This window comes from Numenius arquata, chromosome 18 (assembly GCF_964106895.1).
Source record: "Numenius arquata chromosome 18, bNumArq3.hap1.1, whole genome shotgun sequence".
Classification (NCBI taxonomy): Eukaryota; Metazoa; Chordata; class Aves; order Charadriiformes; family Scolopacidae; genus Numenius; species Numenius arquata.
Genome location: NC_133593.1, coordinates 871505 through 941133, shown reverse-complemented (window position 1 = coordinate 941133; position 69629 = coordinate 871505). Strand labels below are relative to the sequence as shown.

At 50.5% G+C, this 69629-nt stretch overlaps 2 protein-coding genes across 2 annotated transcripts in view; both read left to right on the top strand.

The window, feature by feature from the left end:
• The first annotated feature begins 23379 nt into the window (after positions 1–23379).
• On the top strand, positions 23380–54411 carry MTMR4 (myotubularin related protein 4). The gene is made up of 18 exons (XM_074160534.1): positions 23380–23732; positions 26135–26224; positions 29031–29147; positions 29833–29915; positions 30132–30298; positions 31728–31824; positions 38695–38808; positions 45849–46045; positions 46284–46412; positions 46706–46817; positions 47275–47470; positions 47948–48133; positions 48875–49045; positions 49168–49322; positions 49652–50897; positions 51263–51373; positions 51670–51758; positions 52167–54411. Exons 1-18 carry the CDS (start codon positions 23682–23684, stop codon positions 52342–52344), a joined length of 3489 nt encoding a protein of 1162 aa, XP_074016635.1. The 5' UTR covers positions 23380–23681; the 3' UTR covers positions 52345–54411.
• Positions 54412–60680: 6269 nt separating this feature from the next.
• The window catches only part of HSF5 (heat shock transcription factor 5), a 26754-nt gene continuing 17805 nt past the window's right edge, over positions 60681–69629 (top strand). Inside the window, exons 1-2 of the mRNA XM_074160846.1 lie at positions 60681–61245; positions 63987–64358. Coding sequence (XP_074016947.1) covers positions 60681–61245; positions 63987–64358 — 937 coding nt within the window. The remainder of the gene's footprint in view (positions 61246–63986; positions 64359–69629) is intronic.

Below are 69629 nucleotides of genomic sequence, written 5' to 3'. Positions count from 1 at the left end.
AAAGAAATATCACGCTGTCTCTTGCAAGGGTGCAGATCTGAGTGCACTGTGGGGGGCGGGCACGGAATTCACAGGAGGGATGGTGATGAGGACTGGGATTTACCAAAACCTTGGGAATGGTGTTAGCTAGGAATAAAGCAGATGGGACTGTTCTGATAGCAAAGTATGAGCTCTGTGTTGGCCTGAGACATAGCAAGAGGCCAAATCTGGTGACTTTGCTGAGTGCTGTCAGCTCCACCCCTCTTTGGAGGAGCCTGTCCTGGCAGCAGAGGCATAGGTAGACACGGCTCACAAGTTATCTGCTCGAGGGCAAAGTCTTGTATCTGAACTTAAGCCCACATTCACGGCAGGGGATTCGCTACGGCTCGGCTTTCTTCCATTTCATGGCTCAGACAGCACTGACTGGAAAGCGGAGTTGTTGTTCCTTTTCCAACCTGACCAGTTCTTCGTTGCAAAATGAAATTGTGGAATTGTTCTCTCTGGCAGAACGTGCTTGGACATGGCACTGCTTGTGAGTGACAGCTTTATGGTAAGGACCCTCAAAGCATTTCTACTTTACAGTCAGTTCAATTGCTTAAACTCTGCCAGCCTCTTTCTCTGACAGTCTCTGTTGAAACCGAGGACTGCTCCGAGCGAGGGTTGCAGTTTGCATTGTTCCTTCTGGAAGCTTCAGAGGGTTTTGTTTTTTTGTTTTATTCTAGAAACTTGTTGAAGTAGCCGGCTTTCTCTGAGTGGATGAGTGCCTTGTGGCAAACCAGCATAAATCTATTCAGTGGCCTCTGTTATTTCAACTGTACTGCCTGGATTCACAATAAATTATATTTTTTAAAATCTTTCAAAGTAGTCGGTGGAAGTTCACTTTATTGCTGGCATATAGCACTCGCTACCACCAGCACACGACGTGACAGAGCCAGGTAGAACTCCGTGTCAGTCTTTTTAAGGTGACCGAGAGAAGCCATTGTCCTGTTCAGTATCTCGTTTATGAGGCACCTACACCCAGTTTTGAGAACATCTCGCTGAGGGTGCTCAGGGAGAGTGTAGCTGGCTGCCAGTACTGCTACCACCCGGTGTCATCGTCACCCGAGGGGCTTCTCGTCACCCCAGAGGTTCAGCTGTAGATTTAGGAGGACATAAGGAGCCCCAGAGTCGTTGCCGCTCACCCCAGTTGGCACGGTTTGGGCTTGTAGTTCTGCTTTCTGGCCAGGGCTGCACAGCCCCCTTCCTGCCTCCCACCAGGTCAGGGCTGCAGCACTTCTGCCTTCCTTCCCTGAATTCCCCAAAGGCTAAAATACTTTCATCTTGCTGAAATCTTTGGAGTGAGCCCATGGCATCTGGGTGCAACCAAAAAGCCTGTGCTGCCCTGAAGGGTCTGTTGGTGGAAGTCAGTATCTTCAGGCACGGGGCTTGGGGAAGCTGAAGTTGGGTGTGAAACGGAGTGGCCTGGGGGGGAGGGGGGCAGAAAGCTGTGTTTTGGGGGGAAGGGGAAGAACAGCTGTAACATATTTGGAGGGGTTGGTGGGAAGATACACAGCGAAGTGGGATTTGGTGAGCTCCTAGAAGCATCAGAGATTTACTCTTTTTTTTTTTTTTTTTTTTTTTTGAGATGCTTTACTGAGGATGCTGTGTCTGCTGTGTATTACCAGTGTCCCTGGGGTGTTACGTTTTCCCTCTGGCTGTGCTGAAGTGCAGCTCATGTTTTGGAGTCCTGTTGTCAACTTTCCTGCGCCCTTGGGTAGGTCTGGGCCCTTGTCAGCCCCTCGCACCCCCTCTGGCGCTCCCGCAGCGTGACGAGTGGCGTGACTCGAGGGTTTGTCACAGCCTGATACTTTTATGTCCTTTCTATGTGGGAGTTATTTCCTTTGATGATACAGTTCAGTGCTGGTTTGGTTTTTTTTGGGGGGGGGGTGTTTGTTTGTTTGTTTGTTTTTAAAGCTGAGATCCTCGTGACTTGCGGAACTGCTGCTGAGTCCTGGTGTGATGAGGATCTGCCTGCCTCAGTGTCTGCCATGCTCCTGGGGCAGCCGTTTCCCTACAATCCCAATGGGTTGGACCCGTGATGGCTGGGATCCCTGCAGGGCGATTAACTTTGTCTCCTCTTTCTGGGCTATCAGCATTTCTTTTGGTGTGTTTGAGTCCTTTGTGCTTCTGGACAATGTGCTTGGTTCTTCCTGGTCCTCTGCAAACGCTTCTCTCACCTGCACAAGGCTGTTCATTGCCTGCCTGGTATGGAGAGGAGATCATCTGCTTCTAGAAAGTGCCAGTGCTTAATATTTCTCTGTCAGGGGAGCTACTGGTTTGCATTTTTCATATCCACGCCCTTTGCAAGCAGCTGACAAGAGGCAACTACTCTAGGAAGGAAAGCTCTGTGTCTCCTGTTTCTGTGCCCCTTCTCCGGTGACCTGGTGACATCCAGAGGCCATGGATATGCGTGCAAACCCAGCAAGTAGCTGTGGGTATAGAGAGAGGGCCTGGGCAAAGAGAAATCTCATCTTACTTGCAGCAAGGCAACTCCTCCATCTGCAGACCTGATTTCCTCACGCAAGGCTCTGCGTGCTGCCTCTTTCCCCTTTGCAGGAGAAGGGAATAACGCTGTGTCCAGGGATGGACAGAGCTGAGGTCAGAGGTGGCTCTTTGCGTAAAAGTTGTAGCCTGGCTGAGCTGATGGTCTGTTAACGAAGCAATTGTGAATTTTGGTACTGATGCCAGCTCTGACTCCACTGTGCTCAGGTTGGTACTAGAGCTTGTGCAGTACAGTGCCTTGATAAAGTAATTTCATTACTAGATTTAGGGAGTTATATCATCCCCGGGATAACCCAGCGCTGTGTATCCTTCCCGTTCCTGCTCCAGCTCCCACCCTGCCACCCCTCTCGGGGCATTGCTGCCTCTGACTCAGGCAGGTGAAAAGTATATTGGGCTCTGAATGTCTGTTATTGTTGTAGGCTGGGCTTTCCCGTTTGGATTTAGCTGCCTTTGGGAAGAGAAAGTACCTTGATTTCAAAGGAGAAGTGCTTGTTTAAGCTGTGAAGTCCCTATTTTTTGGGGAGTTTTGAACCTGTGGTGCGTCATCCTACCAGCAGTTGTAACTAAAGGTCACGTAACAGCAAAAATACACAATCTTTTCCTGAGAAGTCCTGCGGAAGGGAAGGGGCTGTGCCGGGAGACCCCTGTGTATTTGAGGTATGTGCAGAAATCCCCGAGGGGACAGAAGAGCAAGTCCTAGACTTTCCCTGCAGCTTTGCCAGATTGCACCATCTCATAGGGTAGGGTCAAGTGCTTCTCTACCTGCAGTGGAAGTGGTACCTTAAGCAAAGCTGTTGCTGGAGCAGTTTTGCTCTGGTCCTTCTGCTGATGCTGGCCTGGTGGCTGTCACAGCTCCGTGTCTGTTCCTCAGCCCGGTGGCTGTGATCCTTCCGGTGGCATCTACCGTGCCTGGTGAGAACACCCAGTGGGGGCCTTGGGGAGGCAGTGTCATTCAGAGAGGTGACCTGGGCAAAATTAATCTTTACCTTAATCGTTGAGCAACGATGTTGACTCTGTGTTCCTGTATAATGTCGTGATACTGTGAGTTATCAGGGTGCCAGCCCTAGATGAGCAGATGCTTTCTTTCTGTAGTACAGCAGGTTGGTAGCATGAAGAACCATGTTGGGGAGGAGCTATTCTGGCTGCTGAAGGTAGGGATGAGACTTGGGGCAGGAAGAGATAATTAATGGAGTTGCCTCAGGCTGAAATTTGATGGACTTAGAGAGGAGCAGGGCCTTCAGGGAAGCCCCTGTAGTACCTTAAGACAAATAAATGATCAGAAGAAATGACTGAACAGGCGCGCTTTTGTCTGAAGAATTGGTAATGGCCTTTCTTGTGCCCGTGGCTGAGTCACACCACTGACTGTTCCCATTAGGAGAGCCGGTAGCATCTGAGGTACTGTGCTCATTACGGGGCAGCCTGGAGACATATTGCAGGCAGCTGCCGGCGGGAATGCCGTGCTGCCGGCGGGCAGCCAGCACCCACTGGATGAGGCTCTGCAGAAGGAGTGGATGCCAGGGCTGGGATGTGCCAGCAAGCGAGTGACTCGCACCCCTCCCTCCTGTCCTTTGCACTCCTTGGACTGGCACAAGATAGTTTCTTACCTTCTCTGTCCTTTGCTCTTTCCCCTTTCTGTAATTCTAAAAGTCAGTGTCTGCAGCCTGCTGGCACTGCTCTCTGGGGACTGTCACCTCCCCTTGGCACGCCGGTGGGCAGACAGAACCTTTCCGCTGCCTGCTCTCTGCGTTTCCATCGGAAAGAGGATAGCCAAGCACCTCTGGATGCTGAATGAGATGATCCTAGACAGATCCTGTTTTGTTCAGCAAGGAGAGTAAATGGAGATTATTTTTAAATATAAAACTGTTGAATGCAGAGTTTCTGCGCAGACATTCTAACTGCCTCGTTAGGAAACACTGTGCAGAGCTTTCATTGCCATTGCTAAATGAGGCAAAAGAGGAAGCAAAAGTGTTTTCGTCCTATGAAGTGGACTAACAGTTTTGTTTTATAATAAAACACAGACTCGGTGAAAAGCGAAACCCCCTCCCTCCCTTTCTCTCTCTTCTACTGCGTCTTTCCTTTTTCAGCAGGTGTTTCTACTGGAGGAATTTCCAGAAGTGTGACACAAACTGTTCTGCCCGTGGCCTTGCCTTCTTTTATTGAAATGTGAGAGGAAGTTACTGAGACTTCTCAGAAAAGGTTCAGTAGGTCTTGTAGCAGAGGAAGTCACATTTTCGGGGTGTGTTACTAATGATGAAGCAGTCAAAACCAGAGCTTGAACGAGCGTTGGGCTCATCCATGGGAGTTCCCAGGGAGCCAGGAGCCCAGCGGGCGGGATCCCACCACTCTGGTGCTGCGAAGGGTTGTGCTGCTGCTCCTGCTTCCCCGGGGCTCCAAAAATCTCAGGGAAAGAGATGTTACTGGAGCGACACAGGATGGGGAGCGGGACCTCCTCAACTGCTGTGACTCCCACTTCTTTCAAAGATGCAGCTTTTGGCTCTGCCTGTCCTGCGGTTCAGAGGTGCTGCAGCCCCGGGCACTGGCTGGCCTTGCAGAGCATGTGCTGGGGAAATCTGGCTTCAGCTGGAATTGCTGAGAGATAGATCTGCCACTGGTTTCAGCGGCCACGGGGTTTCATCTGTGCGTGTCAGTGATGTGCTGACGGGAGGAAGGTGCCTATCTCGTATTTGAGCAAAGATGATAAAAATCCCCTTGTCTCCTGAGATTTGGCTTTGTGTTTAGGTGTAGTAACTCATGCGCTTCATTTTTATCCTAAACGTTTTAGAGGCAGGAATTTGATCCCTAATGAGTTTTAATACAGTGAGTTATTAAAGGTAAGAAATCCCAGACTCTGTTTCTTGCACTAAAAAAAAAAATCATGTGAATTATAGCAGGTGAGTATAAATCCTCAGGCTCCTTTCAGTTCCGAGGTTATCACCGGGCCGTCTTCGTACCCTGTCCTGCTGGAGGCTGGCAGCGGGGAAGGGACAGCGCGTGTGAATTTATGCAGCTCTTATTGCTAGATAAGCAGGGGCCTTGCTATATATATCGAATTGCCTTCTCTTTCCTTTATTGATTGGCTGGGGATTTCCCTTTCTCAGAGTGCCTTTTGGGAGGACGTCATGGACAGCACTGTTTTTAGAAACAGTTAAGCTCGTGGTAGAGCGCAGAGATGGTAGCAGTTAAGCTCACCTGAACTTAGTGTCCTGCCCACGTCATTTGAGGTGAGTTTATTAATGAAAGCAGGTCAGTGTGCGAGGCAATCCCTTCAGATGATTTTCCACTGCTAAAGTGTAAAACATTTTTGAAGGCTCCTGGTACCTAGAAATGAAAGACCAGAGGCTCAAGTTTAACCTTCTTAAACCAGAGATTTCAGGGGCTTGGGGTGGGAAAGGGGAATTGTTAAAGCCAGGTTAGATATTCCTTGGGACCGGGAGGGAAACCACCACTAGAAAAGCCTCACAAATGGCAAGTTTCTGAGTTCATTGCTATACATGCCTGGTTGGGAAGGCCAGCAGTGACAACACAAAGCCCTGAGAGGGCTCCTCTCTGCAGAGGCGTGGGGAAGGAGGATGTCCAGGCTGTCGTCATAACGTACCATCCGGAGAAGCTTCCGTAGGAGCTGGCAGGTTTGACCGTTGGGTGACCGTGCTCAGCAAAAAGCGAGAGATTTCAAGCTGAACATGTAATCGAAAGTGAGCTCTTAACTTATTAATAACAACTCTCAAGGGTTTTCCTCTCATCTTGTGGTCATCTCTCTTCCTGTAGCTTGATGGTAGAAACCCTGAGCAGATGTTTGTCGCTCTGTTGCAGAGCGTCCTTCCTGTGGAAGGTGGATTTGTGTATTTAATTTGATAAAGGTGCAATTATTGCAAGTTTTAGAGAGGAACTAACTGGGTTTCCAGCAGGAGCAGGAAGGAGCATTCAGCAGAGACGTGTGTCCCCAGCCACATTTCACGTGGTTGGACATCGCTGTCAGTGCCGCAGAGCCTGGCGCAGGATCCTCCTCGTCTCATCGGTGCGGCTGGTTGTGGGGAGGCTGCTGGGGAGACTGGGCTTGGTTTGAGTGACTTGGTTTGGGTGAGTCAAGAGGAGAAACCTCGATGCTCTATTGTCCTCTCAGACCTGCTCTAGTTTTGTTGTAGCTTTTTCACATACGTGTTTACGCGGGTAACTAAAAATGGTTCATTTTTAGCAGAGGAGAGGCAGCCACAGCGGGAAGTGTGGCCATCTCAGGGCTGCCAACCCCAGTGGTGCTGCAGGGACGTTATAGGGCATATGGTCACCTGGAATAACAGCAATATTTTTTTTCTTTCAGACACTTTCTGTTGAATCCCGGGGGAATTCAGATGCTTGCAGGCAGGTACCAGTTTAGCGTAGTCCCAGTTTGGATGACAAAGGTGTCCTGCCTGGCCTGCAACTGCCTTTACCCAACAGTCCTGTCTTCTGGCTGCAGGCAGATGCCTTACAAACCTTAGGACTTCTAAAATAATACCAGATGAGTATGTTTACACACCTGTATAAAAGAATAATGGAAGTTATATTTGTAATAGCAACTGGGCTGAAGTTGTGTTGCTGCTGTTTACTTGAAAGTACTTTAAAGTACCCGGGTGGTGAGTACAAGCGTATCGCAGCTCCGAAGAGCCGTGAGCTTGGCTGGGGAGAGTTGGTGTGGGGTGGAGAGGGGGAGTGGCACCACTTCAGAATTTCATTTTTTGATTTTGGAGGCTTCTGCTGCATTTGGCTCACATATTTTAGGCTTTCTTCTGTATTCCCAAAGACTGCCTTTCAGAAAGAATTGCGGCTGTCAAAGACTCCGCAAGTTGACGGGAATTAAAAGGTGAATTCTCCTGATGCATAAGAAGAAATGAGTGTTTGCACAGAGAGCGGTTTAGACAGCGCTTCTCCAGTCTGGAGACTTGGGATGCGACCTCAGTAGCACAGGCACCATTTCCTTGAAGCTGTTGCTGCTTCCTTCCTGAGATTGAGTTAAAATCTGAGCTTGGGACAGGGTGGAGAGAGGTGACGGGGCTGCCAGTGGCTGAGCCAGAGAGAGCCCAGAGCCCATGCGTCTCCCTGGGGCTGTGGGAGGAGGACCAGGAGCAGGCAGGAGCCTGGATTGCAGCTGGGATGGGTCCATCTGTGCTGCTTTGGGTAGGGACCAGGCAATTGTTTGTATTTGAATAAAGGCTTAATTGTAACTCGAAATGTCCCAACTGCTTTCTTAAAGAAAAGAAAACAAAACTGGAGAACAACAGGCTGGAGTTACAGGGGGCTTTGGAACTGCTTGCCAAAAAGCTGTGCTTCCTGTCTCCCGTAGTCCAGTGGTTATGAAGTTCAGGCCAGAGCTTTGGCTTCGAATCCTGTCTCTGCCGGCTCGGGATGAGGGTGGGGATGGCACAGGAGCCGTGGGGGCTCTTTAGGTCCGTGGTTCCTCCGTGTGCCCCTGAAATGAATGAGGGGTCCGTCTTGCTCTCTGCTGGTGTCTTGGCTCCTCGCTGTCTGGGACAGGAGATGAATGGGCGCAGGGACGGCAGGGCATGTGGCACGGCGTGTGGCATGGGACAGAGCCCTCGCCAGGCCTGTTCTCTGCCAGCTCCTTCGGAAGATGGAGGAGGTGGCAGAGGCTGACCTGGCAGGGGAGCGTCCCTGGCGTGCTGCTGCCACCTGGTGCCACCAGCTGCCCCCAGCCCCTTGGCCGCTTCTCTGGCAGAGCGAGGGATTTCTCTGCCACAGCCTTGGTAAGGGGAAGGAGATGGTCTTGAGTAATGTGCGCCAACGGACCTTGCTCTGTGGGGTGTGGGGCTTCCTTAGCAGTTACTGGTTTCCCCTTGAAACTCTGATTTCACTGTCATGAATGTGAAGAGTGGAGTCAGCTGGCAGGCGGGCTTGCTGCTGAAATTAATTATGCTTAAAATCATTGCAGTGATGGATAGCAGTGCTCGTTAGGGGACTGGCAAAGCGCTGGTCTCTGTTCCCTTCCCTCATAATCCTGCACACGTTGATGACATCTGGGTGGCACTGCTGGACCCTTCTTGCCGTAGGTGTCCTACAAGCTGGAGTCCATCAGTCTGTCTGGCCATGCACGTAGTCTAAGCTCGTTCCTGGCTCTTCTCTGTATCCATCACTCCTGACTCTTGTCTGAGCGGGACATGGCAGGGTCACCTTGGCAGAAGCAAGGATGGGATGGAGACAGTGGTGGTGGAGAAGTGGTCCTGCATCTTTGGTGCGCTGTAAGGATCTCCCCCTCCCCTTCTTCACTCTTCCACAAAACAAGTTATCATTAGCCCGCTTTGCCATAGTCCCCAGGCTGAACTGTTCCTGGGCCTGAGGCGCAGAGATGGGTGGCAGGTCTTCACTGCATGCCTCTATCTGGCCCAGCCTATTGAGTTAGGCATTTTTTGAATTCTGGTGGTGTTTTCCTCCCCCGAGCTCTAGTCTTGTTTGCCCATTTCTCCCTCCGGCTCTCTCCACACCCTCTTCTGCATTCCTACATCCTTTCTTCCACGGCTGCTGCTTTCGCTGTTTCTCCCACCCTCGGCAGTGCTCACTTCTACACCGTTCATCCATTGCAGCGCTTGGGGGCCAGGCTCAAGGCTCGTGGTCTGCTCTGTTCTCTGCTGAACACGAGCTTGGCTTTGTTGGGCATTAAGCCTGTGGCTGCTCCAGACACGACTCTGACTTCTCCAGTTTTCTTTCCCCTTCCTTTTTCCTGCGGAGGGAAAAAAGGCAAAACACTGTGTCACTGTCCCCTCCTTCCTCCCTGCGTTTCACTCTTCTCCTTTCCCTGCCCAGGCACGCATTCTCCTCTGGTTGGTCCTTTTCCCTCTGACCTCATCCTGTCTCTTCCTCCCCGTTACACCATTCTCCTTCCCCCTTGTTCTCAATTTCTCACCTGCCTTTGCCTCTTTCCCCATGCTGTAGTATCTCCCTTCTTAAAGGCAAAGCTCATCTCTGCTCCTGTTCACCTCCCGTGGCTGACTTTTCTCCACTTTCATGGTAAGTCCCGGTATGTGGCCCATTCAGACCGAAGTCCCTCCCCTCCTCACCCTGCCTTACCTGCTCTACTAGAACTGCTGGTGCAAATCCCTTGAGCTTGGCAAAATCTCCCAATTATCATAGAATCATAGAATGGTTGGGGTTGGAAGGGACCTTAAAGATCATTGAGTTCTAGCCTGGGCAGGGACACCTCCCACCAGACCAGGTTGCTCCAAGCCCCGTCCAACCTGGCCTTGAACCCCTCCAGGGATGGGGCAGCCACAGCTTCTCTGGGCAACCTGGGCCAGGGTCTCACCACCCTCACAGTAAAGAATTTCTTCCTAATATCTATTTTAAATCTCCCCTCTTCCAGTTTAAAACTGTTCCCCCTCCTCCTATGGCTCCCCTCCCTGATCAAGAGTCCCTCCCCACCTCATCTGTAGGCCCCCTTTAGATATTGGAAGGCTGCTTAAGGTCTCCCCGGAGCCTTCTCTTCTCCAGTCTGAACAACCCTAAAATCATCACCCCTTTCACCGTGTGGGGGGTTTGACTCCCTGGCAGTTGTGCTCCTGAAATCCCTTCCCTGAACTTGCCCTGCCTGTTCCCTCCCTCGCTCTGCTGCTTCTTCAGTGTTTCCTCGGGGATCTGCTCCCCAGTGAGGCTCTGGTTTCCATCCTCCCATGGCTCTGTGCTCTCTGTAATCGTACCCATGCATGCATTCGGCCGCCCTCCTCTGCAGCTGGCACATGCAGCTCCTGTTTCTCTCCTCCTCGATGCCCAGCTGTCAGTCCAGAGGGCTGGATAACCTGTCCCCATGTCACCCGTGTGACTGTCACCGGTACCGGGTGCTGGCTCAGAGCAAGGCCTCTGACATCTTCACTGCACAGCTTTGTCACCTTGGACTGAGAATGTGCATGTGGACTAGCAACACACTAGCCAAATCGGGGTATGTTTTGGGGGCCAAAAGGTGAATTTCTCCTGTAGGATCGTGCTGTGTGGTCAGGAGCGTTTCTGGCTGCGGTAGCTTTCCCCGGTGTCTCTGCCATCCTGCAAGGAGCTGCTCTGTGTGTCCCGGTCTGATCTCTTGGGTGCAATCCCGTGTTTGATGTTCCTGCTTTAAATGCAAGAGGAGCCTAATCAGTCTTCAAAGAGGTTTTTAAATAGGAAGGAAAACACTTTTAGGGCATTTTAATCCCAAACTGACTCTTAGATTGGACAGGCAGGAAGGTTTGCAGGCTGTTACCCTCTCCCAGCTGCCACGGTGGCTGCGGAGAAGCCGAGGCGGTTCAGCTCTCGGCAGGACGTGGTTCTGCGCCACAGGCTGAGAGAGGTGATGCCCATGTCCTGGTCCTTGTTGGTCTGAGACCGTCAACTGTCACCTGGTATTTGGGACGGGTAATGCATGTGCAGCATTGGGGTACCCCTCTCCCCTGGGGGAACACCCCTTCCCCTCCCCACATCTCGCAGGAGGTTGATGTTGGGTGTGTGAGACGCTCTGTAATCCCGAGCCACCGATCTCCTCAGGAAGAGCAGCCAGAGCTGGGGTGTGCCGAGGGCATCATGGGCAGCTCTGCTTACTCACAGGCCTGTCGGGATTCACGTATTCAGACCTGGACAAAAAATAATATTTGATCCATTTTAAGCACTCTAAGCAGTAAAAAGACCAGCTTTTTTTCATAAGCTTGATGGAATTTATCCAATTCCGAAACTTCATCTACCAGTAATTGGATTGAGTTATATCCTTGTCAGCAGAGTTGCCCAGAGCTGCCTATACTTTGCATAAATACTTAAACATATTGAGCAAGGCTTCTCTTTATTGTTTTTGGTTTTGGTTTTTTTTTTTTAAGCTGCATACACGAGCTTGGTTTTTGCTTTGGATCACTGGATGGGTTTTGTCTTTCTGCTTCAAACTCGCTGTCTGAGCCCTGGCCACCCGGAGGCAGTTGTAGCCATGGCCCCAGCAGCGCTGGGAACAGAAACGCCATCAATTCACCGCCTCTGCTGTTTACGACTTTTATATATCAGTGCAGTAGACTTTTTGCCTGCTCCTTGTTGGGGCAGCTCGTATGGAGGTGACCATGGGGTCCTCTGAGGTACAGGGCCTGGGAAACAGCAGCCCTTCGTCCCGTGGGTAGTTCTGGGTCTCTGAACTCATACCTCACCTCTGGTTGTGCTTGTCCACAGTTAAATTACGATCACTGAGCGTTGCAGAGCAATCTGAATACTTTGGCAACTTGTCATCGTCATCTGCTATTACCCCGACATTCTGAAGCTCTGGTAGCCCAAGCTTTTCTTTTAATAGTCATTCATCAGTAAAAGCTTTTTGTCGTTGAAGACCAGCTGGTAGCGGCCTTCATTAGAAGGAGCCGGACCTGTAATTTTGCTTAAAATAACAAAGACCATCCCGTACAATCTGCTTTGCATGTAACTATGTGGTCTGACAATTATATTTTTAGCCTCTAATTAGTTGAGAGGCTTGAGATGGCTGTTCTGTTTCATTTGGGATCAAAATAAGGCTAATGGGGTTCCTGGTTGTTTCTTCTAACATCTCCTGTTTAATATTAGGACTTGTTTTTCCCCATCAGGACTAACTCTACTATTTTAGCTGAAATTAAAACAAAATCACTGCCTGGGGCAGGCACTGAGCACAGAGAGCTTCGCTCCGACTGCAAACAATTGACGAAGTTTTATAAGCAATTAAAACCGAGCCTGGTAGCAGGGAGCTGCCAGAGAGGCCACCCACCTCGCCGGGTGTGCACCCAGAGCCGTGTCCCAGCAGCGCTAACGAGGCTGGAAGCTGTAACGGGCGCTTGCTGCGTTTCCCACCTTTCCAAAGCTCCATGTGCGCATCTGAAATACCCCCATGCGCCCCAACAGCATCCTCCCTCCTTCCTGAGGCACCCCGCTTCCCACAGCGTGCCGACGGCAGCCGTGGCAGGGACCGGCCGTGACATTTCTTATTATTCAGCGTTCCCTAAGCCCCACTCGCTGTCGTTAATCAAGCTGTGCTGAAGGCAGGGCTATTAAGCTTTTCACAAGCTTTTCTGTGAGGCTCCTGTAAATACACGCTGATGAAGCAGTGATACGCTTTCCTGGCACCTCCACAAGATGCAGAGAGAGAGTAAATGTTTCTTCTGCTTTTTTGAGAGCCTAATTCTTTGCTTGGAGAGTCGAGTTTTCCAGCGCACGTCTGGTTTGTATTGCACCTTGCCTTGGTTGGTGGCTGAGAGGCACGCCTGGGTGTCTGAGTCCGGAGCTGCAGTCCAGAAAATGGAGAGGAGTTGCAGATGGTGTTGGGGGTGTCTGGCTGGGGTGGGGGGTGAGGGTCCCGGAGGGGGATGGCGGGTCCAGTTCTGTGGGCAGGGCTCGGTCCTGCTGCCCCGGCTCTTCCCTCGCAGTCCCCGTGTCTCCGTCGGCATCTGCAGCGAAGCAGGGCAGGGGTTTCGAGACGCTGCTTCGGTCCCCGCTGCTCTGTTTCACCCTGGGAGAGGCAGAGCTCCCTAGAGGAATTAACGCGGTTGCCTAACGAAGTGTGCAGTAACGAGCTGAGTCACGCAGGCAAGAGGCTGGGGGAGAGCAAACCAAGGGTTTTACGAGTGTTCTCAACCCTGACACTTCCTTATTATCTGAGGGTTTGGCTCCGAGATTTATAGTTCCAGGGTAGGATACAGGCTATAAAAATGCTCAAGTGAAGCGAGTTCTTTTCTCTGCTTCCCCCAGCCCCGGTGTGTCAGGTGTCACCCCTCTGGCCTTGTCGGCAGGACCGGCACCGGTAGCACTGTCCCGCGCCAGCCGAGCAGTGGGGAGGGCAGTGGGCTGCCAGCTTTGCTGGCCCCCAGCCATAGGGCACAAGCTCCGTGCTCTGCCCGTGACTGCGTGGCAGCAGAGCAGCCGGGACTCTGGTCTCTGCTTTCCATCCGAGTGGGAAAGGGCATCACACTCTTATCTTCTCTCCAGTGTCATCCTTTCTCTCTCCGGTCCCCTCTTCGTTTAATTCAGTAGCATCAGCCTCCGCCTCAGCTGGGCACAGCTGGTGGCAAGTTCCAGCCCAGCCCCTGTGATCGAGATTTTAGGGAAGCGTCTGACCTGGATTTTGGGGGAATCCAACCTCCTGCACGGGAAACTGCCCCTTGAGCAGCCGCAAGGCCACACGCGTGGCTCCCGCAGGAGAGGTGGCAGATGCCAGCCCGGAGAGGTGACACGGGGCAGCTCCATCCTCCTTCCCCAGAGCTGGGGCCACGGCGGCAGAGCCGGGAGCTGGTTGAACACAGCAGCAGGAGAAGGACCACGGCCAGCCCTGGAGCAGGGGATGCCTTTGGAATGAGCCTGTGGAGCTGCACCAGTGCACAGGCAAAGCCGCCCACAGATGTTTATATTCGGGTAGTGCTGGAGGTCCTTGGTGGGACAAGCAGCACTTGGGGTTTTTGTGGTATCTTCTGGCTTCCTTCACCCCATAAATCCTCAGGAGCTGCTTCATGGCTGCCTGGGGGAGGAGGAGGAGGAAGGCCTGGGGCAGAGGAACATTCCTGCCGGCTGAGCTAAGGCACTGCGGAGCCCCAGCCTCCCTGGCCCGCCTTCCCCTGGGCAAGTGGCTTCGGAGAGCAGAGCAGCCGGGGGTGGGAGCGAGGAGGAACATCCTCAAACATGACGTAGCCAAAGAGAGTCGCAGTTTCTAGCGATTACCAACTTCTCCTACAAGGAAGGAAGTAAGAAACTGAAGTAGCCATTAGCAATGATTCAATAAATTGGTACAGAGTGTACTGCAGGAAAAGTACTCGTGTGTCATTTGGTGTTATCAATAATTCAGGTATCTTCAGACTAGTGAACAAAGCAGACTTAATATTTTACTTCCCATGCTAATTGTGCTTTTCACTTAATTTGTACGTCACCAGTTGGCAGTGGCTCTTTCCAGTGGCGTGGTAAGCTGCTACTAGATTATTTTTTTTATATATATGAAGTCTGCTAAGCCTGATCATTTTCCTAAATAGTGGGGAAAAAGGCTTTTATAGTTGAAAAGAGCCAGGCTGGATCTGGGTTTGAAGGGAGATATCACAGTATTTGACTTTTTCTGTTTTTCTAGCAAAAAAGTTAATTCCCATTGTGGGGTTTTACTTTTTTTCCTGGAACTTGGTGATCAGCTTTTCAATGTCAGGTAATATAGTGCACAGGTTTGAATCCTTTCTGAACTCCCATTCCTTTCTCCTGTCCTTTCTCATTGAGTGCGTGGCAGGACAGGAGAAATTAGCTGGAAGTCCAAGGGCAATTGTCGCTGGCTGGGTGTGCGGCCGGGCTCCCGCCCGTGAGGGGCTGGAGGAGCTGGGGGACGCGTGTGCTGCTGGCTCACGGTGAAGGTTACGTCTCGAAAATTACTCCTTAGTGCTGGCATCCCGCTTGGCCTTCTGACGCGTGGGTGTCAAACGCATTATTAACGAATTTTTATAAACAAATTAAGTATTCTGGGCTGGGAGAGAAGTCCCTGAGTGGAAGAAAAGCCTTGAGTAGCTTTTCCAAAACTCTTCTCGTGCCAACCCCATTCCCCAGTGGCGGAAGGAGGGGTGATTCTCAGGTGAGGTATGTTGTGGGAGATGTTTAGACAATCTCCAGTTCCACATTTGTTGACATTTGTATTTCATCTAAGGAGGAAAAAGGGTAAAAATAAATGGTGGCAAAACTTACCAAAGAGCTTGAGCGTTCCTGGAGCTTTGGCGTGCTACAGGCTGCTGGTGGCTGGCAGAAATCAGGTTTGGTTGATGAACTCTCAGAGATCTTCAGGCTACACTTAAATACTGAACATCCCCACTTAAAACATTGTTATTTTTAAAAATGGTTGGGACACGCGTGCAGATTTCCATGTTGCAGTGAGGGGGCCGGGCAGTCGGGTGAGCGGCACCGGGAGCGGGAAGGCACAGAGCAGCTGCCAACCTGTTTCTGATGGCAATGCTTAATTGTGTGTACTTCCATCCCCTGCGTGGGGCTGGAAGAGCAGAGCAGAGGGCAGAACTCGGACAGAGGAGAGAGATGTTGGTGATCAAATCAGCCCATATCGGAGACATCTGAAATCCTTGAGGAAGCATCTCTTCCTCCCTGGAAATCCCAGGATCACCTTGGGACCATCCAGTGCTGTTGGAAAGGACCTTCTCAGAGCAGGACCGTGCTCAAGCCTTGCCTGGCTGTCCCCTCCTGTGGGGCACCTGTCCCCTCCTGTGGGGCACCTGTCCCCTCCTGTGGGGCACCTGTCCCCTGCTAGCTGGGACAAATTTGGCAGAAGGGGCTGCTGGTTTTTGCGTGGCACTTTGAGCTCTTGCATCCTGCCGTACCTCCTAGGCAGGACAAGAGTTGATTTTTAGAGATGATTTCCTCCCAAAACCACAGCGATCTTCTCCAAGCACTGGAGTTTCATATGAGGAAGGATCCTCCCCAGGTCCTTGAACCGTAATGATCGAGTCTGTCCTCCTTCAGTGCCCTCCCGCTGCCCCGGGCTGTGTTTTGCACCTCTGGGGTACTGGCCCATGTGTGCTGGTGGCTAACAAGCCCTGCATGTGGTGCCTGACCAAAGGGATTTGGTATCTCCCCTGTGGTGCTGGGTCTGATTTCCAGCAGCTCCTGAAAGGGCACGAAACAGGTTGGCAGCGATAGGAACAGGGTGCTGGCCTCGTGGGCTACTGAGTTTTTCCCCCTTTATGTTCATGCTGAAGTATCATTCCTGTTGACCTAAACTTCTGCTCTGGGTTGTCTCTTTTTTGCTGCAGGTGAAACTAGTGGAAGAACAAGAAGAGATCGAGCTGTGATTGAACCAAGAGATTTTGGAGGGTGTCTGAGGATGGTGAGTATCTGTTCTAGTCTGCCCCTGTCCTCTGCGGGTGGTTTTGTTCTGTCTTTGTGTCCAGATTTTTGTACAGCTGCTAAGTCTATGAGACTAAATACAAGAAAGGGAAAGAAGAGCGCTATATTATTGTGTATTATATATAATAATATCATGCAGAGGACTTCTATTACTGTGGCCAAGATGCTGTTGGTAGGGTAGGTTTACCCCTAAACTTGTTACTGGAACATACTGGGGGGAAGAAAGTAAATAAGACTGGAATCCCCTTTTCCCTCTTTGGACTACTGACATAGTCATCCAGGTTTTGTGCTTTGCTGATTTATTTTAGCTTTAAAAGTTAATGCTGGGGTTTCTCATTCTGTTCCTCTGTCACCTCTCAAGATTTAAGATCATGTTAATAACGTGCTCTGGTGCCACCAAAGTAGCAGAAATTTCACAATAATTACTCACAGAAAAATATGGTGTAAAAGAATCTGGAAAGACTGAAACACGGCCAAAGCAGCCAGATTGCCGATAAACTCGGGTGAAGTGCCTCTAATGCCTCCAGGAAGAAATAACCCAACATCTGCATGATCTGATGGGAGGAAGAAAGCTGGAGAGCAGGAATGTTGGAAGATCCGCTGAAAGCATCGTTGGGGCGTAGTTTGAATCGGGGTTAGAAGGTGACAGGGAGCTCTGCAGATGGGGCTGTGGGTGGGCAGGAGCCGGGTGTTGCTGCAGTAACACGGTGTCATCGTCAGCGTCGGGCTCACCACTGCCAGAAGCGTATTGTTGTGCTGGAAGGAGCACAGGGAAGAGCCGCAGAAACAGTCAAAGGGCTGGAAATTCAAATGGAGGACATGAAAAATTAGGTTAAAAACGTTAAAAAAAAATAAAAAAAAATAATCTGGCAGACTGCTTGAGGAAATAGTGACGTCTCCTGTGGGATTGTCCCCATGTGATCTACGAGCAACTGGAATAGAAACAGAAACGTGCTCTCTGCATTAATTGAACTATCAGCTCTGGCAGTCGTGCACGCAGCGTTTTTGGTGTAGTCCCCGTCCTCTCTGGTTTGACTTCAACATCTCGTGATTTTTGTTGGAAGAGCTTCTTGCTACGCCTCAGGTTGAGGAGTGGGCTCTGGTGGGGGAGAGATGAAGGCCTTGTTGTGACCTGGTGAAGGGTCTTACACTTCAAGTTGGAATTACCCTGGTGTCACACTGGAAGTGTGAAAAACTCAACAACTTCTCTGTATGAGACTGAGCTGAGACTGATGCAGATGTATCCAGGTATGAATGGGGAAAAAAAAAAGTCAGTGAACACATGGAAAATCCATCAAAAGTCTCTCCAGGTAACACGGAAAAGGCCAGGCTGGTCCACTGAAAGCCCCATTGACAGAGGCCACCAGGGGATGCTGCAGGGAGAGCCTGGGGGGACATCTCTCTGGTATACGCCCCCACCTGTGAGGATCTGCAGCTCAGCAATTTGGTAACCCAGAAACAATTTATCGGTGTTTTATGAGCCCTTGGTAGACTTTTCTTCCATGAATTCGCATGGCTGCTTTCCGAAGCCAGGTAAAGATCAGCAGCTGTGACACGTTGCGGCAAAGAGCTGCACTACCGGGCTGTGGGGGGCAGCCCCTCCTGCTTTATGTTTCAATCTGCCCCACATTGTTTCGATTGATGGACCCCAGTTCTTGTATTGGGAGTACTGGTGAGGTGTGGCGCTGCCTGTGAGCATCTCCATGCCCTTCAGGATTCTGTAGATCTCTCACATTCCCATTGGACATCTGATGAGCTCTAGTCTGAAATTCTCCCCTGTAGAGAAGCCGTCTGTAATCCTTGTCACCCATCTCTGGACCGATATTCTTGGGGTGCGTAGGCTGGAACTTTGGACTTAGTAAACCATGGAAGCTTTTGCTTTTCACTGTGCTTCTTTCCTGTGTAGGGACACTTATCCTGACCTGGCCCTGGCCTCCCCTTAGTTGTAACCACAGATGGTTTGGTTTCTTCTAGACAAAAGCGTCTTCTGCTCCTTATGAATACCTGAAGATGACTACAGTTTCAAAGGACCTTCTGAAAAGGTTTTTCATATTTTATCAAAATGTTCCTTCAATTTCTTTAGAATTATTTTTTCCTTTTGGGAGGATAAAAACCCTCTAACCAACCAACAAAAGCCCCACACCCCTCACCTACTGTTTTGGGAAGTTTAGGCTTTTTGACCCCCATGGCAAGGGAGAGAAAGCCACTTCAAATTGTGAGTTGTATAAATAGGCACTTGCCTCCACCTGCCTCCCGGAGCTCCTGTCAGCAGCTGGAGGCAGAGCTGGTGGAAACTCTTGACAACCTCCTTCGAGTCCTTTTGTGACCTCTCTGGAGAGCTGCGAGTTCGGCGTGAAACGCCGGTGTGCCGGGAGGGATAGAGGTCCGGTGGTGGCCAATGGGTGCTCCATGGTTTGCTAACCCATGGGTGCTTCAGGGCTGGCCTTCTTCAGGGGCTGCTTGGAGGGCTGGCTGGAAACCCTGCTCCCTGCAGGCATGCTGAGTGCTGAGTTAATTACCCGTGGCCTCGGCAGTCAGAGGGCACAGCACCGATGTCCTCTGCTCAGCAAGGGCCTGCCCAAGAGCTTCTCCCTTTCTCAGCAGCGCCCCAAACGTGGATCACCGGCTGCTCTCTCCTTTCTGCCGCTATGAGCCCTTGGGCTAGTGTCGGTCAAGAGCTTTCTTTGCTTTGGTTGTAAGACTCCTCATTTCTTCCCCAAGGACTAACTGCTGATGGAAATGACCTTGAAGACAGCAGTAGTGGTGGTTTAATCCTTAACCCTGGCTCATGGAAATCCTAATGAGCACCCAGCACCTTAATAGATGAGTTAAAGCTACCCTGGGCTAAGTTAGTGCAGCTGCTCTGCTGCAGCTCAGGGCTCAGCTCTTACCGCACAGCAGCATTCCCTCCTCTTACTGCTGGGGATGCCGGGACCACCGACAACTGGATTTCCACGATGGCTTGTACCCTTTGGAGGGGACCATGACTGCTGATCTAAGGAGGGTTTTGCAGGTCAGCCATCTCTCGTCCCCTCTTGCTGGCATACAGAGTTGATAGCCCTGAACTTCTGTCCTTTTGTACCTCTTCTCAAAGGCTTCTTGCTTCATATTTCTGTTACATGCTCACCTCTGGGCACCTTTCTGACCAGATACTAAATGCGGTATTACAGATCTGTAAGCTCTTCTGTCATCCTGTAAAGATGAAAAGATGGCACTCACCGTCCCAGTCCTGATTTATGGGTTATAAAATAGTAACTTCGCATAAATCTAGGGGTTTATTTCTGGGAGGCCACCTCAGTGGCTCAGCAACCTTTCAGTTCACCCAAGGAGCTCTTTAGGCTTTGAGGAAATGGACTATTTTTGTAGAGGGACCTGAAACTAGTCTTGTGAGGAGCGGCTGAGGGAGCTGGGGGTGTTCAGCCTGCAGAAAAGGAGGCTGAGGGGAGACCCTTCTCGCTCTCTACAGCTCCCTGAAAGGAGGGTGTAGCCAGGGGGGATCGGTCTCTTCTCCCAAGGAACAGGCGATGGGAAAAGAGGAAACAGCCTCAAGTGGTGCCAGGGGAGGTTTAGGATGGATACTGGGAAAAATTTCACCACTGAAAGGGTTGTCAAGCCTTGGACCAGGCTGCCCAGGGCAGTGGTGGAGTCGCCATCCCTGGAGGCATTTAAAAGCCGGGCAGACATTGTGCTGAGGGACATGGGTTAGTGGTGGGTTTGGCAGTACTAGGTTGATGGTTGGACTCTGTGATCTTGGAGGTCCCTTTCAATAATTCTATGCTAATACAGAGAAAGGATGGAAGTGGTGCCCTCTGCCTAGTAAAAGAGTATTTACAGCAATTTTATTTGTGGTGCCAAACAGAAATGGAGGATAACAATGTGTCAGGGTTGGAAAGGGTACACCTGTACTCAGAAGTCCAAGTCCGTTGTCCTGGGCAGTGGCACCTCCCTGCAGAGGACAGGACCAGTTGTCTCACCCTTTGGCTTCTTGCTTCCACCTCTCTGTGAGTGCAAGACGTGCCTGTATTTCAGGAGGGGTGGGCATTAGCTGCGCTTTGAACCACCCTCTCCGTGTCCTGCAGAAACCCGGGCTCACCCTTGGTTATAAAGATGCTGTTCAGGGTGTGGACTGGCTCCAGGCCCCGAGAGAGATTGCAGCATCTCAGTGGCTTGTCCTGTGCTCCCAGTTCCCTGGGGGTGGGTTCCCTGGGCGTGTGGGACCAGATGGTAGCTCACCTCTGTGCTGGGTTCCCAGCACATGCAGGCACATCTCCATAGGGAATATAATTTCCCTCGGTGGGTGCAGGATGGCCCCTTGAGCGCCAGCCCTGTCGTTGCCGAGCTCCATGCTGTCTTAGAGCCTCCAAAGCCCTTTTAGGACCTTGCAGAGAGGTTGGAAGCTGTGCAGGGTGGCAACAGAGGTGTGGAGAGGCAGGAGAAGCAGCAGCACAGGAGAGAGCCATTGCAGCACAAACAGCGTGCATTGCTAGTGGGAGGAAAAAGGGTTAATTACTGCCAACTGGCCTGAGGAACATGCTGCCCATATTCTGTTCGCCTCCTCTCTTCCTCAAAGTACATGAGACCTTTAGGATTGTTGTGATTGTGAAAAAACGAGGGAGGTTTCTCTCTCCCCCTTCGTGAACGTGTGTGTGTGTGACACTCGGAGGAGCCTGGTTATGTGAAAATAACCTTGTCTTCCTTGCTCAGGCTGGTGGTGGTTAGTGCTAATGGAGCGAGTACCAGCTGTTCAGGCGGGGAGGCATCTGAGGTGGCATTTAGGACATCCCTGCAGCTAAGCCAGCTAAACCAGCCTGCCAGCGCTCGCTGTGCCTGCTCCCAGCCACCCAGGCTGCCTGGTACCGGGTGGGCTCACTGCCACCCCTCCCGGCTTCCTCTGGCTGATTGCATGGAAAGGAGAGCAGGTATTGCTAACAGTTGGAGGAAGAGGTGAGAGCGGTGGCGTTTTGATCTGGTTCTTCCTGAAACTCCTTGAGCATCTGAGATGGTGCTGAACTTCAGGGCAAGGTCTACTTCTGCTCTGCCCCAGGCTCAGCTCCTGGACAGAAGTTTCTAAGCCGTGTGTGAGCCTTTTTCTAAAGCTAAAAGTGCAAAAATATTTCAGCGAAAGCGGGAGAAGATCTATTTGTGGATGTTCAGGTCAGCTTAGGTTGGAGATTCAAAGTAATCATCTGTTGAGCCACCTTTTAACTCTGCGCAGCTGCAGCTTAGGGTTACAAAGGTCCTTCTGCAACTCGACCTGAAACGGTTCCCGTGCCAGGCCCTGGACTGAGCACGGGTCCTAGGAATCTCACCGTGGGTCGGAGCAGAGCTCTCACCTGCCTTGTCTGTGGTTTTGTGTGTTATAAACACTGACCACGTGTTGTATGCACTTAACGTGTTAAGTAGTGACGTGCTGAAGAGACTTCTGTGCTTCAGCCGTTACCCACAGATGTGCTGTGTTGCTTTTCTCCTGATGAATGTCAGGAAAAAAAGAAAAATATTGGTCTAACAGTTCTTTAGTCTTGGTTTTCTTGGTCTAACATAGCTAAGCTTTTTTTCCAGTATAAAAAGTTCCTTCTACCTTCTGCTGCTCTAGTTTCTCAGCAGACCCCTGGCGTTCTCCCAGAGGAGAACCTGTGGGGAGCGGGGCACCTCTCCTGCCACTCCGGTTTGGCCAAGACAAATCTGTAGCGTTGTCCATAACCCGCTGTCTTCCTCGTGTTGACTTTGTGATACAAACGTGTTTGGTTTGTGGGTGCCAGCTGGGGCTGGGTGTCCCGAGGCTGGGCAGAGCCTGACGTTGGCCCACCCTGCACCTTGGAGGTGGAGCGGGACGGAGCCGAGCTGGTGATGGGATTTCAGGGCCGACCTCCTGGTGTGGTTGCATTTTCTTCTAGGGCTTTTGTCCTGACTGGTGAAGCTTGTGTGACCGCGGGCTGTGGGGTGGTCTCTGTGTTTGGCTTCTCAGCCAGGGAGTTCCCTGATGGGCTTCTTGCCGGGGCACAGCGGGGAGCAGATCTGGGTGCTGCAAAGCTGTCTCTTGGTCGAAACAGCTCAGAATAATCTAACCCTTAAGGATTTTGTGGAGAAATGTCCCGATGTTTTCTCTGACTTGAGGAAAACCTTTTGAGATGCTGTTGGTATCGCTGGGTAGAGCTGTCTGTGGTGGCTTTGGGGCAACCGCATCTAAAAGGAGCTTAATGGCTGCAGGCTGTGTGCTGGTTTGATGGTCCAGGAGCAAAAAAAGCTGGTACAATTTGGGCACAATAGTTGGATCTGGGCCTTGGAGGATTAATGAAGGGCCAAAGTTTAATTTTGCATTTTAAGAAAGATTCTTACTCTGGCTCAGTGGTGGGAGGCAGAGGGGCCAAGTGGCAGCTGGTGATGAAAATGGAGATGGCATTGCCCAGGAGGCTTCTGGAACGGGCTGTGACCTGGGCAGCTTGCTGGTTGCTCATGGGCTTGACGAAGAACAGGTAGTAAAGATCAGCTTCTGGGGGCAGAGAGCTGGGTATTCTGCTAAACCAGAGTGGCTGAAACCTCCCACGGGAACCAACCCTCCGGGGGTCAGTGAGGGGAGCGGGGCCAAGCTCCGGGTGCTGGTGGGAGACGGAGGCACCCAGCTACTCCCCACACCCACGGCAGCTCCTGGGAAGGAGGACTTAAAGGCTGGGGAGTGTTCAGCAGCGAGAAAGCATCGGGGCAGTCCCTTTGTCCTCCCCTCCCTGGCCAGGCAGAGAGGACCTGGGGCTGGCGGAGGCGGATCCCAGCCGGGCATGGGGAAGCATCGGCCGGGGTGGAGGGCTCGGTGCCGGGGCACGAAGCCTTCTTGCCGCTATTGTTCCCGGTGGTCCTGCACACGCCATCGGTGCGGCACAAGGCAGGTGCCGGTGACTCGGAGCGTGGCGGCCACGATTGTGTCTCCCGAGAAGCCACTCCGCTCGGCCACTGGGTGAGGAAGGGGCTGCGTGGCTGGTGTCCGCCCATGGGCAGGATGCCGGCCCTGCCTGTGGGGAGGGCCGATCCCTCCATCGCTCTCTCCATTTTCTGTCTCGCCTGTCAGGGAGACACTCAGATGGCAGAGCCCTGCTCGGCGGCCTGGGGAGGTAGGTGGAGTCTGGCCGTCCTCCGCCCGCCCTCCCTCCATTGTCAGCGGCAGCCGGCGGTGGTGGTGGCGGGCACCTGCTGGGGCCGCCGGTGGCAGGGATGCTCCTGCCCTTCGCGGCGGAGCGGGGAGGCTGCCGCAGTCCCCGCGCCAGGGTCTCGGAGCCGCTGCCGGCAGCAGCACAGGGACGGAGGAAGGAGATGCTGCTTGCGCCTGCCCGGCCCTGCTGCCGCCTGGGGAAATGAACATGAGTCTGCCAGGCCGCGTCTCCTGCTCCATGCTCAACTGCTTTGTAAGTCCTGCTTTTTTCCCCCCCTCTCTCCTCTCCTCCATGTAAGCCAGCTTCTCCCTCCAGCTCCTGTGCTGAGTCGGCTGCCCCAGATCAGGCCTGTCCTTGAGGCGGGGGCTGCGTTCGGATCCTCCTGCCCTGGATCTGCCCGGTCTGGCGCGCGGCCCCCCTGCCACGGGGGATCTCCTCTGCCTCCCACGTGCTGCCGCAGGATGCTGTGGTCCCCACCGGTGCTGTGCTGCCGCCCTGCCTGGGCCCAAGGGCACGGTGGGCTGAGTCGGCCGGAAGGCCCCAGGAAGCGTTCCGTGCCGTTCTGTGCCACGCAGGCTCCGGCCAGTCCTTGCTTGGAGCTGGAAAATTACCGTGAGAGAGCAGGCAGCCCCAGGGGAGCCCTGTGCTCCCGCCATGGCTACGGCCTGCAAGGCACGGGGGTGCAAGGCCCCCTCCTGTGCTGATGCTGCCAGGATGGTGCTGTGGGGGGGAGTCCTGAGCTCTGCATCTTCTATACCTTCGGGGAAAGGAGTTTCCTTGCTCAGAGGCAGATCTGATGCCCCTTTCTGCAGAAAGGCCCCCTCCCCCCCCCCCCTAAAAATGACTCCTGGCCAAATGGGCTCTGAGGGCATCAGGAGATGGGTGGCTTATGAAAAGAGCGGGTTCCTGAGCCCCCTGCCCTGCTGATGCCCCCAGACGGGGCTGTGTTGGGAGGGGATGCTCAGCCGCCCGCCCAGCCTTTGCTGCAGGCGAGGAGGAGCTCAAGGGCACCCAGGCCGGCGGAGGGCTCGGGCTGCCCTGTTCCAGTTCCGGCTACTCACTGGGATTTCTTTGCAAGCTGCAAAGTGGTGACGGGAGAGGAAGGGCATCTCTACTCCCTGCCCGCTGCACCGGCACGCAACACCCACCATCCCTTTGTGCTCTCCTGGGCTAGCAGCTCGGTCTCGGAGCGAGCCGCTGACAGGAGGGGCTACTGAACCCCCCATGGTCTCCAGCCCCCAACAGGGACCAGGTGAATGGGTGAGGAGGGGGGCAGTGCCATCGCCTCTGGCTGGGGCTGATGCCGAGTTCACTGCTGGCCACGAGCGGTGTGTGCACGGGTACCGCTGCTCCCGGGCAGGAGACGGGCTGCAGAGTCTGGCTGCCCTGTTCTGGGGAGCACCCCAGGTACCAGGGGGTGCCAAGGTGGCTGTTGGCAAAGTGAGGGGATTCAGCATGATTTTAGATATGACTGTATAACTGAGCTGAAAGGGTCAGGTTCTCATTTCTTCAGGTTGAAATTCAGGGTTCTGGCTTGCGTGACTTACCCAGAAAGATATTTCATTGTAAAATATTATTTAATGTTGACAGAACAGAGTATTTCCTAATAAGTGCTGGACCCTAGAGGAACTGTAGTTAGAGAGCAAGAGGCACTCCAAAGAGTGCATTCCCACGCCAAATACCCAGGGAAGTAGCACTGTCCTGGTCTTGCAGCAGGCGATTGTCCTCAGCTGAGGGTCTGGGTGCTGCTCACCCGTGCAGGGAGATGGTGGTGTGGCAGAGCGTGGGGTGAGGGCTGGACAAAAGAAGGACCCATGTTTTCATGAGTGACTGAAGATTCACGGGTCCCAAACTGAGACACCCTTTCCACTTTTCCAAAGATGGCATGTCTGGGCTCCATGTCTCCTCTCAGACCACTTCTCTGAGGCCTCCATGGGCTTTCCAGGGTGTCCGTCTGAGCAGGTTGGACACCTTCAGCTGCTCTGAGGACAAATGCCCTGCTTGGGTGCTGTAACCAGTCAGCAGTGCACGTTGGGTGCACTAGATGCTCTTGTTTAAGGGTTACATTTCACACTTGCGTATTCTCCTGGAAAAGCTTCGGGCTCTTCCCAGGTTTCTTGGGGCCAAGAGTGAAAATCATAGAATCATCTTGGTTGGAGGGGACATTTAAAATCATTGAGTCCAACCATCACCAAAATGAAGACTCCCCAAAGAACACAGTCCTTGTGAGAGTAAGAGGAGGAAGAGTAGGTCAAAGCTGGGCTGTAGATGGAAACCCTTTGTGTTACGGAGTTTCTGCTGCGATGCCGTAGTGAAGGTGGCAGGGTAAATTTGTCATTTGATGTGACAAACTGCTGTCCCATCGGTCTGAGATCCTATGCGTTGTCAAGCTGTATCTTCTTGGCTTTCCAAATACCACACAGCTGGAAGGGACTTGGAGACCTGTTTCAGTCTGTCACTGTGCGGTGGGTAATTCTGCAACAGCAGGAGGAGCTGCCGGGCTCCTGCAACGCAGAGAGCTCGGTCCGGAGGTGTTTCCATGCACAGGTCCAGGGGATCCCCATGGTATTGGGGTGCCAAGAGTATCCAGCAGCCTTGATTTTTGTCTTCTCATAAAAAATGCTGTCTGACGATGTGTTTTGTTTGCAATGCAGGGTGAGGAGGGCCCTCCCAGTTTGGAGTACATCCAGGCCAAGGATTTGTTCCCCCCGAAAGAGCTTGTAAAGGAGGAAGAGTCATTGCAGGTAAGGAAGTAAGAGAACCGAATCCATCCGCTCTGGGCTGCGGCAGGCTGGACTGGGGCAGTGGGAAACCTGAGGGCAGTTCTCCAGTCCAGGACAGGTTCTGGCGGCAGCAGGTGCTGTAGGTCACACTCGGACCAGTGAGTCCTTCCGTGTGCTTGGAGGCAGCTGACGGCGACTCTGTTGACCCTGGCCCTGCCTCCGCAGCCCTGCCAGGACACTGCGATTCCTACAGCATCGCCTCTGCCGCTTGGAAATGACGGCTGGAGCGTGATGCGATAGAGCTGTCCTGGGCATTCCCTGCCTGTGCTGACAGTGAGAAATCATGACGCTGCCTGCGGAGCTCTGCAGCAGGTAGACGCTGGCTGGGACAGGTCGAACATCAGGGCCAGGCTGTGCTCTGCGTAGTCATGGCGTTAATTGCGATGGATGATCTGGCCCTGATATACGTTGCTCCTGGCATTTTCCTGCTGCAGAGCTGTTGGAAAGAGAAACCTCTGTGTGGTGCCAGCCTCCTGCTGAAAAAGGCCCTTGAAAGAGCCCCCTGTGCAGCAAGGGCGATATTCTGAGCGGCAGGAGCCAAAGCCTCCTGCTGTTTCATAGAATGGTTTGAGTTGGAAGGGACCTTAAAGACCATCCAGTGCCACCCCCTGCCCTGGGCAGGGACACCTCCCACCAGACCAGGTTGCTCAAAGCCCCATCCAGCCTGGCCTTGAACCCCTCCAGGGATGGGGCAGCCACAGCTTCTCTGGGCAGCCTGGGCCAGGCTCTCACCACCCTCACAGCAAAGACTTTCTTCCCCAGATTTCATCTCAATCTCCCCTCTTTCAGTTTAAAACCCTTCCCCCTCGTCCTATGGCTCCCCTCCCTGATCAAGAGTCCCTCCCCAGCTTTCCTGGAGCCCCTTTAGGGACTGGAAGGGGCTCCAAGGTCTCCCCGGAGCCTTCTCTTCTCCAGGCTGAACCCCCCCAATTCTCTCAGCCTTGTCACCTCCTTTAATGTAGCCCACTGCCACCTTGTCCCAGTGCTTGTCATCCTCCTCCTGTGGCTGGAGCCACGCTCCCGTTGTATGTTCTTGCTGCTGTTGCAGTGTTTGGGTTTGCTCTGAGTGGTATCGTGTCTGTAAACGGTGCTGATAAAAGCAAGGAGTGAAACATGGAGGAGCTAAGGCAGCCAGGCAGGGGCAGGGGCCATGGCTCGGATCTGTGGGCAGCAGGAGGTGAAGCTGCTGAGCCCTTTCTGAGCTGGGACCACCAGAAGAGAATCTGCTTTAGTCTTCTGTGTGGAGGACCGTTACGTTCACCCCTCCCAAAGGGTAATTTGCCTTCAGTAAATTGTTATTCTCTTAATGCAAAGCAAAGTCTAAAAGGATGCCATTGGCTCGATAACAGGCTGCATTCAGGCACCTGTCAGGTTATTCCAGGATTTCCCTCTGTCAGTTCTTGCGGTTTTACCATCCCGTTTCTAATCTGTCTCCCTTCTGTTGCTGTGTGAGAGAGCCACGTAAGCAGGAGAAACATGTGCCAACTAAAAACAGCTCTGGCTCTCATGCATAAATAAACTGCAGAAATCAAGAGAGTATATTCTCTTAATGTCAAATAATTAACATTTTTAAAGGGTTTTCAGACAGGTGCCAGTCTAAGGTTGTTATTTTTGTACAAATAAGGGAGAGGTTGTTCATACAACTGTCACTTGCACATGAAGTCTGAAATTCAGGAAACTCAATGTTTAGGCAGCATATACCCAAGGCGTAGAAACAACTCAGTGATAAAGACAAGGCCGTCTGACTTGTACTAATTACAGTGTAATGAATTGGTTCCATCAGATGCCCTGTCTGGCAAGTGAAAGGCTCTGGCTGAAATAATAATTCTTCGTGACATTTTTTGCATAAATGATTACCAACATCACCTGGTGTAGGTGGCCTTTAGGGAAGAGTGAGGAGTTTACTTGGCTAAGGAAAAAGGGGGCTGGTGAATTTTAGGCTGTTCTGCCTTCTTTTTTTCTTTTTGTCTTTTAATACAAGAAAAGAAAGGTCACTCTTGGCCACCTCCCAGGAGCCCCTGTTTTAAAAATAGCTACGGTGTGTCTGGGCTGATAGGGAAAACTAGACAGACACTTGATTATCTGGATTATTTTATTTTTTTTTTTAAATCTAATACAGGTAACTTTAATGAAGTTTCCACAGTCAGGATATATCTCTATAGATAGAGATTACCTCTGAGCCTTGTTAGCAGATACTGGGCAAAACTTTGATTCATTTCCTTACCTGGATTGGTATCAGTGGGTCTTGTAATGCTGCTAGGAGCCCCCTTTGTTTAAATGCCGCAGCAGGACCCCATGTGGGACCTATCTCTTGGGGCAGAGGGCTCCGATCCTGTCGGCTCTGCCTGGAGCTGTGCAGAGCTCTCCCCAGCTCGGGTCTGAGTGGTGCCGGACGTTGTGTCCTTCGTCACCCCACTCGTGCCAGGGCTGTGTTCACCCTCTCTAAAAAGCAGGGACCATAAAGCCCTCTGCCCCCGTGCAGCACCCTCGTGGCCAGATGGTGTTTGAGGTCACATCTCTCCTCGACAAGCAGTTGTCCATCAGGAGGTGTCCGGTGGTTCCCAAGGCATTCTTGAAAGAAGATCCACCACGTGGGGCTGGGCAGTGGGTACCGGTGCTGTTGGTGGTCCCTGCTCTCAGTGCACAACGAGCACATTGCTGTGCTTGATTTCCCGCAGGAGATGTCCCCCAGGGGCAGTTGGAAGAGCGGTTCATGGTATTTATGGTACACAAAGTGTGTCCTGAACCGGTGCTGTCTCCCTTCCAGGTCCCGTTCACCGTGTTGCAGGGCGAGGGAGTGGAGTATCTTGGCCATGCAAACGATGCTGTGATCGCCATCTCCAACTACCGGCTTCATATCAAATTCAAGGATTCTGTGATCAATGTAAGTCTGGATCTGCCTGTTCCTGCTGCCTGGACCAAGCCTCTTGCAGTGTTTGGGGGGTAGGGGAGGGTGGGCAGGGGTGAGATAAGCCATTTCTGTGGTCTGTGGTGCGGGAACTGGGCCTCTTGAAGGATGCCAAGCCTGATGCTGCCTCTCGTTACTGCTGCTCATGCTGTTGCTGTTTTGCTGCTGCATTTGGGGGTGTGGATGGGCCTTTCTTTTGGGTAATAATTAGATCTTTCCTTTGCTGTTCTCTTAAAATTCAAGCATTAAATTTGGCATTTTTAAGACTCGCAGGCCAGTTTTAATGAGACTTCTCCTACCTGGAGACCAGTAACTGAGAGTCAGACAGTGAGAGCCTGAGGCATTTCTTCACTGTCTTCACTTGCTATCTTTTATTGCAGCTTTTGTTTGGCTCCGTTACCTCTGCTTGTCTGGATGCCATTTACTCAATAACTGGCCCCAGGTGGGAAACTACCCAGGGACAGAATAGAAATTGGAATAGTAATTGTCGAAGGAGGCTCTGCGCTGAGTCATGAAGCTGCATAAACCTCGGAGTGGGTTTGTAGCTGGAACTAGAAGCTCACGATTGTTGATGGAGCCGTGACTGTTCGTGATGGGCCCGCGGGCAAGGCTGCCGTGGGATGTGGGATGTCTTGTCATGCCCTACATCTGTCCCTCGCAGGTGCCTTTGAGGATGATGGAAAGCGTGGAGTGTCGGGATATGTTCCAGCTTCACATCGTCTGCAAGGACTCCAAAGTGATCAGGTATCCCTTTTACTGCTCTGCCGTAGGTGCCGCTGCAGGCCAGTTGCCACCATCAGCTCTGCTGTCTGCCCCTGTGCTGCCCTTGGAATCGAGCTGTTCATGGCTGAGGTTACTAAGACTCGGTGCTTTGCTCCTGATTAAGCCTGGTTAAGTGGAGCAGAGTTCCTTGTCTGTGTGAACGTACCCACCAAGGATGATTTGTGTTTGGATTTGCAGGTGCCATTTTTCCACCTTTAAGCAGTGCCAGGAGTGGCTGAAGAGGCTGACTCGAGCCATTGCCCGCCCTGCTAAGCCTGAGGACCTCTTTGCGTTCGCCTACCATGCATGGTGCTTAGGAGTCTGTGTTGATGAGGAGGATCAACATGCACACCTCTGCCGTCCAGGTAAGGTCCTGGCCCCACAGTCCCCTTCCTGCTCTTTTGGCCAGAATTTGCAATGCAATTTGAACTCTTGTTCATAACCTGATGTCTGGCGAGGTCTTAAGCTCTGCTGTGGCCATAGCCTAAGTTCATCTTGCTGAGGGACATCCTGTACCTGGCTTGGAGATCCAGCTGATGGCCAAATGCAGCTGGATAACAAGCACAGTAAAAGGAATAATAGTAATAAGCACAATAAAGAGCATTCTGAGCCAGCAACACATAAGCAGCTTTTCCCTTTCTCCTTGTGAATGTAGAAAACAAACTTTAGTATTCTCAGCATGATGACAGAGAGCTCAAGCAGTCTTGTCCCTGGCTGGGAAACATCAGCAGCTTTGAGGCAACATAATTAATACGAGTCCATCTGCATCTCTTCTCCAACACCTCGAAATGCCATGACATTCAATGAGCAGCTCCGTGGAGATGTCTGGCTCCTGCTTACACAGGCAGAAGTGAAATCTTTGAATCCATAAGGAAAAAAAAACAGAGCTGTGATGGTGCCCTCGTGTGGATCGGGAGTTTCCTTTCTCTGGGAACACAAAGTTCACTGACAGTTGCTTTGTCTTTAAACAGCTTCAGCATGAATAAAAGGGGATTAAAATGAGCGACAAGCCTGTCTTTAGACTTGAGAATGTGCTGGTGTTAGAGGAGAGAAGCAGTGGCCTGGATTAAATGTCCGTACACAGGCTGGGCTGGAGGGTTGGGGTTGAGGATTGTTGCTGAAAGGGATACCAAACAGAAACGGAGAGAGGAAAGGCAAACTGCCTGTTCTTACCCTGTCCCAAACACCAACAGTTGGGAGATATTTGCTGCCGCCTCCTTCAGAGGAAGTATTATTCTGGAGTATAAACAAACTTATCTGTGAAAATTGTTGCTGCAGGATATGAATGAGGCAAAGAGCTTTGTAGTATTTATTTAGTAACAACTTTTGATACTCGAGCAACAAAGACATCCAGAGTTTGTACGGCGAGGCCAAAACATAGGAGAGCAAACCCTGAGTCAGGCTGAGAGCGCAGTCTGGGAGAAGGAACTGCGGGGGGGAGGTGCTCAGTAGTCCTCTGCCCGGGGGTTCCTGACATCTCCTTTGGAAGCCATCTCTGTCAGAAGGGCAAAAGTGGGTTAAATTAACCCCCTTCACTCCCACACTGACGTGAGAAGGCTGTTTCCATGCTGCTGTGTGCTCTGAGACTGGGAGGTCATCCGACTTGACAAAAGAAGCAGAGGAACCCACACGCGGGGCGAGTCTTTTTGGCTTCTGAAGCAGGATCCCTGCCATCCAGCTGTGTGGGAGTGTCTCCCCAGCCTGTGACAGTTGCTGTGGAGCCACCGCCAACAGGGTTAGATTTCATCAGTTCTGCTCAGCTGTCAGTCAGTGCCCTGTGCTCTGCTCTTCCAGGAGACCATGTGAGATACCGCTTTGAAATGGAGCTGGTGAGGATGGGCTTCGACTTGCAGAACGTCTGGCGCGTCTCTGACATCAACAACAATTACAAGTGAGTGTTTCACCACCAGGTTCTCCCCTCTCTCCTCTTTCCTCACCTTCTTCCATTTGCAATCCCCTTGTGGAGCAGTGGATGAGTCAGACCCCAGCTAATCCTCCTTCCTGCCTTGATAGCCCTCAGGCAGATCAGCATATGAGCCAGATCCCCTTTCGTTCTGCCCTTCACATGATGGAACTGAGGAAGGAATGCAGCCCAAACACCAGAGCTAGCAGCACCTCTAAATGCTGCCTCATGTAGTTTATAATGTGGCGGCCATAATTCATCCATGAAGATGTTCTGGAGTCTTGGAGGAACTGTCCCTCATAGGGCTGCTTTTCTGGTCAGTCATTCTCTCTAAAATGCTCACGCTGTTTGAAATTAGAAATACCAAGTTTTTATAAAGTCAGGCAGCTTTTCAGCTTAGTTGAGAAACAGGATGAGCCAGGGGAGGGCTGTCAGGATGCTCGGAAGTCTGGGGAGTCATAGAATCACAGAATGGTTTGGATTGGAAGGGACCTTAAAGACCATCCAGTGCCACCCCCTGCCCTGGGCAGGGACACCTCCCACCACACCAGGTTGCTCAAAGCCCCCTCCAACCTGGCCTTGAACCCCTCCAGGGATGGGGCAGCCACAGCTTCTCTGGGCAGCCTGGGCCAGGCTCTCACCACCCTCACAGCAAAGAATTTCTTCCCCACATCTTGTCTCGATCTCCCCTCTTTCAGTGTCAAACCGTTCCCCCTCATCCTATGGCTCCCTTCCCTGATCCAGAGTCCCTCCCCAGCTTTCCTGGAGCCCCTTGAGGGACTGGAAGGGGCTCGAAAGTCTCCCCGGAGCCTTCTCTTCTCCAGGCTGAACCCCACCAACTCTCTCAGCCTGTCCTCACAACAGAGGGGCTCCAGCTCTTGCAGCATCTCCATGGCCTCCTCTGGCCCCGCTCCAGCAGGTCCATGTCCTCCTGTGCTGTGAATGAGCAAGACTCATTCAGTCTGGTGCAGAAGAGTCCAAGGGGTGATCTACTTGCAGGCTACAGCTGCTGGAAGGGCAGTTACAAAGCTGATAGAGTGAAACCCATCTTCTGACTGTGTCCGGTGACTGAACAGAGGCAATGGCCACAAGTTGCAGTTTGGGAGGTTCAGACTAGACGTGGGAGGGGAAAAAAACATTCCCCAGGAGAGCGGTGCCATGCTGGGAGAGATCCCCAGAGAGGTGGGCGTTCTCTGTAATCGCAGCATTTCAGGTCTGGGATGATCTAGTGCTGGAGGTGGCCCCTGTGGGTGGGTGTCTAGAGATCTCTAGAAGGTCTTTCCCACCAGCACGTCAGTGATTCCAGCCTATCTTCTGCTCCTGGAGAAGAGCATGGGAGCTCTTGGAGAAGCGCTGCTGCATTCTTTGCAGCAGGTGGCATTAAGCCAACAGGATTTTATTAAGCTTTGACAGATGTATTCATGTCTGCATTCCCTATAATCCTTTCCTTGAAATGACTGGTATCCCTCAGTCTTTTTTCTGTGTCTCGGCCAGTAGAGGCATCCCCATCGCCTGGACATCGAACAGTTTCAGGTCACCACTTCCTTTTGGAGACCATGGGAAGCCTTGGGCACGAGTCTGGGGAAATCCCCGTGGAGTTCTGCAGTGTGCTGCCTCTTCTCTGCTCTCTTCCTCCGGAATCCAGGCAGCAAGCACTAGATTTGCGTGTTCATTTTTAGTTTTTACGTGGCCATACTGACCACATCATTGCTGTTGGAACCGCGTTGTTGCTTTTGGACATTTAACGTGACTTTGATGGCATTTACGCACTTTCTCCAAGGATGCCCTGAGTGTACAGCCTGCAGGTCCCTGTCCTGGGTAGAGTTTCTGCATGTCTTTGAGATGGTCAGGCTTTCTCCTGCTGCTGGATTTTGGGATGTGGTTCCCTCTGACTATTTCAGAAAGTTCAACTTGGATTGACCATCTGCGGTTCACTTCCTGGCCAGTAATACATAGCCATTGGCCGACTTCTCTAAAGACAGATGTTTTATTTCCAAACAAACCAGGGAAGGAAGAACTTGAAACAAACCTCAGCAGGCTGGATGCAGGCCTGGCTTTGCTTCCTTCTATCTGCTGAGCTCCTACCTGGGGATCTTGGCAGGTCTGGGCTTCCTGCAGACATCCCAAGATCTTAGGTGGTGTAATTTGCTTGTGCAACTCAGAAACCAGTTCTCTCTCTCGCTGCTTCGGGGAGTGTGTCTTTAAATCCTGCCTTGGCTTTTGATCATTGCCACCTGCCTCTATTCACAGGAATCGGGTTACTTTTTAACTGTTTATAGTCCTTTTATCTTTTATTTCCCAGCATTGGCAAAACAGTGTTGTTAGAGACAGGATACTCCAAGGTAATGGCTTTGTTCATTGTCTTTCAAGTCTGTTCCGAGATGTCCTTATCTGGAAATTATTATCTTCTTCCTGGCGACAGCCATCATAAAGTTAGAGCAATACAAGCATATAACAACCACTCCTTCGGTCTTGATAAAAGTCTACTGTTTCAGCGTACAATGATAATAAAATTATGCCATGATCTCTCCGTGGCTCTCCCATCCTCGCTGTGCCCAGGGGAGGGGGTACATTCTGGCATTCCCCACGGTGCACCCATGTCTGAGATGAGAGTTGTTTCCTGTCGGCATTAATGCTGCTGGGTTCGGTGCACGCCTGGTTCCTTCAAAAAGGAAAAACCTTTTGCCTTTCCTTCAGTCTTGATGCTCATTTTCAACTTTCATGTTTTAACAACTGTGGTTTTATTTATTTTTGACTTTTTGAGGAAAAAGCTGTCTGGAGTTCTGTGTCACTGGTTTAGACAGCTGATGTTTCCTACTTGTTTCTGTGGCTGCTCTTAATTCATATTTTGTCTTATTTTGTTCCAATTCTCTACAAATTTTAAGGCTATCCTTTGCTTTTATTGGAAAAGTGATAATTAGTGTTCTTGCTTGTTTTTGCCATGTGAATGTGTAGATAACAAGTCTGCAAGGACTGTTAGCGATAAAGCGGGTGGTTTTGTGTTCTGAGGAAGATCTTTCCCACTGGTCTTTGGTAGGTCCCTGTCCATGGCTCGTGCCGATGGACACATTTGTGGGGTTACAGCAATCTTTTGCTGGGACCAAACCTCACGGTTTCAGAAATGTCTCATTCTCTGTCCTGAGTCCCGGCAGTGTTTCAGGCCGCTCCTCCGTGACCTGCGATGCTTCGCTGTTGGTCTCTTCCCCGTGGCACGTGAGTTTATTGCACAGTGCAGGGACAAGCGTGGTTCCCCTCAGGACTCCCTGTGTTGTGAAAAATACTCGTTGAAGTTCTGTACTATGTCTTATCTCTTCAAGACTTACTGTTTCAGAAGGGGAGCCTCCATCAAGTCCTTGGTGAGCCACCTGTTAAACCCCCTACACACACACAGAGCCGCACAAATACCCCTTCATAAAACCCCTTCTGAAAGTCCCAGTGGAGTGTCAGGCGCAGGAGCTGTATCTCCTCGCTCCGTGATGTGTCCAGCAAACTCTCCGTATGTGCGGCGTGACCTCCCTCCACAAAAGCCATGTTGACCCTTCCCAGGTGTGCTGTATTTACCCTCTACCCTCTGTGACAGCCCCTGGCTTTGCACAGGAGTGGGACTCCAGCTGTTTCCCACGTTCGGCCCAGAGAGCAGTTCACAGACCCGATCCCGTGTTTGCCACCCCCAATTCCCCGGCCCCAGGCCAATGTCAGCAATGCCTCACACATCCCAGTTAATCATTCACCCGGCGCCCATCTGGGGCGCTGTAGAAATGTTGAGCATTATCTAGTCCTGGTGATTAGTTCCTCCTGGCTCCTGGCAGATGGTTCTCAAACTTCCCCTGCAGAAGTTTCCACTTGAAATCTATTCTTGTGCCTTGTTCCTGATAAAACAGGGTCAGGTCTGGCAGCTTCTCTGTGGGCTCTTCTGTTCATCAACGCAAATAGCTTTGATTTTCTGCTGTGATCTTGCTGATCTATCAGACCTTCAGCTTCGGTGGCAGGCTGATACCTGTTTGGAAGAGGTCTTCAGAGTTTTAATCTTAACAGGTCATTTCTCAAAAACTGCCTCAAAAAAACGTGTCTCCTTTTTACTGCTTTTTCTTTTAATTCAGGTGCATGTTTGGCTCCTCTCATGTCCTTTGGAAACATGTTCCCTCTTTGAAGGATGTCCTTTTATTTCTAAAATCCTTCTTTAGTTCGCTGTTTAACTCTGCCAGCTCTCCCTAGCTTTTTGATGCGTTTGATACTACCATTGAATAGTGTGTTTAAGTAACCATCGCGTTATCTGTAAGCTTTTTTTCTTTTTCTTTTTTTCTTCCCCTTTTCTGAAGCTGATCATTACTGTCAGGGAAGACTTGTCCCCTCAAAAAATATTCTTGAACTTTACTGTGTGATGAATACTGTAACGCAGTGATTTTTCAGTTTCTCTGTTTAGGAGCAGCTTAGGCCCAAAGGCAGAGTTACGTACTCTTGCGTTATTTGACTGGTGGCACCAAAAAGCAGCTGATCGCGTCTAAAAATGTCGCCTTTGTCTTGTGCATTATTGTGGCGCTTCTGTGTCTCATGCGGAAGCAGCACGAGTCTCCCATGGTGATCTCTGCCCTCGCAGCCTTTCTGAATCTCTTCCAGCCTCTCGTGGGTGTCATTACTGTCGCTCCAGTGGTTGGGAGCGTGGCCTCAGCCATGTCCTGTTTTTCTTCAGGCTTGGGATTTGAGTCCGTGCAGGGTCTGTGTTGCTTGTGGGTACTGGGAACTCTTGGCCTCACGCTTCTACCTTCATGTTTTCCTGGAACATACCACGCTTTGTTCACTAGCTCTGGTCTTTCCTACAAAGCTCTGAAATTTAGGGTACCACTAATAATCTTCCTTGTATCAAGTTTATAAGATGCTGTTAAATCAACATACTCATTTATCCTGGTCTCTCAGTTCCTCTACTTTATTTTTTGGAATTCTAGCCTAGAAGCTCAGGTCTGTCTTGCCTTTGTTGCCTGTTTTTATGCAGCTTGTTTAAATTTGGCTTAGCTTCTTGAGGCTCTCCTGTTTCTTACCTGAATATTATTGAATTCTGTCTTATTGCTTTCCTATGGCTACAGAATTTCAGTGACTTAACTCTTAGAAGATACGCTCCTGAACATCTGCTGGACTGACTCTCCCCGGTTTTTAGTCCCAGTCATCTCCTGTAATGTTTCATCTGAAGTGCCAGAGAACTGATTCTGTTTTCATTTCGATGAAGCCCATTCTTCTTGTACAGACTCCTGTATTCCAAAAGTTCCTCCAGACCTTTTAGCAGGTGCTAAGCCTCTTCCACATACCTTTATTCGCAGTCACACTTCAATGGTGCTCTGATTTCCTGACCAACTTTGCACATGGAATCTGAGGCATTTCAGAGATGTCCAGGCCTAGACATCCTACCACAGACATCCTGGGCTTCAGCTTCTTACCTGACAAGCTTTAATTTTGCTTCCTGGATTCCTCTTCCTCACCCTGTTGTTTTTATCCCAGAGACCAGCCTTGCCTTCTGCCTGGGGCTTTCTGAGAAGCTGTCTAGACGCTGTGTGAAGTGCCATCTTCTAACCTGGCAGGCAGCTTCTCACTAGCATCACAAACTAAATAATATGAAGCGCTGTGTCGTGCCCGTTGCCATCAGCGGGGACAGCCTGGGCTCAGGGGAACACCAGGTCACCCTCTGGAGCTTGCCAGCTGGGTAGTTTCACCCCCCTCAGTTCGCTTCCCATCTGCCCTGAAACATTCCTTCAGAATGATGTGGGCTGTAGCCTGGAGCTGGAGCTGCCCTTTTATGTTCCCTGTCCTGTGGGGCTCCGGCTGCCCCGGCTGCTGGAGCTCAGCGGGGCCAGGCAGGGCTTTGTCTCCGCTGCAGTAACTGGGAAGCCCCAGCACTCCTGGATTTTTACCTGTGCTTCATTTTACTTGTGTCACTCTCTCCCCATCTCCCTGGCACACTGTTTGGCTCTCCCCCTCTTTCCCTTGGCTCTCCTCTGCTGCTCATGGGTTTGCACTTGGGTTTTTAACATTTTTCTTGGGACTTAAGCATTGACAGCTTTGTTGCCTCTTCCCATCTCCCCCGCTCCCCACCAACTGAATTTCCATTTCGGCCAAACTGCTTTACGCTTCAGGTTTGTTCCGCTGTGGGTCTCCTTTGCCCATGGAGGAGCTGGGGTGCCCCGCTACTAGCTGTGCTCGCCGGGAGGCTCGTTCCCAGGGGAGTGGATCAGCAGGGACTTGACCGTCGCGTCCCTCTCGCTGCTGCCATGTGTGTGTTAGGCATTTGATTTCTTGGCCCCCCGCCAAACAAGGTAGTCTTTGAGATCCCCCTCATGTCATTTTATTATAGCATACACCAAATCAGTGTCGCCGTCTCTCTGGGCAGAGTTATGGCTTCCTTGCAGAGAAGTGTGTAAAGTTTATCAGTGGTGACCTGTTTTCTGCAAGGGAGAAAGCGGCAAATTATCATTAACCGGGAGCTGTGTGTGTTCCTGGGTTTGCAAGTGCTGCAAGAAAACCAAAACTCCAATAAGTTAATGACTGTTCCCCTAAACCCTTATGAATTCCAAAATCCAGAGGATGTTCCACAGGCACCCTGGGGAGTGCTGGGGTACTTGGCATGAGCCCAGAGGTGAGGCCTGAGGAGGAAGGAGGTTGTCTTCTCTCAGCTCGTTCCTGACAGTGCTTTTTGGGTCACTCTTCCCACATTGAGACTGTGCTGAGACAGATATGAAGAGGAAGAGCGAAAGTCCTGCGTGCTGAGTTTGGGGAAACGTGAGCTGCTCCCACCTTCTCTCTGCACAGCTTCTCTGGTGCAGATTTTTGATTGCCAACTCCTCATCTTGCTTCCCGCTTTCTTCTCTCCAGGCTTTGTTCCAGTTATCCCCAGAAGCTGCTGGTCCCTGTCTGGATCACCGATAAGGAGCTGGAGAACGTGGCTTCGTTCAGGTCGTGGAAGAGGATCCCTGTGGTGGTGTACAGGTAAGCACAAACCCAACCAGTGCTTCCCCCGAGCCCACCACAGCCACCCGTGTCCTCTTGCCCTTGCGCAGGGCGCTGTGGAACTGGGTTTACAGAGTGTGTGGGGCTGTGGAGCGAGGATCCTGGTCCTCACGCTGCCTCTTCCCTTTGCCTTCCACCTGAAAATATGCCTCTCTCAGGACTCCTCCTCCTCCCAGCACACACACACCAGCCTCTCCAGGCACAGTCTGCGGTAACACAGGGTGTTCTCCAGAAGGGACAAACAGTGTTCCAGTAGCTGTTGCTTCTTCTCTGCTTTCGGTTAGAGCTGAAGATGGGGGTGACTTTCTTCCTATGGGAGATGCAGCAAGAACACTGTCGAATTAAGGTTCACTCTTTGAGTTTCAAACCTTTTTCACAGTTTGGTACTTGCCTAGCTGCTGCTCCGCAAAAAAATCTCAGCAAAATGAGCCTGCTCTATGGCCCTGCTCTCAACTAGGTCTTCAGGCTTGGACCTGCCTTTTAATACCCAAGTGCAAATCACTTCTGTTTTGATGGAGTTCTGAGAGTTTGACAACATTTAGGTAAAGGAATGAAACCTTTGTGTTTGGCTGAATTTGTTGATTCAGTAGCTGGTAAATATACGGAGTACCCGTTCCCTGGTCAGCCTTCCAAAAATAATCTATAGAGGGGGATGCAGGAGGCCAGGCAGCAAATAAAGCAGGGCCTTTCAGGGGAGGGAGGTATTTTCTCATTTAACGCATCTTCTGGGAGACTGACACGTTAGAAACACACGGGAGGCTGGTTGGGTGGGTGTAAAACGTACATTAAAGTTTCTAGCCTTAAACTCTGTGGTAGCAATTACTAAATCCAAATATAAAAAAACTTTGAAAATATCTGAGCGTCACGGTGAAGGACAGCCCTGGGAAGTACAAAAGCCAGGAAACAAACACAGGGAGTTTACAGGTACCTTAATTCTCCGTTTCCATGTTACATGGTTTGCTGTTAGATGCTGGCAAAGCACAGTGTGTTCCTTCTAGAGGCGCTAAATCCCACAGCAGAGTAACAGCGAGCGCTGCTTATCGTATGGAGCCCTTCCCTCTCGGTAGCCAAGTCAGCTAAGAAGTTAATTGTATTTGTGATTACTTTTGCTAAAAATGGCCTGGCACTGGGGACTGTCCCAGTGTGACTCCCCACCCGAGGGCAAAGCCCTCTCTTTTTGCTACTCTAACAATTATTTTGTTCCTTCTTTATAATATCGCTGTAATGGTACCCAGTAATTTACTGGCTGAGCTGCCACCCTGTGCAGCCAGGGATCAGATTAGAAGATGCTGACAAGTGATGTTACAAGATGGGACGAGTGTTTGCCTGTGTATATCTCATTTTCTCGCACTCTTTAGCCTTTGCTCTCAAGATTGAAGTCTTTTGGGCAGGAGGGTCCGTGAGGGCCATGGCTGCTTTGGGAGTGCCTTGTGCTATGTGGAAGGGAAGTAATGAAAAGCCTCACTCTCAGCTGCTCCTCACTCATAGTTCAGGAGAGCATGGACGAGTGTGTGCATCCCAGGGACTCTGTAACCACAGCACTGTCAGGGAGACTTCAGAGCTTTTGGAGAGCAAGGCTGGATTCATTGGGTTATAGTCAGATCTGTAAAACATGACACCAAAGGTACCACATTATCAGTTTTCTTTAAAAAAAAAATATAATTTAGCTGTTAAGCAAAGCAGAAATTCAGGTCTCCATCCCTGAGTCCTCAGTGGAGATGTGCAGGAGAGATGCAGGAGCCTCCAGGCACAACTCACTTTTAAAACAAGGCAAAGGATGCAATTAATTATTTAGCTGACTACAGAGGCAGACGGGCATTGGATGCCAGCTCCTCCTTATTACTCTCTGTCTGCACAGCCACCTTCAGAAGACCTTGGGACTACATTAGTGAGAGAGCTCCTCGCAGACACTCGCACCACCGTTGCCCGTGTTGGTGCTGCAGTGGCTGCCAGGGAAGCAGTGGGCAAACGGTGGATGTTTCTCCTGCCCTGTGCCTGAGCCCTCGGTCTCAGGCTCTCAGATCATGCCAGGGCGAGCCAGGAGCTGAACCCAGAGACTGGGAAATGAAAGCACTCACACACGTTCAGCACAGTTGGGAACCTTTCGCCGACAGCTCTGTAAACCCTCTCTCACCTCTTTCTTGTGTTTTAAGCTAAAGCTGCTTGACTTTGCATTGATATATGCAAAGTCAAATAACAGGGGACTTGAGAAATGTTAGTTGATGCTTTCTGGATGGTTGTTATCTGTTAAATGGCATAGAATCATAGAATGGTTTGGGTTGGAAGGGACCTTAAAGACCATCCAGTCCCACCCCCTGCCCTGGGCAGGGACACCTCCCACCAGACCAGGTTGCTCAAAGCCCCATCCAGCCTGGCCTTGAACCCCTCCAGGGATGGGGCAGCCACAGCTTCTCTGGGCCACCCTGCACTAACAGTATCAGAAGTGCTCTAGCCTCCTGCTCTGAATGAATCCGGGGGTAAAAGCTCAACTGCTGAGCTACAAAGGCACCTCATACTCCAGCTTTGGATTCTGAAAGAGTCTCGAGTCATTAAAACTAAACTGAGGATAAGAATAGTTTTGTCCACAAAAGTTACAACACAGTGGCACCTTCTGCCATTCCAGTTTCAAGAAAGGAGCTTTTTTTCTTTGAGACAAACCTCCACAAAAATCCACAGTAAGAAAAGACCTGAAATGCTCCATAGGCTCGTGGCAGGGAGACGAGGAAGGGAACGCAGAGTTGAGCTGGGGCTGCTCCCCTGCCCTGGGGAGCTTGTTGCCAGCTCAGTTGTGGTGTTGGTCCCTGCGTTGGCCCCTGCTATGCTTTCTGCTTGCCGATGGCTTCACGCTCATCGGTGGTGGCCGGATTTCCTTGTGTTTATTGGCACGTCATTCTGTCTCTTGCAACTGGCTACCTCAGGGCCATCCCCTGCCCAGCGCTTGTTGTGCTACTGAGAGTTTTGTGCTCCCAAGAAGTTTTCTGAGCTCCGTGCGACTCTTTGGCCATGTTTGTGGGTTTGTGTTAAGCAGGCTCCCCCTGCCTTCAGGTGGCCTACACAGCTAAACTCTTTTTCTGCCATCGCATCCCAGCAGCCTGTTGGGAGCAGCCCGGGCACAGCTCCTGCATCTCCCCAGGATGTGCTGAGGCGCTGCCTGGGAAGGAGCGGGCTGGCATGGGCCGAGGGCTGTGGGTGTGCTGAGAAACCCGCTGGGATGATCACAGGCTGGTGCTTGAGTCCACACCTTGGATTCGTTTCATTTACTCGTATAAACAAAGCCTTTGCTGCTCTTGGCATTAACCATCCTTGAGTGATCCTGAAGACGGGGATGGATCTCCCGGGAGTGACTGCTCGGTACGTCACCCCGCAAAACAGAACAGCAGCAGAGGGCACCGACAGAAGGGCCCCACAGTGTTCTGATGTAGCCGTACGTGGATATTATTTCTTTGGAAGTCTTCAGTTTAGAGTCTTCATCATTGTTATCTATGAGATGTCATTAATGATAATACATTTACTGTGTTTATTGGTAAGTTGCCTCAGGAGAAGAAGGGAACCTTGTCTCTGAGAAGCAAAACCGTTCCCACAGACCGCGGTCGGTGCTGGTGAGATACCGTGTCCCCCTGCTGGGGGGGAGCAAAGCCTTGGGGCGCTGGCTCACAGCAAATAATGTGAACAGGCACCATCGGCCTCTGAGCCCCTCTGGGGTGGCAGCAGGTGGAAGAGATACCTTCAAGAGCACTTCTAATAGCCCTTGCTGGCAGCCAAACAGCCCCCGAGTAGTGGGCTGAGGCTTGTGCCAGTGTGCTCCGGGATCTACAGCGTATGTCCCCTGCCTCGCCACCAGTGCAGCCTTTTCAGAGGTGCTGACCTACAAATAGAAAGAAAGTACTTTCATGTGGTTTGTCAGGAGCTTTAGCTACATCTTTCTCCTTACCCCAGTTCATCTTCAGGGAGGTGTTGCGTGAGGGGGGGGGTGGGGAGGGGCAGGCACTGGTGGTGTGAAGAAGCGAGGTCCGGTTTATCATCTCAGCTCCGAGAAGGGCCAGGCACCGGTAGCAGCGTCTCGGGGACGTGTAAGAAATGGGACAGGTCTGCAGGAGTTCTGCCCTGGTGCGTCTTTGGAGCAGCTGGTATCTTAGATTTTCTGCAACAGAGCTGCAGGAGAATATGTGGTTTTGCTTCCCGGTCACTTGCTAGGCTTCTCTTCCGTGAATTTCATGTGTTTCGGAACCAATTTATACCTCCCCATTGCCCTGTGGCAGCGAGTCCGCCGTCTGTTACGTTTGCTGTCCAGAAAATACTTCTTGTCTTAAACTTGTGGCAGGACCATTCCGATGCTCATTTGGCTTTGTCTTGGGGAAAAATAAGACTAATCTTGCAAACTTGCTTTTTTATGTCATTCATGACCTTTATGTCTCTCATCCATTCTGCTGTGGTGGGAAGTTGTTTCCTATTGAAGCTGTCCCTATAGCAAAGCTCTTCTGTACCTCTGGTTGTCCTTGTCACCCTTCTCTGGAGGTCCGAGTACCGCGTTGTCCTTTTTGAGATGGATTGGTGAGAAATTTGTGTTATTTCAACAATACGTAAGATGTGATACCATAATATTTCCTGTCATCTTTTCTGAATAACTGCTGGCACATTCTTAACCTTTTTGCTTCTCTTGACCATGGAGCTGAGGCTTTTTGAGAGCTCCACAGCGACTTCAAAGTCTTTGAAATTTGGCAACCGATTTCACGGAATCACAGAATTGTCAGAGTTGGAAGGGACCTCTAGAGATCATCTAGTCCAACTCCCCTGCTAAAGCAGGGTTGCCCAGAGCACATCACTCAGGACTGCATCCAGGCGGGGCTTGAAGATCTCCAGAGAAGGGGACTCCACACCCTCCCTGGGCAGCCTGTTCCAGGGCTCTGGCACGCTCACTGGAAAGAAGTTTTTCCTCGTATTTGAATGGAACTTCCCATGTTCCAGCTTGTGCCCGTTGCCCCTCGTCCTGTCACTGGGAACCACTGAAAAGAGCCCGGCTCCATCCTCCTTCAACCCACCCTTTAGATATTTGGAAGCATTAATAAGGTATCCCCTCAGCCTTCTCTTCTCCAGGCTAAAGAGTCCCAGCTCTCTCAGCCTTTCCTCAGCAGGGAGATGCTCCAATCCCTCCATCATCTTTGTTGCCCTACACTGGACTCTCTCCAGTAGTTCCCTATCTCTCTTGAACTGGGGAGCCCAGAACTGGATGCGGCATTCCAGTTGTGGCCTCACCAGTGCAGAGCAGATGGGGAGAATGACTTTCCTTGACCTGCTGGCCACACTCTTCCCTACGCAGTCCAGGATTCCATTGGCCCTCTTGGCCACAAGGGCACATTGCTGGCTCAAAATTGCCGATTTGTACTGAACTGCTCTGTGTCAATAGCTGGAGTTATGTTTTCATCATCTGTAAATACTTTTCATTTACTAATACTAAATTTCATACTCTATCACCCAGTATCACGAGATGCTTTGCAGTTTTTTCCAGAGAGCTGTAGACTCTCCCGGATGATTCTGTATCACCAGCAGCTTTGTCACCCGATGGCCCATTCCCTTTCCAGACTGTTTGTGAATGACCTGAGGCCCGCGTTGATGTGAAAAATGAACACTTCGTCCTGCTGTGGGCCTTCTGCCAGGCCTTAGTGAGCAACAGCTGGGGGAGGGTTCACATTTTAGGGGTTGTTAATAAACACCAGCTCAGGTCTCCACCCAGAAACCAACCAGTCTGATGCTGAGTGAGCTCATCTTTCTAACTGACAAGTGATAAATGAAATGGTTTAACAACTGGTACGTATTTTAAGGGAGGAAAAAAAAGAGAAAGAGAATCAAAGAACAGAACAGTATTAAAATAAATAGCTAGTACTTTCCCAAAGTACAACCATAATTATTTGAAGTTCTCCTCTCTGTCTTAATCTATAAATATTTACATATCTATATGCACATAGTATTTTATGTTTATAGATAATATATCTTTATATTTTTGTAAATAAACATATAAAAATAGTTTAGTAGAGCAATGGCTGGAACAACTGGCAGCTTCCCCCTTGCTGCAGAAACTCCCCCTTTGTTTTGGTGGTGGTCATGGCCCAGGGCACAGCCCTCCATCCTGGAGGTGATCATAGAATGGTTTGGGTTGGAAGGGACCTTAAAGACCATCCAGTGCCACCCCCTGCCCTGGGCAGGGACACCTCCCACCAGACCAGGTTGCTCAAAGCCCCATCCAGCCTGGCCTTGAACCCCTCCAGGGATGGGGCAGCCACAGCTTCTCTGGGCAACCTGGGCCACGGTCTCACCACCCTCACAGCAAAGACCTTCTTCCCCAGATCTCATCTCAATCTCCACTCTTTCAGTCTGAAGCCATTAGCCTTCATCCTATCACTACATGCCCTTGTAAAATGTCCCTCTCCAAGTCTTTCTTGTAGCCCCCCTTCAGGTACTGGAAAGAGGCTCTCCCCAGAACTGGAAAGAGTTCTCCCCAAAGCCTTCTCTTCTCCAGGCTGAACCCCCCCAACTCTCTCAGCCTGTCCTCGCAGCAGAGGAGCTCCAGCTCTTGCAGCATCTCCATGGCCTCCTCTGGCCCCGCTCCAGCAGGTCCGTGTCCTTACTAATGGGCTCCAGAGCTGGAGGCAGTGATGCCCTGGGAGCTGCAGCTGACCCCAGAGCTGCCACCATCCGTGGTGCTGGTGGTTCCCGACAGCCACTCCTGCAACCTGTTCCTCTGCAATCTTGTGCCAGATGCCCAGCCCCATTAGCCACTCCTGGGCTACTCACAGGCATCTTCTATTCCTCACTGCTGCGATGCGAGTGACAGCCATGGCACTGCTGTTGTTATGAGTAATGGTTATTTGAAATGCCCTGCCCTGTTTCACCACTTGGATGCCAGAGTAAATGGCGCAGATGGAGCAGTGAGGAGGTTGCACGGGTGCTAGATGGAGGTGGACCTTGCTGGGGTTGTTCCTCACCCCTCCAGGGGCTTCACGAGGCTCTCGCTTCCTTTGCAGACACGTGCGCAATGGGGCAGTGATTGCCCGCTGCAGCCAGCCCGAGATCAGCTGGTGGGGCTGGCGAAACGCTGACGACGAGTATCTCGTGACATCGATTGCCAAAGCCTGTGCCTTGAACCCTGGAGTAAAGGTACCCGGTGGCATCCCACACAACGGGAACAGTGACGGCAGCGAGGCCTGCGACACTGACTTCGGTGAGATCACTTGCTCCCCTCCACTTGCTCCTAAACGTGGGAATTATTCAGCGCTTTACACCTAAATGTTGCTGTTACAATGCTAGGTTTAAACCTGGTCTCCAGGTGGATCATCTGGGCCCTGTCACACCTTGACCGCGGTGGTCGGGACGGGTATCTGGCCTTGTTTGGTGGCACTGGAGGCCACTTGTAGGATGGAGGGAGGTGCCGGGAGCTCAATCTGTGTCTGTCTCTGCAGACTCGTCCCTGACGGCATGTTCAGGTGTGGAGAACGCAGGGACTCCTCAGAAGCTGCTGATCCTTGATGCTAGGTCCTACACTGCGGCCGTGGCCAACAGAGCGAAGGGCGGTGGCTGCGAATGTGAAGGTACAGAGGGCTGAGCGCATCCCAGAACATCTTCCTCTTGGACCTGCTCTGTTGAGTGGGTCCAGGAGCGCAGCTCGGGGGGGTCAGCATTTTGGTCTCTGGGAGCATGTTCCCCTTCCCACTTGTGCAAAGTCCATTATTCCGATGTATTGCTGTTGCCTGCAAGGCTTTTGTACAAAACCTGCCTTCCTGGAGACCAGAAACGGTGGGGTGAGGGGACAGCTCAAGCGTAGGAGGCAGTTGCTGCAGTGGTGGCAGCTCTCTCTGAGCGTTTCCGTCTCTGTTGTGTTCAGAGTATTACCCGAACTGCGAAGTCGTGTTCATGGGCATGGCCAACATCCACTCCATCCGCAACAGCTTCCAGTACCTGCGCGCTGTCTGCAGCCAGGTGCCAGACCCCAGCAAGTGAGTGACCGTTCTCTGCCTGAGTTTGATGCTGTACCTGTTAATGTCCTGGGTTTTTTTCCTCCCTCTTCCTTTTTCCTATCCCAGAAAATTTTTATCCCTTCCTTTTTCCTCAGAAAACGTAGGGATAGGGAAGCACTCACAGTGCCTGAATGCTGCTTATTGCGCTCACTGGTAATGCAGAAGGGATTGCAGTGCTACCTGTGTCACTTGGTTCTGTGTGTCCTCTGAGGGTGTCTAAAATGTGGAAAAAATTGAAATTAGGGGTTGGATTCTTTGCACTTACTCCCTTGCTGGCTCCTCTTGAGCACGTTTTAGAAAAGACTGATTTCCATTGAGGACTCCAAGAAGACTTAGGTTAAAATATATCTTTTTTTCCTTTGTTTGTTGGTTTGTTGGGTTTTTTTTCCACTGGAGAGCTAAGTAACCATTTTCTTGCTTTTTGCACACCTTCTAGCTGGCTTTCTGCCCTGGAGAGCACCAAGTGGCTGCAGCACCTCTCTGTCATGCTGAAGGCAGCGGTGCTGGTCTCCAGCGCGGTTGACAGAGAAGGGCGCCCGGTGCTGGTGCATTGCTCAGACGGCTGGGACAGGACTCCGCAGATTGTAGCGCTGGCAAAGATCCTTCTGGACCCCTACTACCGGACGATGGAGGTATGAGCTCTGCTGTGCTGCTAGGTCATGTCTGCTAAAAGGCAGCTTTTGGCTCAGAATCCGGAGAAAGGAGCAGGATTGCATTTGGTCATGACTTTGTGGTGTTTCGGAGCTTTTGTTGTGGGTGTTGGGTTTTTCCATGTTCTCTTCCTGCCTGGTTTTGGTGATCTCCTCTGCCCAGCTTGGTGAAGTGCTGCGGTAAATAACCTTCTGTGTTCAAGGTTCAGCCGCTTCCCTGCTCTTAATTGTACGTATTTTCCAAGCTGTTTATTGTCTACAAATAGCAGCTGTTTGTGTTTGGAAATCTCCAAGCTCAGGTAGGTTCGCTGCCAAACCAGGCACCGCTGCACCCTCCTTTCTGGCCCTTGAGGAGTCCTGCGTCTGCCCGGCGCTGCTGGCACCAGGCTCGCCTTGTCCTGCCACGCGCCCACAGCCGAGTATCTGCAAATAGGGTTTTTTTTTTTCTTTTATTCACAGGGATTCCAGGTGCTTGTTGAATCAGATTGGCTGGATTTTGGTCACAAGTTTGGTGATCGCTGTGGTCACCAGGAGAAGGTGGAAGATCAGAATGAGCAGTGCCCAGTTTTTCTCCAGTGGCTGGATGCTGTTCATCAGCTTCTGAAGCAATTTCCTTGCCTCTTTGAATTTAACGAAGCTTTTTTGGTAAGAAATACACATGCAAACATCTCTCTATCCCTTGCCAGATGTGAGCAGAGGCAGAAGGAAGGCCATGATATTTTACAGTGGTGTGGTTGAAAGAAAACAAAAATCGAATTCTTTAAAAATGTCTGGGTAGTGCCTGGGCTCTCTGCTGGCATTCCTGACATTCCTTCTCGGTGTGGGTCCAGCCCTGCCCTTCGGCTGTGGTATTTTGACCTGTTTCTGTGTGTGCGATGCTTTTGCTGCCTGCGATTCCCTCCTCCTCCCAGCGGGTCCCGCAGCCCCAGGTACCGAGCAGGTTGCTCAGTGATGAGGGGTTTATGTTTTCTGGCTTCTTTGAATCGCTCCTTCTCCGGGTCCCTTTCCAGCCCAGTGAATTCAGATACCAACAGCAGCGCTGTTTTGATTAAAAGCCTGATTTCCGTATCTGAGCAACATGAGCCTGAAACATTTTTGAAAAATAAATTAAGGAAACGATAGCTATTAATTTCTGTCTTACCAAATAATGCAGGCTGGGATTACAGAGGATGGATATGGCCTTGGTTGACTGTTGCTTTCGCTTTAAGTGATTCCTGTGGCTGTCCCCTCACTGTCCTGCCCCGTGTGGCAGACAGGACAGCAGTTGGGTCACCGGCTGGGTAGGAAGCACGAGAACCATCCCAGAGGAGCAGAAGACGTTCCCCTGTAGACAGGAGATGCCATTTCCCAGTGGCCCTGACGGTTGTTCCCCCTCCGATGATGCAGGTGAAGCTGGTGCAGCACACGTATTCCTGCCTCTACGGGACCTTCCTTGGGAACAGCCCCTGCGAGCGGGAGATGCACAACATCTACAAGCGTACCTGCTCTGTGTGGTCCCTCCTGCGGGCTGGCAATAAGAACTTCCACAACCTTCTCTATATGCCGGGCTCTGAGCAGGTCAGTTGAGCTCTTGGCCCAGCTTTCCAGGCTCTCCATGTGCCAGGCACCAGGGACTGTCTGGGGAGAGATTCGAGGGGTTTCCTTTTGCTTTCATCTCTGATGGTCAGTGGTTGTTGCAGGTGCTGCACCCGGTGTGCCACGTGCGAGCGCTGCACGTCTGGACAGCAGTGTATCTCCCAGCGTCCTCGCCACATCCCCTGGGACAGGACGATATGGACATGTACCTGCCCCCCGGGTCTCAGAGCCAGGAGTTCAGCGGCAGATGTTTGGACAGGTAAGAGCCTCGGTCCCCAGTCCTGGGTTGCCTCCTCCCCGCGTTGTGGTTCCTCTGTTTTACCTGCTGTTCTCATCTTTCCTGTGGAGAGCAAGAGCTCTGTAGCATTGTCCCAGCTATATTTGGAGAACGTGTCCAGCTCCCTGCTGCACCTAGAAAGGCCGACTGCAGAGGCCACGCTATAGTGTTGTGCATTTCAGCTCATTCCCCTCTCCACCCATCCCATCATCTGTTATTAAGAGTATTTCCCTTCCCTCATCTCAGTTTCAGTTGAATTGAGGAAAGTTTTGGGAGTTTTGTTTTGTGAGTTGTTTGCTTTTGGGATCTAGATTACCAAAGACACGATCTATGGATGATCTGCTCTCAGCCTGCGACTCCAGCAGTCCCCTGACCCGCACCTCCAGTGATCCCAACCTGAACAACCACTGCCAGGATGTCCGGGTGGGGCTGGAAGCCCGGCACAGCGCCGCTGAGGGGACCGAGCTGCTCCTGGGCGACGGCAGCACCGCGGCTGTGGGAGAGATGGTGCAGGCAGAGGAGCAAGAGGAAAACACTCCCGTGCAAGCCAGCAGCTCTTATGGCTGCCGTGCTGAGCATGAAGGGCATCGCGGGCAACTGAGCAGCTGGACTTCCGTGCCAGCGGGCAGCGTCTCTCTGGAGGCAGAAAAAGGAAATGGAGCATACACGGAGGAACTAGAAGGCACGTGTCCAGCTCCAAATCCTTCCAGACAGAAAAATGTAGATAGGGTTTCCAGTAGTTCCGGAAAGCAGTTAGAAACTGCTCCCCAGGAACCTCTGAAGGCTACTGGTGTGGTGTCCAATGGAGAAGGCTGCCCCAAAAGAAACGCCACCTGCCAAGACATTCCCAGCCAGGAGGCCCTGGCACTAAGCGCCCCTTGCCAGGACATCCCAGGCCCTGCCCCAGGCACGGCCTGCCTGGATGAAGGGAAAGGCAAAGGCGATGGTGGAAGGAGCGTGCCCTGCGAGGAGCCTGGCCGGCTGGAGAGAGTCCCGCTAGAGCAATGGCGCAAGCCCATTTCCCAGAGCCAAAGCAGCGAGTTCTCCTTCCTGGGGTCCAACTGGGACAGTTTTCAAGGGATGGTGACATCGTTCCCCAATGGGGACCCTGCGCCCAGACACCTCCTCTCCTACGGCTGCTGCAGCAAGAGGCTGAGTAGCAAAGCGCTGCGGGCGCCGGGTCTTTGCCTCAGTGGCCAGTGGGCTGCCAGAGAGGGCGCAAAACCCTCAGGCTGCTCTGGCCACCTCAGCGCCCATTTTGCAGGCCCTGCGGGGAAGCCCAGCCGCTCGTGGCTCCCCTGCCACCTGAAACAAGCGTCTGGTCCCAAGCACGTGCCACCAAAATGCCCTTCTCCTGTGCCTCCTCTCTACCTGGACGATGACGGGCTGCCCTTCCCCACGGACGTGATCCAGCACCGGCTGCGGCAGATCGAGGCCAGCTACAAGCAGGAGGTGGAGCAGCTCCGCAGGCAGGTGCGGGAGCTGCAGCTGCGCCTGGACATCCGCCACTTCTGCGCCCCGCCGGCTGAGCCGCCCATGGACTACGAGGATGACTTTGTGAGTAACTGCCGCTCACGCCCCAACACCGGCAGTGCCACGGTCCCCACGCCCCCCACACTGCCCTCCCCGACCCACAGCTCTCGCTCTTACTTTCGGAGTGGGGGGGGTTAAGGTCGTTCCTGTGTTTCCTCAGCCCTGTTCCCCTCCTGTCCACCTGCTGTGTCCTCCTGCTGCCCAGAGGTATCTCTGCTTCTTGAGGGCCAAGCAGTGGCTCCTGTGCAGTCATGATTGCTTTACCCCCTTGTGTTGGGGAGCTGTGGAGCCACCAGGTGTCCCCCCCCAAGCACCAAGTGCAGCGGAAGCAGGGAATGGCCTTGAATCCACGATTGAGGCAGATCTGTTGACTTTGTCTCTCTTTGCAGACGTGTCTGAAGGAATCGGATGGCAGCGACACTGAGGATTTCTGCTCCGATCACAGCGAGGACTGTTTGTCAGAAGCGAGCTGGGAGCCTGTTGATAAGAAGGAGACTGAGGTACGTGTCCCGTTACAGCAGCTGTAACGCAGCAGGAGAGGATGGTTCTTTGCAGCCAGTGTTGGTAGTAACGGCAGCAGAGAGTGGGATGGAAGCAAGGCAGAGAGCGGCCACCCCTGTCCTTTAACACGTCCCCTGCTGCTGCTGTGCCCGATAGAAGGCGACCTGTGGGGTGGGCTCGCTCTGAGCGGGCCTCTCGTGGTCCAAAGCCATGTCTCCATCTGCGCTGGGGTCCTGAGACCTGGTCGTTGTGGTGGTACAAACGTAAAGTTGATGAGGACTGGTGTCTGCCCTAGGTCACGCGGTGGGTTCCGGACCACATGGCCTCGCACTGTTTTAACTGCGATTGTGAATTCTGGCTGGCCAAACGGAGGCACCACTGCAGGTAAACAATGTTGTTGCTGTAGTTCCATTCTTCTTCTCAGCCTGTTTCTCACAAACCTCACAAAATGCCTGTCTGTGATGTTTGTTCCCTGCAGCTCCCAGGAGAAAGTTTTATGTCTTTCCTTTATTTATCAGGCCTCACAAATTCCCTGCGGATTCCTGTTCTACATTGGTTTTATTTCTATTTTTCCAAGGCCTTTGGTCCTTCTCCTGGGTAGTAATGCCCATTAGTCCCTTTTTAGTGCCAGGCAGTTGCTTGCACTGGGGACCACAGCACGTACTTTAGGAAACATATTGATAAGCTGTGAGTGAGGCTGGTGCTTTGCCCCTGAACTGGATCCTTTGCACTGGCTGAAGTTTTTTGGGTGTTCCCAGCTCTCTCTTCACTGCTTTTCTTGCTCCTTGACAGGAACTGTGGGAATGTGTTTTGTGCCGGTTGCTGCCACCTGAAGTTGCCCATCCCTGACCAGCAGTTGTACGACCCTGTCCTCGTTTGTAACTCCTGTTATGACCACATCCAAGTGTCTCGTGCCAGGGAGCTCATGAGCCAACACCTGAAGAAACCCATCGCCACAGCTTCCAGCTGAACGCCAGACAAGGGACCTGTCTAAGCCCAGCCTTTTCTCTCGTGGGTTTGAAGGGTGACTCTGCCTCCACTGTAGCTGTGAAGGCTGTTGGTGCAACACTTGAACACCGAGCTTGAATGCGCTGTCTTCAGCCGTCGTACTGTCAGTGCGGAGCAGAGGAGCTCAGATTAGAGAGCGGTGTGTCCCCACTCTGGTACCGGTGGGCCCGTACATTGTTGTCTGACGACCTAGGGCTGAAGAGGGGATTGCACCCTCTTTCTTTTGTGGGCTGGAAAGCGATGTTTTCACAGCTATTGCCTGTGCAAAGTACCCCCAAAGCAATAGAAAGGCATGTTTAGAACCAACTCCCCCCACCAAGGCAAGCTGCTGTGCGGGACGGGGAGGGCAGGCTCCGGGTGGTACCATGTGCTTTGGAAGGGCCTCAGCCTGGAGCAGTTCTGTAGATTCTCTTTCCATGAGTGTGATTTGCGATCAGCTTGGTGAACAAGACTCATTAGCCATCACTAATTGATTTTTCTCTTGAGTGTTGAAGAGAAATTCATTCTGGCTGAAAACAGGGCGAGCAGATTTTGCCCGTTTTCATGCTCCGCTGGGACTGGTGAACGTGCTTGACTTTCCCCCGTCCCTCCCGCTGCGGGAGAGGGGAGATTGGCTTTTTCACTTCTGCTCTGCCCCTCTGCTTTGTCTGCAGTCGTGTCACAGCCTGGTGCAGGCACAGGAGTGGCACCTGATCCTCTCCTGGCATGGAAACAGAACTCGTGTTCCTGTGTTGCTCCTCCTCCCCTTTTCTGCTCTCCACTTCCTACTGCTCTTTATCCTGAAAACTTGATACCTTGAGGGTATAGGCCATAACGTGTTGTTTTACCTCCTGGAATGTGCTGTCTGGTGTATGTGAGGGTTTCAGTCCAAATGCTGCTATATATTTCTGTGCACTTAATGTAACCCGAAGAAGGGAGAATGAAGCATCAATACCAAAACGGGGGTGGGAAGGACCCTGGCTGACAGAGACACTATGGTCTGTGCTTTTCACTTTAGGATGTATAACCAAGCTACAGCGATAAACACGACACATTCAGTGGTGGAAACAATCTGTCTGACTTGCCCCAGCGCTACCTAAAATGCCTCTCGAATTTGACTTCTCTTTTGTCTCCTGTACAGTGGTCAAAGTTCAGAGTTGCCAACTTGTAATTGTCTCTCTACTACTTTAAACTAGAGAGCAGGGATCCCAACTCATTCTAAGGAAAAGGAACTGGGTTTAGAAAGAAAGAAAGGTTAGGAAGGAAGCAGGCTTCAGGTGGGCTTTTAATCCCTCGATCCCTCGGGGAGTATCCATCCTGCCTCCTTTCTGAGAAATCTGCAGATATTAATGAGGAAGAAGGGTTTGAAAGTGGGGCATTTCTTTGCAGAAGTGCAGGTTTTCTTTCCAGCCAAATGCAAATGGCTGATACATTCTGCACCTCATGAGCCGAGACTTTGTATTGGGGGGGTGGAACCTGTGAGGACTTGGTCTGCTACTGAGGCAAAGTACCTGATGCTGTTGTGATCTCCCAAATTTTTTGCTAATGGTTTGTCATCTCTGTCGGAGGGAATGGAACAACGACCCTTTCCTGCACTTTGCTGTGTCAGCCTCTGGTTTTGTGAATCCCAGTAGTGCAAGCAAAGCTGGCGTCATCGGAAGACCCTGTACTTACTTGGACTCTGCTTCTTTTCCATACTGGGAACAACCAATATGGCTTCGGGAAGAGAAGGCACCTTGCTTCAGATTCTCCCCTGCCTTGTACCTTGCAGTCATTGCCTGACGTGGACGAGCGACCCTTGGGCTGGCAGAAGAAAGTGGATCCGCTCCTGTTGTGTGGGTGTTGGAGTGACTGCAAGCAATAAGGAAGCCAGAAACTAGGTACTCCTGGCCCTTCCGTTCAGGCCACTAGTCCAAACTGCTTTTAGCTCTTGTGAGTTTCAGCGTCACAATGTGCTGGCCAAAAAAACTCTAAAATCAGTTCGATAGCATTGTGACAAACAAAATGTGCTGTACAGCTCAATACAGTCGAAATAAAATCTCTATATTAGTGCTGCTGTGTTTGGACCCGTTCTTCCCTTTGTGGTGAATTCTTGCTCAGTGTTTCCCAGGCTGCTGTCAGTTGCTGCCTTTTCCCTTGATTAAGGAATGTTAGGAATTTAATTTCCCTCCTCACAAATAAGAATCAAGGGTAGGACACAACTCTGAGGCCCTCTGCTCTCTTCTGAACAAACCTGCAGCTGCCTGGTATTCCAGCCCCTTCCAGCCTCTCCCGCAATGACTCGGTGAGGAATTTTCCTTTTCCAAGGAAGTTTTGGCAGGATTCACTGGCTTTTCACCAACAGGTTTCTACCGCTTTTCCCTGGCAGGTTGTGTGGGGGTGTTCCCCCGTGCAGGACGGCGGATGGGGACTGCTGTGCCCAGCCAGCTCCAAGTGCCAGGGGCGATGCAGATCAGCTACAGTTTGTGGTGGAGCTGGAGAGAACCTTCTGGAAAGCCTGTCCACAATTTAAAGCATCCAGGGATCTTAAAATTGAGCCAATCCCTGGTAAACTACTCCCATGGTTCAGGTCAGTGTCTGTGTCAGACAGGTTCTACCTAAATGCTTTGTTATATTGGAAATGTTCAGGGCAAGACAGCTTGTCGCATTTAAAAATTAACCATTGCTCCTGAAACAGTCACACGAGAGGAGGTCATCGTTGGAGGCAATGGTGCTGAATATTCATCGTGAACTATGTTTTTACAAAAAGGACAGTCTACTCATTAACTTCCAGGCTCTGGTCTTAACAATTCCGATGTCATCTCGGCAGGCAGTGGAGGGCGAGCTGCTGGGACTGTCGTGTGACCCTGTGGCTTCCCATTGCCAGCCAGGACCATGCTTCAGCAGAATTTCCCCCGCTGCATTCAAAGCTGAATCCAGGCGTTTTGCTGAGATGCTTGTGACTTGCGCTGTCAGGCTGGCCACGCCAGCGAAGCGCACTTGAAACTCATGATTATTGAGCACAGAATAAAGCATTATCACTTAAAGAATATAAAGCCATTATTTGCCAATATATTTAGCCTGAGGTAATCTATATGCGTGCTGAAATGTGTCTAAACCTCACACAAACAGTGAGATCAAAGCCTTCTCCTATCAGTGCACTAACTGCCATGAATTCTTAGCACATTAACAACCGGAGCTGCTTATGATGTACCATAATATCTCACCAGCCACTGAACAAAATAAACATAGATTTAGGTGTAGCGAGAAGCCCGGTCAAGCCTGCGATGGTCGGTATCGTTCAGCTGCTGAGCCGTTAATAGATAATGCTCAAACGGCAGGGGATGCGAGGGGACACGCTGAGGAAAGGAGGGAGGTGACGTGTGGCCTTGGAACCCTGTGAGTGCTGAGCAGGGAAGGGCTTAGAGCAGGAGATGGGGACAAGGAGAAGGAAGGCTTTTGGAGGGGGCCTTTGGGGGTGTCCATCCATTCCGTTTTCAGTGTAAGTGAGAAATGGGTACGTTTCTCCCCCGAAATGTTAGGCTTCTGCGAAAGTGAACTTCGGGCACAGCCCAGTTCATGGTGCCTTGGGTAGCTCTGTATCTCCCAAGTTAAAATTGATCTGCCAAACTGTCCTTAGATACACTGGAGGCTGCACGCAGCATCTTTTGTTTAAAATCCTAATTTAAAAAAAAAAAAAAAGGTTGCCCAAAGTTGTCCAAAGCCACACACAACTTCAACCTCACAAAGGTTAGGCCAGTCACGCGATTTACCCTCCTACACAAGCGTAGTTTGTCCTGACGTGTTTGTAGGCAATTCTCACCGAACGCCCAGTCCCTCCTGCGTCCCCGTGTCCCGCTCTGCACTGGGAAGCCGGGTGCTGCGTGCTGGACTGGCCGGGAGCGATCGGGAGAGGTGACAGCAGCCTAAGGGTAAGCCTGGGGGGAACGAATTTGTGAGCGTTGTGTGTCCTGGGACAGAGTATTCATCACTGGGACTGCCACTGCTCTTCTGTGACCGCCGACTGTAAAGTGCTCCCCGTCACCTGCTAATAAAGTAGTTGTGTTGTTCAAAACCGAGCTGGAAAATTTGATATAGTGGCGATGTATCTTCACCCATAGTCGGAAAAAAATGCAGACTTCTTTTCATATAGATTTGCAAAAAGACAAAATTTTTGTTTATTTATTTATTAATGGCTGCAAAGGCAATTGCCAGAGGAAAGCATTTGGCACAGCTGTGTCAGAAATAAAGAGCAACGCGTGTGGCTTGACAGACTCCTGTGGAACGCAGGGTAAGGAGACTTTTGCTAAAGTAGTTGATTTCAGTGATATTGAAAGGAGGAAGATGTGAGCATCACCAGCTTGTAACAGGTAAGCATTTAGAGAGGAACAGTTAGTAAAGCCAGAATTCCCGCATGGATCTGCGGTTCCCATCAGTAACTGAGCTGCGGAGGCAGCAGCGGTGCTGCCGGACCCACAGAAACGCAGGCCCCGGGGAGCAGAGACCCACACTGCCGGGCGCGTTGTGCTCCTCACCACCCTTCACAGCCAGAGCGTGGCAGTTTGGGGAAGAAAGAGTGATGCTGTAGGTCAGTGTGGGGCGGTCAGGGGGAGGGAAGGCTGGAGGGGGAGAGAGAAGCATGAGAAGATGTGGAGGGAACAGCAGCAGCCAGGCTGGCTGAAAAGGCTGGGCTGATGTTCAGCTGGCAATGTCACCTGTAAACCCTCTGCAGTCCAACAGCTTGTGACTGAGCTGCACCGTTTCTTGCTGAGAAGCATTTCAGTATTATCGATGCGTTCCAAATGAGAGGAAGCTTCCCATGTTCCCCAGAACAGGTTGTTCCAGGGAGCCCCTGTGTGACATCTAAGGCACGAACGGTTCGAAGGCCGATCTACCGGGAGAGCTCAAGGGACCGTGACCTCTTCTCATCACCAGCCTGGACTGGCGACTCCAGTGCCCTCGCTCCGGGGCTACGCTGCCGTTCCCTTGGGCTGTCCCTCCTCTGTCAGACTGTGCCTTGTCTGACCCAGTGTAAGCAGTGAGGCGCTGCATGGTGCCAGCCAGGGCTTTGCTGGGAGCACGCCACGCTCTGGGTGCTGGTGGATAATATCGTTCTGTCTTTAAAAAGTCATCTGTGTCGCAGCTACAGGCTCAGCTTCAAAGTACTGAAGGGACCTGTGTTTCTGGGCTTCAGTTCTGAGTTACAGTTGATACAATAAAAACCTTCCCCATCCCGCCGTCAGATAGTCACAGTCGTCCTGCACCCCTGCCGCACAGGGGGAGAGGGGAAAGCCCTACATCCTTTCATTGAAGTAATGCAAAAGCCCATCTGAGGAAAGCTGAGAAAATGGTTTTTGTAAAGCGGACTTTTTTCATGATCTTTCAGGTCTGCGTTCAGTGTGCTTTACTGAAGCTTTGACTGTTTACACTGAGAACCAGCAACCATCAGGTAATTCTTAAAAGAATAAATTATTACTGAGGAAATAAAAATGCAAAGCTTCTTGGGAAGATGGCGGCATGAGTTCACAGGAATCATAGGCCATTAATTCCTTGGGTAAAGCAACATCCTTCTGTGGCGCAGGATTTTAGCTTTGATGACAATGCCGACAAAATTTCTGCTCCTTCCCACTGTTGCTACTGATTCAGAATAATGATAAATGTGCTAAATCTGCCCAAGACAGGCAGAGACTGAGAAATAATCAGCCGGTCTGCTGAAAAAGAGGCAAAAATAATATCTTCTAATCTCTCCTTATCATCATTTTTCCTTGTCCTGTTTCCTGTTTTACCTGCTTCAATTTGAAGTGGGGAACTCTGTTGGCAACCCCACCCAAAATATTTAGGCTCATCAGTCTAACGTCTTTTTCCTCGCTTCAGCTATGCGGAAGAGCAGAGTGACTTTGCTTTCAGTTTACAAATAGGAATGATTTCCCATCAGTTTATTCAGTTTTGTCCCCTTTCTGAAACTTACTGCGCTATTGCTTGCCGTGCTGGTTTGGGGCTGTGCTGTAAACCAAAGCAGTAAGGATGAGTTCAGTTAAAGAAGGGGTTTGGTTTTGTACCTTCTTGCTAAGAAATCTTACAGAAACTCTACGATAATGTATTCAAGGCCAGGAAACACGCACCTGCTCAGCGTTCTTGCTGCTTTCTTGCTCTGAGGGCAGCCAAGGTAGAGGAATGTCATTGTCTTCTGCTGTTACTGCTGGTGAGCCCTGCGTAGGATGCGAGCAGAGAGACAGAGATCACCACACTCTTCCTTTCCCAGCTCCTTGCTGCTCTTCCCCTTTTGGCTCATAGCAGATGCTTGTTCTAAAACAGTAAGAATGGTTATGCCAGGGTGGGAGAAGAAGCAGCCCCTGCCGTCTGCCTCTGACAGCAGAGCCCTGAGAAGAGTTTAAGAGGGCAGACATGTACTAGTGCATCTCAGGTCTGAACTGGGAGCCTCCAGCAGGGCACGGTTCGAGGACTAGCAAGGACACAGGCCCTATATTAAAAGCCTTTAAGAGCTATGTTCTTTGTGGATATGGCTAATTCCCCCCCTCTCCTCCAGCCAAGGACCCAAAACATCCTATTGCAGTTAGTTCCCCAGCTTCCCTTTGGTTAAGCACCTGATTTGATTTCCTCTCTTTGATGTCCTCCATTAGTCATGCTCACCTCCTTTATACGACCTGCAGTTTTACTACCTAACTTTTCATATTAAAAAGAACCACAACCAACTCTGAAGATTTCTTCTTCAGTATTTCCTTCTGTTGAAGTTAGTTCATATCCTTGATGCTGATTTTCTCCATCCCATTTTTATCTTCCCAGTCTGTTCTGGAGTGGGGAAGATCAGAACTGCACACGTTTGGGGTTTTTTAGGGCAAACGCGATACTTGTAATTCCTGATTTGCTCTGTATTCCTCTTCCAACCCCTTCTAAACTTGTTTTCCTTTTTGTCAACTGCCAGTGAACTTTAAGCTGACGCTTTCCAACATTTGCTCCGACTCCATCCTTCCTTCCCCGAGCGGCCACCCCCAGTGCAGAGACCACTGCGCACCCCCCGGGCCCAGCGCTCCCCCTCAGGCCGGGGCCGGCGGCAGAGCCAGCCGAGACCACCTCACCCACCACCCTCCTCGAGATTATTACTCTGTGGGATCTAATTTAATTCCTTTTGTGGAACCCGGCCCTTCAGCCGCGCTCTTTATTCCCTGCCACTTACCTTTCCCCCCTTCCCGCTCCCCGCCCCGGCAGCCCCTCCGGCCACCGGGGCTCCCATGAGGACACGCTTTCCCCACTTCACCGCCTTTCTAACCCTTTCCCGGCTCCGGGCTGCTGGCCCGGCGCCCACCCGCTGTGGATCGGGAACCCCAGGCCCCCCCGGCTCCCCTCCGCGCTGCCGGCGGGTGTCACCGCCGCCCTCAGCCGCCCGCTCCCTCACGGGGCCGACGTGAGCTGCCGCTGGCACCGGGGCTGAGGGGACGGCGGGGCGGAAGGGAGGCGGGGGGCCGTGGAGGTGACGGCGGCGCTGAGGGAACGAGGCGGCTGAGGGGACAGTGAGGGCTGAGGTGACGATGGGGCTGAAGGGACAGTGGAGGGTGAAGGGACGGCGGCGCTGAGGGGACGGTGGGGCTGAGGCGGGCGGAGAGGAGACAGCGGCGCTGAGGGGCCTGGAGTCGGCTGGGCTGAGGGGGACTGAGGGCCGCTGACGGGACGGCGGCGCTGGGGGGACTGGTGGGGGCTAAGGGGGATGGCGGCGCTGGAAGGGACTGGAGTAGCTCAGGGGGATGAGGGGTCTGGTGGAGCTGAGGAGGATGGCGGTGCTGAGGGGATTGGGGGAGCTGGTTGAGATGGCGGGGCCGAGGGGACTGGAGGAGCTGAGTGAGACGCCAGCACTGGGGGGGCTGGTGGAGGTGAGGGGGGTGGCAGCGCTGAGGCGATTGGGGGGAGCTGAGGGAGATGGCGAGGCTGAGGGCAAGTGGGGGAGCTGAGGGGACAGGGTCCTGAGGGTGATGGCGGTGCTGAAGAAACTGGAGGGGCTGAGGGGACTGGGGGGTGCTGAGGGTGATGGCGGCGCTGAGGGGACTGGGGGGGCTGAGGGGACTGGGGGGTGCTGAGGGTGATGGCGGCGCTGAGGGGACTGGGGGGGGCTGAGGGTGATGGCGGCGCTGGGGAGGCTGAGGGTGATGGCGGCGCTGAGGGGACAGCGGACCCGGGGTGGCAGCGGCGGCCGCGGGCCGCGCGTCGTGAGGCGGGCACGTGCCGGGCTGCGCGCGGGCCAGCCCCGGCGCTGGGGGGGTGGGGTGGGCGGGGCCAGTGCGGCCGTTGGAGCGCGAGCGGGCACCGCGTCCTTCCCTCGCCGCCGCCATGGAGGAGCCGCAGCTCCCCGCAGCCATCAACCCCAGCAACTTCCCGGCCAAGCTGTGGCAGCTGGTGAACAGCCCGCGGTTCCGCTCCATCCGCTGGGACGCCCGCGGCGAGGGGCTGCTCATTGACCAGCCGCTCTTCGAGTGTGAGCTGCTGGGCGCCAGGCCGGGCCATGCCACAGGGCTGGCCAGCAGTGGCGCCAACCTCTTCAAGACCAAGAACTTCACCAGCTTCATCCGGCAGCTCAACCTCTATGGCTTTCGCAAGGTGGTGGTGGGGCCGGCGGGCGGCGTGGCGGGGCCCAGGCCTGAGCCGGGCCCGGGGCCTGGCGATGGTGACAGCTCCACCGGGCCCCTGCACCACTTCCACAGCCCTCACTTTCGCCGCGATCGCCCCGAACTCCTTGTCAACCTGAAGCGCCTGACAAGCACCAACAAGGCGAAGCTGGCAGCTGGCCTGGACGTGACCAGCCGCCCACCCAACCGCTTCCAGCGGCTGCTTGGCCCATTGCTGCACGGGAACCTGCTGCTGCCGCCCTCAACGCTCGGCGAGGCCGACAGGCCCGGTGAGACAGGGCGGGCCATGTGGGGCCACGGTGGGTTTTGAGAAGCGCTGGGTGGCATGAGGTCTGAAAATCGGCACTCCCCTGAGGGAGGAGGGTTACCTGTCCTTGCTGGTGGCTGCTCAGTTCACCCGGTGTAGGAAAACGGTTGTTCTTCGTGCAGGTAGATCTGCTGCCGGTAAGCATGGGTAACGTGGTTCATATGTATCTCAGTCTGCCTCTAGACTACAATGTGGTCCCCATTGTGTACTACATTAAGAACACCCTCGCCCGATCTCTGTGGAGCTGGCACAGCTCTACCAGATGAATGTTAGTCCTCCCTGCCTGTCGGTGGGGATGCTCAGTAAGCTCTCATTAAAACTGTGATAGGATGGGTCATGTGAAGTGACAGCTAGAGCATGCTGTCAGTTTTGTGCAAATTAGAAAAGACCCCATAATAAGATTTCTGTCAGTTATCTCCTGAAAAGAGTTACAAGCTAAATAGTTTTTAAAGAGTAGAGTAGGTGAGAGCTAAACAGAAAATAATAGTTTAAAAGCCTCAGAACAGGTTTCCTTTCTTTCTGACCCTCCTTGAGAGCATCCAAGTTTTCCAGGACAAGTCTGATTATTCCATAAATTCCATATAAGCAGCAGAGCATTGTAGCTGACAGTGTGTGAGGAAGATGTATCTTGTTTTGCTCTTAGGCTGATCGAGCTGTAGGCTGCCACCAAAAGAGCAGTCTTACTTCCCATTGCCTTGGTTGCATGTTAACCATCATCTTCCTTGTAGCTGGTAGAGCAGCTGTGTTGGTTCAGCGCAAGGATCCCAGAAAAAGACTTGAGTGGACTTTTTATGGCTGGCTCTCAGGCCAGGGTGATGCAGCGTGTGGGTGCGGAGCTGTAAGGCTCCGTGCAGGACAAGGGGAAGAGCAGTACTGCTGCTTCCAGCACCAGGCCCGTTTAGGATAGAGTAGAAAATCACAATACTTGTTCTTGGTTACTGTTTCAGAGTAGGAATTGTCATCTCATTTGTGTGGTGGTTTCTATGATGTGTGTGGAGCTACAGCTGCAATACCAAGAAAAAATTAAGCATTTGAGAAGCAAAGGAACTTACTTTGATACCAAGGCTAGGAAGCATTTAAATTAGAGATTTGATGTTAATATTGTTAAGACTAAGATGAGTCATTGCAGACTTCTTCAGTGAAATCTGGGCTGACTGATGTAATGCAAGCTGTTGCCAGAGTAAAGGCCTTTTAATTTTTTGGCCTCTGTTTTTATGGGTGCAGTTTTAGAGAGCTTTTGCTCCAGGAGTCTCAGTTTCTAGAAAGACAGAAAGAACAAGGAAAACATTGGGTTTTATATGCAGTCAAGTTCTGACAGGCTGACAATTTCTGGTGTGCTCTGTACTAACTGTTAGGGGCATGTCTTTGCTGTAAATGTGAGGTAATTTGATAAATAAAAGATATTTTTGTTTGCAAAGAGTCAGTCTGTTCCAAATGTCTTGTAACATGTAACTCTGTTAAACATCCAGGAATAATTCCTGTAAAACAACTGGTGCTTCATAACTTGGCATCCTCTGGTGTCTTGTTTATATGTTAAAACTAGATAATCTTAATTTCCCTATCCAAAGGTAAAATATAAACAAAGGAATACTCATTCCTCTGTTCATTCTCTTTTTATATATGGTAAAAATGCTGAACAGGAAATAAATGGTCCTTTACGTTAATTCTTACTAAATTTTCAGGGACAGGTGGTATTTATTTAGTGATTCTTAATGATTTAATATGAACTTGCAGAATAATGACTATATGTTACCCATTTCTTGAATTAGTTCCCAGAGGAGTGAAAGAGGTAAATGTGAGGCTATTTTTGTAAAAAGTCCTTTAGGGTGAGAATTTGGAACTGCAGGTCTGAGAAAAACTTGGCTTCTAGATAAGCCCTATTGAGGTAAACTATCCTGAAACTTCTTACAATTACTATATACGATGCTGTGGAAAAGTCACAGATGCAGTAGTTCTTTTAGCAATTCGATGAGCGTAGGCATTCTTGGTGTTACTGTCAGTGTTTCAACAAAGTCACTAAAACCTGTAATAGAAATTGAGCTGTCATGATATACGACTAGGTACCATTTCATGAAATAATAACTGACTAAGAGAGGAAACTAAGGAAGAACAAAAGGAACATACAGGAAATAACAAAATGGCAAAGTTTGGGATATTTTAGTCTAAACTGAACTAGTTGCGCTGACTGGAAGAGTTGGTGTTGATTTTTTTTTTTTCCTTGACATATGACTTGCCATAAATTAGTTTCCAAGTCAGTTGGAGGATTTTGGTGTTGCCTTTCCCTTAGCTGTCCATGAGCTGTCAGCGTTGGAGTTTGGTCAAGTCTTGGTCTTGCTTAACGATTTCCTTTTTTTTTTTTTTAAACAAATTGTCTGATTTAACACACACAGTACTTTCTAATTTACTTTTGTTTGGTTATGCATTCTGATTTATAGCATATTTCTAAACACTGATAACTTGTTACTGCAAGTCTAAGGAGTTTGAGTGCTACAGCTGTGTGTTGGCACCACACTAATCTGCCACTGCAGCAGTTGCTGTGCGTTCAGGTGTAAGAATACGGTCTGTTTCTGGATTGAGTATATCGGAGCAATGGTAGTCTTCCCAAATCACGTTGTAGAGCCTTGGCTCCTTATATTGCCTTTCATTGCCTGTGAAAACTCCTTTCCTTAATGCTTGTTTCACTTTATTTTGTACTTGCTGCAGGACTGGTGACTGTAGGACAGTTTCATCAACCTTATCGTCAAGACAGTTTCTTTCCTTACTCCTACATATCGACCTCATCCCAGAACCACAGCACTTTACCGACAAAAAGTTTCGATCGGACTCCAGTCCCTTCCAGAACGTGGCAGGGTTCTCTGGGGCTGCTTCCAGGGCATGAGACTTCCCCAGCTTTTCCAGATAGAGGGGTTGCCTTTCCGGCTCTCCAGAGGTTTCCAACAGAGGTCACGTACACACTCCAGCCTGTTGCCTCTCTGCTGCCTCTTCAGCAAGGGTCTCAAACCATTGCCACCTCCCTTCCAAAATACAGCAGCTACACATCTTCAATGCAGTACTCACAAGCCTACTATCCAACAGGTATGAAAAAAATTCTGCACTTGCTTTTCAAGAAGGTATTTAAAAGTGATACTTTTAAGTATTTTTCTACAATGCTCTGTCATGTGTATATCTCAAGGGAGAATTGGAAAGTGTAAAGTCTAAAAGGAAGAGAGACCTTTAAAGCAAAAAGATTTTCTGGTTGGTAATCCCATTCTTCCTCCAGATTCTGAGCGTCCCCTGGTGATTTTCCAGATAGGCTCTCTTTGAGGTTAAAGGGCGAGGAGAAAAACATTTGTCCACAGCTAGTCAGTGTTAGGCTAATGCTCATATTTTTTTAAAATTTTTAAATTAAATATTTTTAAATTAATTTTTTAAATTAATCCAAGCAAAACTTGGATGATGATATTAAAGCACTGAGAACTTGTTGAAAAGTAGTATGCTAGTCCTTGGTCTCATGTTTTCCCAGGTTAAGTAAGTTTTAAAAGTCAAAGATCAGTCAAAGTAGTGTGTAGAATATTTCACTCTGCTCATACTATTTTCAGATCTTAATTTTTTTTTTCTTGCTGCTTGCTTTATGTTGTATTTTTTTAATGCACCGAAGACTAGAAAGTACAAAAGTCTTGATTCCTTTCTTTTGTCTAAAATGTTTCTGCTAAAATTTTCAGTCTCACTTAAGTGTTTTTATTCTTCAGAAGAGAAGTTGAAACAAATTATTGTTCTTTTCCTTGCCCTTACTTTGAATTGGAAAAATCACATGATAGGTTATTTTTTGGGGGGGGTTGGTGTGTTTGTTGTTTTTTGTTTTGTTTTTTTAAAATTTCCCTAAAACGTCTGAAACTCAGAACATAGTGACTCTTTTCTTGAACAAACTAAACCTCAGTTATTGTTCTTTCCTTCTGCCTGTTTCTGCCTTGGCAGCTGCACATTCACTAAGAGAGATATTCCTGTTTAGAAATCCTACGTATGGTGGCAGCTGTCTTTCTCCAAGTCCACAGTGAAATCTTCACATCTTCTGTGCGCGTCTTCTGAGATCTCTGCTAAGAACGTTTCAGACAATAATCACTTGTTTCCATAACATCATTTTTGTCAAGGAAGGATTCTGAGGAGCTAGGTCTTTCTTGTGGACATTCTTAAATGTTTAAGGGACAGGCAGCTTTTGCCATGCGCTCCTCGCCCTGTGCTACTTACAAAGATTACTACGGTGGCTAGAGCCTGCATCAGCAGCTGCAAACTAGTAGGGGTGTCCTGAGAATCAGAGTGGTTTGGCTTGGAAGGGACCTTAAAGATCATCTCGTTCCACCCCCTTGCCATGGGCAGGGACACCTCCCACTCGACCAGGTTGCTCAAGGCCTCATCCAGAATGCCTGCTTTAGATGGGAGATGGTCCCCATTTCATTTTTCTATCAGTTACAGAGCACAGGCTGAAATTCGTCATACTGAATTTTAGATGTCTGTATCTCAACTAGTCCCCCAAGCCCCTTCTATAGTCAAGGGGAGGAAATGGGCATCTCCCGGGTGCGATTCATACAGCTTGGTTTAGAGTTCGTCTTGGGATGAGATTACTCACGTCCTGGAAGGGCCTATTTTGCAGTACTGACTGTGGAGCCGTTGAGGGAGACTAGTGCAGATTTGGACATGAATATGTATATCTCTGTAACTGGATGACGCTTGTCTCTCTCACTGGAGTTACAAAAGTTTAAAGAATAAATTGGCTATGTTGTACAGGTAAAATCTTCTGGGGCAGGAGGTGAGGAGGAGAGCATGATTAAAGCATAACAAATTTTGCAAGGTACAAAAATTAAGGTGTAATACGAACTAAAATAGAGCAACTTATTGAATCTGAGGCTTTTGAAAACTCCGATGAATTCATTAGTACTTCGGAGAAGATAAGTTTGACATTTCACTAGAGAGTATTACAAATCTTTTCATTTTCACTGTCACTAGCACTGTCACTAAAAACACTGTCACAGTGTTTTTACTTCTGTTCCTGTGTATCTCTTCATCTCTCTGCTACCCTTTCTTCTGGATGTTATAACATGCAGGATGTTAAAAGCTTATTTCTTCATATATCCACATGAAAAAAAAATCTGCTTTCCTTCATCTTGAGAGCACAGAACTAAGATTGGCTTATTTGGAAAGTTACAGTTAATCTTAAAATAGCTATGTCATAAGCGAGGGGACTAAAGTATATATGTTCAATCTTATTCTTGACTATTCTCATTTCACTTTTGAAGTCCCATGAAATTAAATCAAAGTAGAACTTTGTCAAAAGATTTCTTTTTATGTGTATTCAAACTTGTTTGTTAACTTCAGTGACAAAAAGATTTCCCTGCTTTTTCATTATGATTCTTATTGAAAGGGCAGTAAAATGAAAGATGCTCATCTGTATCTTTTTTCCTGCTAGCATTAGACCATAATTATTTTAAGGATTTAGTGCTGTTTGCTTGCAACTATCTGCAAAACCTTTGATAACAGTAGGATTGCATCAAAGAAAGGCAGTGAAGCTTTATTATCAGAGAGCATCCTAATAATGAAAAATCAGTCAAGGAGACTATGTGAGAAATGTTAGTTATTGGTGCCAGCTGACATTTCAAGTCCAGTCGTGCCTTCTGAACACATCTGTGGCTGCAGGGTCCGTTTGCATATGATAGCCTTTCTGGTGAGTGGTAGCTTAGCAGTCGTCGCGTTATTCTGAATGATACATCCTCTGCTCAGATAAATACTTTTCTTTGTCTGTAAAGCTTAAAATTCACGCGTTAGTCAAAAGGGGATTCTTAAAATAAATAATTAGCTGAAAACACAATATCTATTTTAACACAGCATAAATAGCACCGTGTTTTCCCTTGAGAAAAGCAGACTAGATGCATTAGTAATGTACTTGTAAAACTAGTAGTAGGATTAATCTTGCCTAAGATTCATCTGAATGTGTAATAGTTAGTTGTATACGCCTGGGCTTGTCATCTAGATTACATATGTAGCCAGCAGAGAGAAACAGGCACCTCCCAGGGGTTGAGTCATTCCAGCTTTCTTAGACGTATATCTTTGGAAGACAATTCATTTCTTTCTGATGAGCCCATTTGTTCATTGACTGTGCAGACTCTTGATGACTGCTAGACATCGCAGTCTATGTAGCAGTAATGCAGTTAATCCCTCCGAAATTCCTAAGACAGTTCCAACAACGTTGTCTTTCCCGTTTTCCCTTATTGAAGAGACCTTGGGTATCATCCTCATTTTCATCAATCTTTTGGTTGGTAAAGGATTGGAGTTTGCATGGTTTTGGTGTTCAGGCCCAATCCGATGTGTTCATTGGTCTGGCAGGAACAGGCACAGCTGCATTCCCTAATTTTCTGCACACCTTTGAGTATTGTTGACCCAGTTGCCTGATGACTTAGTTTCTCGTAGGCATAACTTTTGGACCTGACATGGTAATTTCACACTGAAAGGATGGTCTTAAGGTTCTTCTTTGGTATTTCCCATGTAGCGCGTGCTCGAGTGGAATGAAAGATGCTGGAGAGTGTCAGTCTCATCCCCTTTGACCAGTTGAGCTGATAATAACACTTATTAGTGTCTGGTGCTGTCTTGAATGCATAGAGATGGTACATGTGGTCCTTCAATTTCCAGCATATCTTTGGAGAAATTATGGTAAAGATTTGCTGCTGATCATATTGGGTTTGCTTTTATTTTTGGGCTTCAGCTTTCCTGAGTTTGCCTGTAGTGTTGGAACCTGTAAAAAGCATGCAGTACAAATGTGTACACATCAAACTGTGACATGGAGCTGTTTCGATGTTCTTAGATCTTAGTTAGATGTTCTAACTTCCAGATATATTTGGCAAGATACATCTTTGCTAAAACCATGGCTGAGCTCAAGCATATCTGTCTGTGTCTGTGCTACTGTGTTAGACTTTGCCAGGAGAAGTGCCTGGGTGTCTCGATCAGCTCTATCATTAGATCGTTAGTGGTTAGCACTCTCCCCCAAAAGCGTGGGGCTTAGGGCAGTGGTTGTCATGGGTTTGGGGCCATTCCCAAGGGGCTGTTCGGATGTGGTTGTTTTAACTTGGAAGAGTAAGAGATTTTAATAGTATTATCAGACTCTGTGCCAGAGAATGGGTCTGGGTGCATTTAATTTACTGGTAGAGCTGTAGCCTTCATGTCTTCAGCAAAGATGATTGATTTGTTCTTCTCTGTTGAAACACTGAGAGCCCACGAAACAATGTTGTCTCGTGAAGAGGAAGATGTATATAAGAATATGATGTTAATATTGTTACACCTCTAGCTAAATTTCACTTGTTTATTTTTATACAATTAATCTGATTTTGCCAGTGTTGAGAAAACAGGATTTAGTGAATGCCTTGTTAATTCTCTAATGAATAGTTCTCTGCTTTGGCGATAAGAATATTAGCCTTGATCAGACCAAATGTCCCTATAGCTCATCATTTCCCGTGACAGTAATGGCCAAGGAGGAGCGCAAGAGTAGAGAAAGCACGGACTGATGCTTTTCCAAAATACTCTCAACAGTGTGGGTTCAGGGAATTAATAAACTGTAACAGGAGTCGTATTTAATAGCCCTCGGTGGATTTCGCTTCCGTGAACATGTCTGTTTCTCCCAACCAATGTAGACTTATGGCACATACAACATCTGTGACAAGGGCTTCATTTCACAGCTTAATTGCATTTTGTGCAATGAGCCACCTTTTCTTATCTCTTTTGCCCCTACTGCATATTCGTTAAATCTCCAGTTGGTTTTTCTGTGCATTTGTCTATATCCATATCCCTCTCACTGCACCGTTCATGATTTTAAACACTTCTATTGTAATTCCTTCAGCTGCATTTTCTCTAGATTGGAGGGTCCTGGCCCACTTCACTGTTCCTTCAGAAAAGTGTGCAGTACATCACCCACGTTTGCCTTTCCTGTACCTTTTTTCTTACTGAGATGTAGAGTCCAAAAATCTACACGGTGGTCAAGGTGTGAATCATGGATTTAAACACTGGAATAATAACGTTCCGGTTTCATTCTCCATTCCCTTTTGTAGTATTTCCTAACAACCTGATTGTTTCTTTTGTGACTCTGGAGGTCTTTTTGACAGCTGCTGAGTATCAGGCTGATACCTCTCTGAAACTATGTTCTATAATACCAAGATCTAGTTCCTGATTGTTGATTGACAACCACGAGCCCATCTTTTTCTGTGTGAGATCCTAAGTGTGGAGCTTTATCTGGTGGCTTTGGGAAACTCGTAAGGGTTTTTTTTCCCACATCTTCGTAGCTGACTGCTCTTTTCTGAAGGAATAACCTGGTATTATCAGCAAGCATCA

Bases quoted from the DNA above. Each gene is read 5' to 3' on its own strand.
- MTMR4 (XM_074160534.1), top strand. From the start codon at position 23,682: ATGAACATGAGTCTGCCAGGCCGCGTCTCCTGCTCCATGCTCAACTGC. The intron at 38,809-45,848 runs GTAAGCACAAAC...CTTCCTTTGCAG, and splicing joins ATCCCTGTGGTGGTGTACAG to ACACGTGCGCAATGGGGCAG. The intron at 51,374-51,669 runs GTACGTGTCCCG...TGTCTGCCCTAG, and splicing joins TTGATAAGAAGGAGACTGAG to GTCACGCGGTGGGTTCCGGA.